The following is a 72,089-nucleotide window of genomic DNA, read 5'->3' on the forward strand; positions in this document are numbered from 1 at the left end:
TCTCAAGGAGAATTAATTGTTGTCTGCTTTTCCATTTTTTTTATTTAGTTTTATAAACACTGTACATAGTAGTGCATGGTTTATTTTGAGCTTGTATTTCGACCATTGTCTTGGACCATGTTTTGTGCCAATTTTCATGAGCCATGTATTGGGTCAATTAGAGTAGGGTGTAAATAGAAAAAGAAAGAGTTTAGCTAGAGTTACAATTGGGCCCCCTTGGACCCAATGCAACTCTAGACCATCTAGGGTGCACAAATAAATTACTAGGGTGCAAATAGAAAGCATGGAGTGGCAATGAAGGCATGAAGGTCCACATGTCATCTCCTTAATGGAGAGGATTTCCACCAATGGAAAAAGGACATTTGTCTTCATGGGAATGGTGATGATTCTCTCCAATTAGAGGAGGACACTTGTCAACCTTTATTTTGAGAGGATTTGCTCCAATTAGAGAGAGTCACTTGTCCTTCTACGAGTGAAGAGTTTTTAGGGTTAAAGCTTATACCTTGGCTGCCCATATAGCATTATAAATACAAGTGCTAGCCCCCTAGTAAATTAGATTTGAATTGATAATAAAATGATGCCCAAGTTGCTAGCTCATTTGTCTTCAAATTCTCACTTTGAAGTTTGCGCTTCTATTAGTGATTTTCTTTAATCTTTTTAGAAGTTGGCCACACCTCTACTAAGCCTCTACTTCCCCTCTTCATTTCATCTTCTCCACACTTCCATTCAGCCATTGATTTCATTTTAAAGTCCATTATTCCGCAACATACAAAACAATAACAAAGAAAAAGCCAAAACAAGCTAGTTTTGCATCATTTGGTATTAAGAGCTTAGGTCTTCACGAGATAAGTCGTTCTAACTTTTGTTCTTCCATTTCCGTGTTGTTCCTCACTTTTTACAATGTCTTGAATATGTTTTAAATGTGCTTTCACCGTTTAAATGTGTTTGTGTTTAGTTTAATCGTTTCAAAATGCTAAATACTCTTTGAACCATCCAAATTTGTGTTGTAGGATCTCTATTTGTGTTTACTTGAGTGCTTTTGAATTTTTTTGAGTCTTCTTTCATTTTCTTTTGGTAAAAATAGTTTATGTTGGTTTCATTTTTATTTTATGATCCATTTCTAGTTGTCTAAATTCATGTTGTTTCCATATATGTCATCAAATCAAGTAGATCTTTGTTTGAATTTTTGTTTCTTGTTTTTACAATGAATATCCATGTGGTTTGAGTCATTTTGTGCCTTTTGTGTGCTCTTCTTTTTATATTTTTGAGTGTCTTATCTTGTTATTAGATCATTAACAAGTTCATTAGAGTTAGGTTTCTATTATGTCTTGAGTTTCAATTCTTTTTTCAAATCCCTTAGGTTTCTTCTTTTCGAGTTTTTGTGAAATTTTGTCTCTATTGTGGGTTTGTATTTTGGTAAAAAAATCTAAAAAAAATTCACAAAACCCTAGTGAGTTGTTGTTGATATCCAGTTAAAACAGAACATCCAAAAACAAAATAGAAAAAAAGTTATAGACAATAAAAATCAAGACGTTTTCAACAAAAAAAAAACAGTTTCGGTTTGGTGTTGCTCTTAGTAAAAAAATTTACTGCACCTTATTCCTTTGGCTTTTTGACCTGAAATTTGACAACTTCTTCCTGCACCTCCATGATTTCTTCGGGAACCTCTATAAACTTTTAAATGCCAAAACTGTACTTTAGTAAAAAAGATAAAATGAAAGTATTGTTTTACATTTTTGTCCACGAGTGAAAAAAAAGGTGTTTGTTGTAGTGGTGGAGTGCAATGTCATGGTTGTGGTTCTTGAGCTCGTGGTTGAGGTGGTGCATTGTGGTGGTAGCTGCGTTGCGGTGGTGGTGGTAACTGTTGAACCAAGTGGTGTTCATGTTTTGAAGAATCCAAATCCTTTGAAGGATGTTGAAGCCTCTGCTATGCTTGATGTTGTTGTGCTGGTTTAAGCTTTGTTCTGGGGTAGTTTATATGTTGTAATCCATCCTGTGATTAAATCTAAAGCATTAGCATTCTCAATCTTTGTGAAAGTAAAATGTTTTCAAACTAAGTTAAAACAACCGATTGTTTATACTTAGGTGTTTTGAGAAAAAGATTGAAAACTGTTTTGAATGGTTGAACTGTTAAAGTACCAAAACAACCGATTGATTCGAGGAAACAACCGATTGTTTGTTTTGGGACCATAATAGAAAACTGTTTTCTTGTTGACTGAGCTTTAAATGTTTTAACTGCTTACGCTCCAGTCATTAAATGCTTTGACCAATCTTTTAATGCAATTTAAGAGTTTGTTAAGATTTGATAACAAACTACATCTTTGAATAAATTCAGAAAAACAGATTTGACAATTAAGAATATTTGACAAATTTTTCCAAAAGAGTTTTTTCAAAGTGGTGAGATTGCTAAGAGTTTGTGATTGATCAAAGTGTTGGAATAGGATTCTGCTTGTATTGATTTCAGATTATCTTCTATAACAAGTGTAATCCTTGTACTCTGTTGAACAATTCGTTTCTGTGTTTGCTGAGATTGCCTGTGTGTTCTTGAGGTGTTCAAGATCAGCAATCTTAGTGTTGGCCAAGGAGAGTGTGTTTCTTGAGGTGTTCAAGGTCATTCTCTTGGTTGTTGTGTAAGTGATCAAGTGGTGATTACATAGTGGATTTCCTCAGGGTTTCTGAGAAGACTTGATGTAGCTCTGGTTTGGAGTGAACCAGTATAAACAACTGTGTACAATCTCTCTATCTCCAACTCTTTAAATTCAGTTTATTTGTTGTTTGCTGGTGTAAACAACCGATTATTTCTACGAAACAACCAATTGTTTTTCTGGTACTACAGCTTTTGCTTGCTGTTTTGGCTAACTGAATTGCTGAATCAATTGGTTCCTAAGATAAATTCATTCTAGTTTTGAAAAGTTTGCGAAAATCCTCTTTAAACAATTCACCCCCTCTAGTTTAAAGCCATCTTTTCTAACAATTGGCATCAAGAGCTTGGTTCTTGAAAGTTATTCAAGTTGATCCTAAAAATCTTTTTAAATGGCTGATAGACTACCTTTTGGGGAAGGTGCTTCAATTAACAGACCACCTTTGTCCTGTGGTTTGAACTACCAGTTTTGGAAAGTAAGAATGAAAATATTTATGGAATCTTTTGACAAAGGAATTTGGGATGCAATTGAAAATGGTCCTTTTATCCCAAAGTTTGAAAAGGATGGATCTGTCATTGAGAAGCCATGGTCTCAATGGACTGATGCAGAAAGCAAAAAGGCCAAATTCGATTGCATTGCCAAAAATATTATAACCTCTGCTTTAAATTCTGATGAGTTTTTCAGGGTCTCGCAATGAAAATCATCAAAAGAAATGTGGGACACTTTGGAAGTAACTCATGAAGGAACAAATGAGGTGAAAAGAGCTAGAAAGCATGCTCTCATCCAAGAGTATGAGATGTTTAGAATGCTTAAAGGAGAAACAATTGCTGAGGTGCAAAAAAGGTTTACGCACATCATCAATCACCTTATGAGCCTAGACAAGACCTTTGATAAAGAAGAGCTGAACATCAAGATCTTAAAATGTCTTGATAAAGCATGGCAACCAAAGGTAACTGTTATTTTCGAATCTAAAGATCTAACATCATTAAGTGTTGCTTCTTTGTTTGGAAAGCTTAGGGAACATGAGCTAGAGATGAATAGACTCAATGTTCAAGAGAGTGAAGATAAGCACACAAGGAGCATAGCCTTGAAAGCATCCAAACACAAGGGAAAGCAAGATTCTAGTGATGAGGAAAACCTTAGCTTGCTGTCAAGAAAATTCAGCAAATTCCTAAAGAGAAACCGCAACAAAGACAACAACAAGGATAGGTATGGAAACAAGAAGCCCAATGAATTCAATTCAAATAACTATACTTGTTTTGGTTGTGGTGAGCAAGGTCATATAAAGGCAGATTGTCCTAACAAGAGCAAAGAGAAAAAGACTAGTTACAAGGAGAAGAAAGGCAAGACAAAAAGAGCCTACATAGCTTGGGATGAAAATGAGGTGCCATCATCAAGTTCTTCATCAAGTGAAGATGAAAAAGCAAACATATGTTTGGTAGCTGAAAATGATGATGAATCTTGCAGCTCAAGTGAGGTAAGTTCATGTGCTTCCTTAAATGAACAAAATTATAGTGAATTACTTGAAGCTTTTCAAGAAACACATGATGAAGCTAATAGATTGGTTCTTTCAAACAACCGATTGAAAGATCTTAACAGTTGGCTTGAAAAGAAAGTTAAATCACTTGAAGAGGATCTGGAAAAAGCAAAAAGTGATTTTGAAAAATTGGAAAATCATTTCAAAAATGCCTCTTGCAAGTGTGATACTCTCATTTGCACAAATTGTGAAAATCTTGAGAAAAAGGTTCACTATCTTGTTGAAACTGTGGACAAGCTTTCAAAGGGGAAATCAAACTTTGAGAATGTCTTGGCATCTCAAAGCTGTGTTTTTGGAAAGGCTGGTTTAGGCTTTAATCCACAGAACAAGCAAGATAGGTTTTCAAAAAGTTTTTCAAGAAAATCAGAAAAACAACCGATTGTTAAGACGAAACAATCGGTTGTTACATGCTTTTACTGCATGAAGAAAGGCCACTCTGTTAGGTTCTGTAAAATTAGAAAATATTCTGTTCCAAGAGGTTTTATGAAATGGATTCCTAAGGGATGTGATGTTTCTAACTGCAAAGAAAAGTCAAACGGACCCAAATTTGTAAGGGGACCAAATCTTGCTACTTGAAATTGTTTATGCAGGAAAAATAAAGAGAAAAAGAAGAACTGAGTCATCTGATCAAGCTGTTGAAGAAAAAGGCAGTCATTGAAGCTGAATCAATATTATGCAAAAGACCTCAACAGTGAAAAGAAGCTTCTTGATCAAAAAGCGCATGGCTCATTGAAGAATCAACATAAGGATAAGACTTTCCTTTATTAGTTCTCAATTTCTGTTTCAAAGTTCTTTCTTATGGTTAAATTTTTTTTTAATCAATGTCATCTGCTTTAAACTGCTTATGCTCATGGTTAAAATTCAAAATCAAGTTTTTAACTGCTGCAGAAAAACAACCGATTGTTTCTTCGAAACAACCGATTGTTTTGAGTCTGACAGCACTATGAAGAAATTGTTTTAATTGCTATTTTGAATTTCTATCCGTTGCAGATCAATTTAAAAGAGAGAATCTTGATCAAAGGATCTATGTTGAAAGCTGATTATGTTCAGAAAGAAGTTACAGCAGTTATAAAGGAATATATTCCAAAATCTTGGAAATTTAAGAGCCTTAATGACTAGTCAAAGATCACATGTGAAGACCATGTGATTTTAAGCTTTTTCTGACATTTTCTGTGCAGAGCAGAATTTCTTCCACAAGAACAACCAATTGCAACATCTCTTGCAATATCTCTTGCAACATCTCTTGCAAAAATATGTGAAGTGTGTTCTCCTCTGTTTTCATCTCTGCTGTCATGGAATCAACTCCTCCCACCTCAAAGAGAGTCAAAACCAGGGCTGTAAGGTCTGGAGGAAGGCTAGAAGGCTGGTTTTCTGGAGACAATGATCTCATTGAGAAGTATAGGTATGAAACAAGTATCAAGAAGATAAACAACCCCAAGGTTGTATACTTTGATTGGCTGAAAAGTCAAAAGCTTGATAATGTGAGAAGGCTGCTCAAGGATCAATCTCTCAGAAAGTTCCTGGAGATGAAGGGAAACATTTATCCAGATTTGGTGAGGGTGTTCTACACAAACTTGAAGTTTGAGGGAAACAATCTAGTTTCTCATGTGAAAGGTGTAGAAATGGAGATAACTCATGAAGTATGGACTGCTGTTGCTGGACTTAAGTTCTCTGGTCTAAGAATCAACAAGGGAAACCTTGGTGTGGTGGAGGATTTTAACAAAATCCAATTCTACAAAAGTTGCTTGAAGAATAATCATGCTCAAGTTAGTACATGCTCGGTTGGAGGTTTGAAACTTGATGAGAGATTGCTTGCTCTCATTATAACTTGGATTCTAACTCTAAGGGGGAGTAATCATTCTGTGCTAACTGAAGAAGATCTGGTTTATATCTTCTGCATCACCAAGAAAATCAAGATCAATTGGATTCATATAATCAAAGAACACATGCAAAAAGCCATGAGGTTAGGTGATTATAATTATCCATATGTTGTTTTGATATCTAAATTTCTACTCTATTTTGAAGTTAATCTTGAAGATGAAACTTATGAGTTGGTCAAGTCAACTCAAGAGTTGAACAATGGATCACTCAGCAAGATGGGTTTTACAAAAGTAGGTGGAAAATGGATAAGCAAGGATGGTGATCATGGTGCCTCATCTAGTGGTGTTGCTAATCTTGAACAAGATGAACATGCTGATATGGATGTTCAACATGAAAATCCACCTGAAGATTTTCAAGATGCTGGACCAAGTGCTGATGATGGACATCAAGGAGAAAGGATGCAAACCATGTCGTCTTTTGAAAGACTCATGGTGAATAGGCTTGATAGCTTTGCTGAAAATCAAAAGAGCCTCCATGATCTCTGTGTTAGTAATTTCCAAAGGATTGACACAAGGTTTGACAACATGGATGCAAGGTTTATGACTCTGGATGAACAGATTGAAGCTGTTCAGATTCAAATCTTTGATCTTCAGTTTGCTAATGAAGAAGAATGAAGGAAAAACAACCGATTGTTTTGATAACCAATCGATTGTTTTTGGCTGATATTTCTGGTTTTTTAAAATTTTCTTCCTTCTGCTGTTGCTGCTTTAATTCTGATGTAATAAAAACAATATCTTGTTTTATCTCTTATCTTTGTCTATTTGTGAAGACAAATAGGGGGAGATATATGCTGTGTTTTAAGTTTCTGTTTTCAGTTGATAAAACAGTTTGGGTTATGTAATATGTTTCTGATATTAGGTGTTTTGAACTTTAACTATTTATCAGTATGCTAACAAAATATCAGAAGTTCAATGTTTTGCTCAAAGTTATATTGCAGGAACTGCTTCATATTTAATCAGGTACAACACAAGCATCAAGGATTTGTTTTCATCAAATAGGGGGAGATTCTTGAACCAAGTGGTGTTCATCTTTTGAAGAATCCAAATCCTTTGAAGGATGTTGAAGCCTCTGCTATGCTTGATGTTGCTGTGCTGGTTTAAGCTTTGTTCTGGGGTAGTTTATATGTTGTAATCCATCCTGTGATTAAATCTAAAGCATTAGCATTCTCAATCTTTGTGAAAGTAAAATGTTTTCAAACTAAGTTAAAACAACCGATTGTTTTGTCGAAACAACCGATTGTTTATACTTAGGTGTTTTGAGAAAAAGATTGAAAATTGTTTTGAATGGTTGAACTGTTAAAGTACCAAAACAACCAATTGATTCGAGGAAACAACCGATTGTTTGTTTTGGGACCATAACGGAAAAACTGTTTTCTTGTTGACTGAGCTTTAAATGTTTTAACTGCTTACGCTCCAGTCATTAAATGCTTTGACCAATCTTTTAATGCAATTTAAGAGTTTGTTAAGATTTGATAACAAACTACATCTTTGAATAAATTCAGAAAAACAGATTTGACAACTAAGAATCTTTGACAAATTTTTCCAAAAGAGTTTTTTCAAAGTGGTGAGATTGCTAAGAGTTTGTGATTGATCAAAGTGTTGGAATAGGATTCTGCTTGTATTGATTTCAGATTATCTTCTGTAACAAGTGTAATCCTTGTACTCTGTTGAACAATTCGTTTCTATGTTTGCTGAGATTGCCTGTGTGTTCTTGAGGTGTTCAAGATCAGCAATCTTAGTGTTGGCCAAGGAGAGTGTGTTTCTTGAGGTGTTCAAGGTCATTCTCTTGGTTGTTGTGTAAGTGATCAAGTGGTGATTGCTTAGTGGATTTCCTCAGGGTTTCTGAGAAGACTGGATGTAGCTCTGGTTTGGAGTGAACCAGTAAAAAAACTGTGTACAATCTCTCTATCTCTAACTCTTTAAATTCAGTTTATTTGTTGTTTGCTGGTATAAACAACCGATTGTTTCTACGAAACAACCGATTGTTTTTCTGGTACTACAACTTTTGCTTGCTGTTTTGGCTAACTGAATTGCTGAATCAATTGGTTCCTAAGATAAATTCATTCTAGTTTTGAAAAGTTTGCGAAAACCCTCTTTAAACAATTCACCCCCCTCTAGTTTAAAGCCATCTTTTCTAACAACTATCGTTGGTGCCGACAGTGGTTGGCTCGTCATTCTCCTCTTTCTCTGGTAAGTTATCGTGCCCTTAAATACTCATTTCTGGATCATGTAATCCGCTCCATCAACGGATCACGCAATCTGGTGCCAAGACAACCATGTTCTGGATTAGATAATCCATGTGTATGAACGTGCAAAACTCACACAAAAACCAAAACCAAAGCTAGGGATTATTCAATTCGAAACACAAAAAATGCAACTTTCGGATTACGCAATGCGGAACTTAATTGGATAAACCTACCAGATTATATAATCCGGAATGTTGAAAACCTAACACCTATCGGATTACATAATCCAGAACCTAATTAAAAACTCACCGATTACATAATCCAGAACCTAACTAAAAATCATCTGGATTATGTAATCCGGAACCTAACTTAAAACTCACCTAATTACGTTATCCGGTACCTATTTGTGTGAATGGTTACCAGACTACACTGTGCCTTCTACCACATTTCACTTCAAAATTAAAACCAATGAAATTACTAACCTGTAAATGTTGTAAATGAAGATGGCAGTGGAAAATGAGAACTTTAGTAGGAATGTAAGCTTTAAGAGATGGACAACTTGGAGAGAGTGAGAAAGCTTGAAGAAGGTGAAGGAGGTGGGAGATGGATGGGGTGTGCGACACTGGACTGAAGGAGAAAGGGAGAAAAGGTGAAAGTAGGTTAAATTAAATTAGGTTAAAGTTATATTTTATTTTTTAATATTTTTTACTGAAGGGTATAGTAGTAAATGTGCTTTTAGTATGTACGTTTTCAGCCCTGAAAAAAACAGTTTCAGTGTGGTGTTGCTCTTAGTAAAAAAGTTTACAACACCTTATTCCTTAGGCTTTTTGAAATAAATTTTTTACCACACCTTACTTGGGATTCAAATTCGTTATAATTTTTTCCCCAGTAAATTTTTGAATCATCTCTACTGATGACTTTTTACGGCAAGTGCACCGCTTTGTCAGAAGTAATAATTGTCCCTAAGGACGGATATCGATCCCACAAGGAACAATGAATTATCAAGTACAATAATCGCTAAATATAGAACAAAACAATTAAAAATGTGATGAAAGTGGTTATGTTGGCACTAATCAATAAGAAAACAAACAAAGAATTAGTTGCTTCAATTGGAAAAATAGGGATTAGGTTTCATCTATCTCACTCTCATGTATTTTGATTAGCATGTCAATATTAAGTTCTTTGATTGAAATTGATGCCTGTATAAAAATCATTTATATCGATTCCTCGCATATAAAATTCTTAAGAATGTTCCCTAATCCCTCGCATAATTATAAGAACAACTTAGAACGAAGCTCGGACGTTAATGGCAATTAACATTTTAAGTCTATCCCTAGCACTCAAATATGTTAAGTATTTTTGTTTAGGTCCGAACCCTAAAAATACCTCCCGGTCAGATTTAAGATTCTCAATTTGTCACGAAAAGTTAAAAGTAAAACAACAATACCAATAATCAATCAAGAACTGAATATTAATATATAAGATATCACTTCAATACATAAGAGTTTGAGCAGATTACTCCCAATCCCAAAGGGTAGAATTAGCCACGCATACTTCTAGCACCTTCCATTCTCCCAATTGGGTTACAATTCACTCTATGGTGTTTTCCTCTCAATCTGGCTCTCTAGGGTTGAACCTCTAGCCCCCTATTTATCCTAATTTTCTAGGGTTAGGTGGCTTGCTATGTCGCGCTAATGGGCTAAATGATAAAACATGAAAAAGGCCCAATCTTTCTTTGCATCCTTTTCCATTCTGCGACCTTCTATCTTTATCTTTTTAGCTCAAATCATTTATCTTTAATCCAAATCTCCAATCTTCCTTAGAAATCTGCAATTAACACCAAATTTGGGAATAAAATACTCTTATTCAAATAAAGATCATAAAAAATATAAAAAGGTATAAATTCATAAATTAAGGATTATTTTATATATAAATTAGCAATAAATCCTCATATGTGCCTATATTTTAATATGAAATATTACTGAAATTAGACACTTATCATCTACCAGTGCTGAAAAATAGTTTCAATCTCTGAATACTAGTACTGTAGTGTTTGATTTATTTCTCTCAGAATACACATCCGTCTGACCTAAAATTTGTTTCTTTTGATCAAATATTGTGTTGAGATTCTCACATAAAAATTGCATACACAAAATGTTTCTGGATGAATTTTCACAAATTTTAGAAGTTTCAGTGTCTGTTTCAATCTAGATTTTTTTTTGGAAATCTATTCTAGTGATATTCTTAGTTTTCCTATTTGAGTGATTACTATTTTTGTTAGCTTTAATTGTTGATTTGTGTCTTAAAATACTCCTTGCAGTTGTCATAATAATTCCATTTGAGTTTAGCAATTTTAATTGAGCTTTTCTTGATTTTTTTACTTGTTGGCCTCATAAGGTAAAATTCATATTGAGTGGAAGTTTGGTTTTGAAGTTGTGAAGCTAATTTGTACTTGATGATTCATAGCTAAAGGCTAAAAAAAATGATTTTTTGGAGAGGGTAGCAATTGAAGACAAGAATCAAGTTCATATAAAGAGAAGGAAGATTTGATAACTCGAAGAAAAGAAAATCAGTAAAAAAAAATAAAAATTATAGTAATAGTAACATTGTATCACAAAACCTTTGTGTTAAAGTTTATTTTCCTTGCTTATTTTTTTTCTTACATTAGTTGGTGGGGAAAATGATTTCAAAGCAATCCCATTAAAAGCATTGTAATAGCTAAATTTGTTCATTAGTCGTGAAAGTGTGTCAAGGGGCTCCAAGTGTCACTTGCACTTTCACATAGGATACCTCTAGTTTACTTTTCCGTCTTCCCTTCTTTATTTTATTTGCCTTTAATTCCTTCTTGTTTAATTTCTAAGTCTCTGTGATACCTAGGTGATTGCAGTTTGTAGTTGATCTTCCTTTGATCACTAGGACATCTTGCATACATCACATTTAAGGAAAATTTGTTTTGAAGTTCCTTTTGAGTAAAAGCTTTGTTAAGACTATCCGAGGTAAGCTCTGGCTAAGGGAAGACTTGGTACTTAAGTAGTCCTAGTGACTCACCTCTCTTTCCTGGAGTGAACTTGGAGACAATTTGACTTGTTGACCTTGATTGAAACTTCACCAACTCTAAAACCTATTTGTGAAAATATTTTTACCACTCATTTGAAATAATTTTTTTGTGAAAATAATTTCTTTTTAATTTCAAAATGAGTGATCATTTACATGCATCAAGTGTACAAGGAAGTAATAGGGAACAAGAAGGTGCCTATGGGTGGAGAGTGGAGAATAGAACTTTGAGAAAAGATAAAGATAGAAAATGGGATGAGATAAAAGAAATGTTTGGCAAAATTGTTCTCAACCAAAATAAGGACAAAAGGTTTTAAGAAGAAAGACCTATTCATAGAACAAAGATTTATAACTCCTATTATCAAAGAATAGAATGAGTGTGTTTTTAGCCTAGAAGTTTATATTATTCTACAGAGCCTGAAGTATACATTCCCTACTTTGATGGAAACAAAAATGTTGAAGAATATATAGAATGAGAGACAAAGCTGGATCAAACTTTTAAGAAATACAAAGTGGATAAACATACTGGATTTTTCATGGCTACCTTGTGTTTTCAAGAATATGCTAGGTCTTGGTGGCAACAAAGGCAACTTGATGTTAGAATTGGTACAAAATCAAAAGTAGAGTATTGGAGTGATTTAAAGGCGTGAGTGAGAAGAAAATTTGTCCTGCACATGGTAGAAAAAGGAAGCTTAGAGAAGAAATGAAAGAGCTTGTTAAAATAGGAGGAAAATTTGTAGATGGAGAAAAAGAATATGTTAGAAGAGAAAAAGAGTTTAAAGAAAAATTGCAAGCTCTTGTTAAAAAGAAAAAAGAGAAAGAAAAAAGAGAAAGAGAGGAGAAAGAAAGGAAAGATAGAGAGGAGAAAGAAAAAAAGAAAGAGTGATGATAGAAAAGGAAAGTACAAAAAAGTCATTTTCTGAAGATGAACCAGATATTGATAACATTTTTCCTTCTATTACAAAACCTTGTGAGGATGTGCTTAAAGAAAAATATGTATATGGAGCTGAACCAGGTATAGAAATAAACGCTTCCTGCACAGAAAAAACATATGCAGGTTTAATTGAAAAGGAAGAAGAAGAGGAAACCAACAAAGAAAAAGAGTCTTTTTATGACACCCCTACAAGCTTAGCTGAGAAAAAAAAAATCCTTAAAGGAGGATTGCAATACTTTGAACTCTTCTTTTCAATTATATAATGCTCATTCTTCTTCACAAAAATCTCAAAGAGAACACTTTGAGATGTTGTTGGCTAGCTTAGGCAATAAACAACACAAAGTGAACAAAAATATTTTTGAAAAAGGCCTTATGTTTCACTTTCAATTTTTTTTTATAAAATGCGTTATTTCTGTTCTATTTTCTTTTCTTTTAATAAAGAAAATTATCTCATATTTGTTTGATATCTATTATAGAATGACATTTGATTCAGGAGGAAAATAACAAATAAACAGAGGTTGTTGTTATTGAGCATCATTCATATCTGAGGACAGATCCTTTTCAAGAGGGAGAGAATGATGAAAACCATCCAGCCTTAAAACATTTGGCTAAGAAGATTGGAAGCAGAAAAAGGAGCTCAAAAGACTCTCATCTCAGGGAGAATTAATTGTTGTCTGCTCCTCCATTTTTTTTTATTTAGTTTTATAAATATTGTACAAAGTAGTGTAGGGTTTATTTTGGGCTTGTATTTCAGCCATTGTCTTGGGCCATTTTTGGGCCAATTTTCATGGACCATGTATTGGGCCAATTAGAGTAAGGTGTAAATAGAAAAAGAAAGAGTCTAGCTAGAGTTACAATTGGGCCCCCTTGGACCCAATGCAACTCTAGACCATCTAGGGTGCACAAATAAATTACTAGAATGCAAATAGAAAGCATGAAGTGGCAAGGAAGGCATGAATGTTCACATGTCATCTCCTTAGTGAAAAGGATTCCCACCAATGCCAAAAGAACATTTGTCTTCATGGGAATGGTGAGGATTCTCTCCAATTAGAGGAGGACACTTGTAAACCTCTAATTTGAGAGGATTTGCTCCAATTAGAGAGAGTCACTTGTCCTTCTATGAGTGGAGAGTTTTTATGGTTAAAGCTTGCACATTGGCTGCCCATAGCACTATAAATACAAGTGCTAGCCCCCTAGTAAATTAGATTTGAATTGATAATGAAATGTTGCCCAAGTTGCTAGCTCATTTGTCTTCAAATTCTCACTCTCAAGTTTGCACCTCTATTAGTGTTTTGCTTGAATCTTCTTAGAAGTTGGCCACACCTCTTTTAAGCCTATACTTCCCCTCTTCATTTCATCTTCTCCACACTTCCATTCAGCCATTGATTTCATTTTCAAGTCCATTCTTTCGCAACATACAAAACTACAACAAAGAAGAAGCCAAAACCAACTAGTTTTTGCATCAGTTTGTCTTTGTCTATGATTTGCATGTGACTCTTTTAGCTTCAGGGTTAATCTTTGTTAGCTCCGGTCTTAATGTTATAGTTATATTTTTTTATCAGAACTTTATGGTGAAGATTAAGTTACCTTTAAGCTTTTGGTAGATTTGAAACTCTCAGTGAGGATCTGCTCAAGTTCGGCTAAGGGTGTTAGTTTAAATTTTCAATAGAATCCTAGGCTAGAAGATATGGGGGTAACGTGGTCACCAGTTCCAAATTTTGTTTGCAGGATTGATTGTTTATGAGTAATGCATAATATTGTTTGATTAAAATGTGAATATGTTGATTTTGATGTAGATGATTTATGGTAAATGCTTTTGTTTGAATTTGAAAATTCGGTTGATTTGTATAGTTGATATAGTGTAAGTTACTTTTGAAGTGAATGAGTTATATAAATTGTTTTTGTTTGGCTATGAATGATGAAATTAAGCATAAAGATGCAGATTTATCTATATATCTCGCTTAGGAGAGCTAATTCTCGCTCAAGCGAGACCTGAGCTAAAATTTTGGATGCTTTTGGGTTCGATCTCGCTCAAGCATGAGAATTTTCGCTTGGGCGAGACCCATTCTCGCTCAAGCTAGACTATCTGTTAAAAAAAACTTAAAATTTTTATGTTTGCTTTTGAAAGCCTAGTTTATTATTGCATATTGTTTTTAAGTGAAAATTCTAAATTTTATTTAAAAATATGATTAAAGGAACTTAGTTATGTGTTTCAGTGAATTTTGAGATATATTTGGATTGTTTAGAAAAGTTTAAAATATGATGTGATTGAATGGTGCATTGATGTGTTACATGAGATATGGAATGTTGTGAAAGTGTGATCAAGACATAGTATTTTAGGAAAGGAAATACCGTGTTGAGATTGTTGTTAGGGTGTATTGATTTGTCAGACCTGTAATGAGACATCCTAACTCTACTGATATAATGGAATCACATAGATGAAGTTATTGAGTTGGTGAAAGTCGATGGAGGTTCATATGACTTTGTCTACAGTTTGAAATATATATGGTCTTTTAGGTCATATGAATTTACCCTATCATATGAGATGATGAAATGATGAGATATTGATATGTTTATGCGCATGACTATGTGGATTCACAACGAGTAGTATGACAAGTGCATGTCTCAGGATTCTAATTTCAATACACGAGTCTTCCGAAAGTATAGTCAAGTGTCTATGTGTTGTGAGTCAGCAGAAGTCTAACATGAGAAATATGAATTGTGAATTTTGATATACACTTGACGGTTATGTGGAAATGCATGATAATTGATGAATTTATGTAGATATTTAAAGTTATATTTATATTAGAAGTTTTTAAAAATAACTAGTTTACCCTTTGCTTTGTTTTGTGATTGTTTTCTTTAATCTGTGATGATCGTGTATTTATACGGGAATAAATGATGTTACGGATGATAAAACTCCTTAGTGAAGTTGGAAGATGAAAATGTTTATTTTGTTTTGGATATTTTGTTTTAAATTTATGTAAATATTTAAAATCCCTATGAAGAGGGATATACTTTGAAACATTATATGAAAGAGTTATACATATCACAGATTATGATTATTAGATATGAGAAAATATAGCGACGCTACACAAATTCTTTCACCGCACTATTAGGAAAATAATAAAAATGTTCTTATAAAATGATAAAAGTAACCTTCAATGAAAGGGATACAGATAAAAAATGCTTTAGGAATTTTTTCTATAATACATTTTTGGATTTGAATTTTTAAAACACATTTCTGATTTCTATAAATATTTTTCAAAAATGTATTTTTAGATTTTGTGATTTGAATTTTTTTTCTGAAATGAAATTTTGATTTTCGAATTATATTTTTTGAATTTTGAATTTTTAAATCTGGAATAAAGGATAATTAAAAAAAATAAAAAGTGATATAGAATGAAAGTTCAAATTGTAATAAATTGGCATGTTACTGTAAGAATTTGCCATTTTAAATTTTGGTATGACTTTAATCTCTTTCAATAATTAATATATATTAATTAAATTTGTATGAAGTAAGTGTAATAAGAAGAAAAAAAAAGAAAGAAAGATCTGAGGAGGTTTTTCCTGTGAGCTATAAAAGTGGGTACTAGTTTTGGGAGAACGCCGTTGTTTAGAGATATGAGTGGATCAGTCAAATAGCTTGGTTCCCTGCGCCCACCAGTACCAGACCACTGCAACTGCACACTGTTTCTTTCTTTATAACTATATATATAATATAAACTAATACTACCACTGAATTATATTTAATATTTTTTTATAAATACTTTAAGTTATATTTATGAAGAAATGATTTAAAAATAAAAGTATTTTAAAAATTGTGACATTAAATAGGATTGAGGTGATTGGAATTTATTTATATTCAAATTAGTTAAACATAACTTTTATTTGACTAAAGAGGAAAATATATTTAACATCTTTTTCAATATTTTTTTATACTATACCATTAATATGAAGTATTAGTATGTTTTATCAGTAATCACTTTTATTAATCTCTCTATTTAACGGCAGGTTGATCATAAAAAATTTCCTCCACTGCAAAGTGTATAAACATGAACGTAATAATTTATAATTTATAATTTATAATTTATAATTTATAATTTATAATTTATAATTTATAATTTATAATTTATAATTTATAATTTATAATTTATAATTTATAATTTATAATTTATAATTTATAATTTATAATTTATAATTTATAATTTATAATTTATAATTTATAATTTATAATTTATAATTTATAATTTATAATTTATAATTTATAATTTATAATTTATAATTTATAATTTATAATTTATAATTTATAATTTATAATTTATAATTTATAATTTATAATTTATAATTTACAATTTACAATTTATAATTTATAATTTATAATGATTTTTAATATTTTATTAATATATGTATGCATTATTATGTCATAATAAAGTAAAAATAATAAATGAATAAAGTAATATAATTTAATTTTTTATTGCAAAATATAGTTTTTATTAAAATTTTATAATAACTTTTTTCATTTTTTTAAAATTTATATTTATAATATTTTTTATACCAAAATATCTCACAAATTTAAAAATTCTAATATGAATGAAGCAATCATAGATTATTTTATAAATAAGTATCTATTAATAATAAGACAGACTTTTAATTTGAAATAAATAAAAAATATTTCAATTATTTTTTTATTTAATTACATTCTATTTTTAATGTAAAGATACTTTAATTATTTTCTAAATATATTAATTTTTATTTTTTCATTATATTTATCTAACTTTACTCTGGAGTCTTTTTTTCATGTTATAAGTAAAACCACATTTTCTCTTTACGAAATGATATTTTAACAATTTTGAGAGTTGTATAGAATTTTTTATTTTTTTTATGTGATATGTTTAGATATAAATATATATAATAAAAAATAAATTTATAATTAAATAATATAAAAAATATTAAAATAATAATATTAAAAGTTGAAATGTGTTTTTTATAAAAACTGTAATCTTTCTTTTTCTCCATCTTTTATAAGTTACTTACTTAGAAAGACAAAGTACAATACCACTCTGGTTTGAACCCTTTGTTTTTATGCTATATGATACAACTCCATTTGTAATATTTTTTAAAATTTTAATTTTCTAATATAGAATTTTCCTAGACCATATGTATTTTTAATAGAAAACAGTTATATTAGACTACAATGACAGAACTTTTTCTCTCCATATTTAATGTAATAGGGGTTTTAAACTTAAAACTATAATTATTATAATTAAATAAAATCATTATCCACCTTAAATTGCATGAATTGAAACAAGTTAATTATAGTAAACAATTAAACTCAAATCCACCAGAAGTTGTGTAAAACAACTGTGTTAAGACAATGGTAAATTCAGAATTCTTAGTTTATGACTTAGAATACCATTTAACATTTGTCTGTTTGATAATTGACAGTAGTTGTTCTGTTGTTTTACTTGTGGCGTCCTGTCCCCACCTGAAGACTTTGGTAACTTCAATTTAACGACGTGTTGCATGATTGCTGCAGCTGAAGCTTTAATCATTCGCTTTGAGATTTGAAGAAAACACGTACATGCTACATACTCTTTCTATATTTCTTCTCCATTCTCTCTCTATTCCACATTTGCTTTTTCTGCTTTCATCGATTTGATTCAGTGACCAGTGGTTAGGTGGTGTTTGCTGATAGAAAATGCAATCAAGTCCTTTGCTTCTCGAGGAACCAATTCGGATGGCATCCATCCTTGAGCCATCTAAGCCAGTTAGCATTTTCTTTTCTCCCTCTCTGATTTTAATTTATATTTTCAAGCGACATGTGTTCTGTTCTTTATGCTAATCACTGTGTTCTTGTTGTAACTTGTAAGCACTGTGATAGAAAACTATCAACTTTTGATGACCCATTTGTGGTGTTTTTATTTGGAGTGAATATGCATGTGGCTCTGGTATGATGCTTTTGATATGTGTGGAATTGGAGATGTTGTTTTTGACTGCTAAATGCTGAGGATTTGGTGGATCAAGTTGAATGACTGTGATTGATGAAATGGGGGACATTTATACTCTGACTGTTGCTGTTTGATAAGGGTTGTGATGGTTTTGCTGAAGTTACCCTCTTTTAAGCACTTTGATTCTGAGAAACTAACCAACTTTTAGATTATTGCTAAGGAACTTAGTAGATCGAGATGCAAAATGACTGTCATTGATGAATTGAAAGTCACATTTACTCTGACATTGAGTTTGAGCTTGCTAGTCAAACTGATTTAGAGTCCAAGCAAGGTGTGGTTGAACTATTACTTGTACTTGTTTCTGTGACAAGGATATGGTGCCCCTTTCTTCAACCTTTGAGAAAGGAACTTGAAAACTCTTTCCAAATGGATAACTTATTTATTTATCGAAAGTAGCACGGGTTTAAATTAATTCCATTCTTTGCTGATAAAAAAAAAAAAAAAAATTTTATCGAAAGTAGCATGGGTTTAGTTTTGGAGGGGTTGGTGTGAGTGTCCTATTAGACTATATCACGGTTTCACAAATTCATTTTAGGAAAACAGTAGAAAAATATGTTTGTTTTTAAGGTATGGATTTTAAGTAGAAAGTTATGAGATCTCAGAAGTTTTAGTTCTTACTCAATGAAGAATTTCAGTGTTGTCCATTTTGATTTTGACTGAAGTGTTTCTAATGCATCATGCAGACTTTCTTTCCAGCGATGACAAAAATTGTTGGCACACTTGGTCCAAAGTCACGATCAGTTGATATAATATCCCGTTGCCTTGATTCAGGAATGTCTGGTATTCTCCCATTACACCCTTTGATTACTTGTGGTCCTTGTTTGAAAATTGATTGCATTACCTTTTGTCCATATGAATCTCATCTTTTGTCTTCTTTCAGCAGTGGATAATAAGATGTGACATATTTGACTTTTTGTTTCTTGCTATATTGTCAGAAAACAGAACAGCTCAGTTTATTAGAATTAACTGTGTTGGAACTGGTAGTTTCCCAAAAGTCCAAGAAATACCAAAAAACTATTGCCTTTTTAGCTTGTGGCAGTTTTCATTTTCACCTTGGGGAAAATACACACATTACGAACAAAATTGAAGAATTATATTTTGTTGGTGTCTACAATCTTCTTGAGTTATCTGTTTTGTTATCTCATTCTTCTTTTCTTCCCATGTGGTAGTGGCAAGGTTTGACTTCTCATGGGGTGATCCAGAATACCATCAGGAGACACTGGAAAATTTGAGAGCTGCTATCAAAAGTACCAAGAAACTCTGTGCGGTATACTTGTTATATGTTTAAAATGTTTATTTATTGTGCATACCTATGACTTTATAACAAATCCATATAATGCCATCTATCACCCTATATGCAAATATCTTCCGAAGGAAAATTGATGTAAAAAATGTACGTGAGCATTTTGGTTCAATTACAGGTTATGCTAGATACTATGGGTCCAGAATTACAGATTGTGAATACTACTGATCAGCCAATCACCCTTGAAGAAGACACATTAGTTGTCTTAACTCCAGATCAAAGCAAAGAAGCTAGTTCAAATCTATTGCCACTAAATTTTAGTGGGATATCGAAGGTCAGTGTACCTTTTCCATGTACTTTTGTAGTTTTGGGGTTTGCACTTGGCACTTTGCAATATTATTCTGTTGAATAGTCATGTTGGTTCTGCCAATTTTTGGTTATAATCTTATGATATTACTACATGCATGTAATCATCTTGCACTTTTGAGACTGTTCCTGTCAGTTGTTGTTGCATCTTTGTATATCATAAAGGATGTACTCAAAAGATTCTGTGATTCTTAATTGTAGTTTGTGGAATGACTGGTTTGGTATCATCCTTTTCTGGGATATTTTTTCATTCATGTTTTTGGTTTCAGTTTACATTTAGTATCGCTCCAGAAGATGGTGATTTTTTATGCCATATTTGATAATTCAGAATTTTCATCATGGCACTTTGAAATTGTTCAAACTCTCAAGTTCCTGCGTTTCTTGACTCGTGATGCCTTTCTTCTACATTACTTTGATACACCACTTTGTATTGATTTGCAAGATTATGCCCCATTGCACTCTGTAAGGACTCACAATGATCCTTAACTAATATGTTTATAATTTGGCAGGCTGTGAAGAAGGGTGATACTATTTTTATCGGAAAATATCTGTTCACTGGAAGTGAAACAGCTTCTGTATGGCTGGAGGTAATGCAATCTTGGATTGATTATAACATTCTTAATTTGGCATATATTTTGAAATGATTTATCATTTCTAACAGGCATATATTTTGAAATGATTTATCATTTCTAGCAGGCATATATTTCGTTTTTCTATCTTTATCTGTTCTATTAGTCTATAATAGTGCACTTAAATATAAGGTTTGTTCATCACCCATTAACAGACTTGCCAAATGTATGCTGTTTTTATGCAGTTAGCTTTGTAGGTAGCATTATATTAGAGAGACTGCAGAAAGTAGAATATTTCTATACAAAGTCAGAATTGTTGTGTTTTATTACTGTCTCTCAAGTAGTCCTGGTTTCAAAATGCAGGTCAGTGAGGTGGATGGTGATGATGTCGCCTGTCTTGTAAGAAACACTGCTACACTCTCGGGACCATTGTTTACTGTGCATATCTCTCAGATTCATATTGATCTTCCTAGTCTTACTGATAAGGATAAGGAGGTACATAGTTAGAATCTTGAGTAGCAAATATACTTTAGATTTTTGAGAATGAATGCTTCAATTTTTATCTTTTGTATGGAAGGCTGAATTGTATTTTGTTGTTGAAATATTAGCTTTAGTTGATCAATGGCGGAAACTACTTAATGCTGTTGTACAATGGCTTATGTTTCTTTCAGCCTGTCAATCTGGAAAATAGAAAATTTATTTGACAATCCAAAAGATAAAATGTATGTGTAACTGCATAATAGATGTGGTAAATTCTTGTATCTGTACTAACAACAAAGAGTATAACTGGTTTTGATTTCCCCTTTTACAGTCATGAAGCAAATACCTTTTTTCCTATTATCTTGTAACTTTGTTAATCTAAATATTCCCTTTCCATACGCACTAACTCAGGTGATAAGTACATGGGGTGTTCGGAACAATATAGACATCCTTTCATTATATACCCGGCAGGCTGAAGATATTCGCCATGTAAGGAATATTCTTGATCAATTTTATCACGTCTTTCCATTTTCTCCAACATTTTTCTTGACTTCATTTTCAACTTCTGAATTTGCTTTGTTTTTGTAGCATTTGTGATTCAGTGATTCATTTTCCTTAGTATTTTGAGAGAGAGAAAATAATGCAACATTTTTCATTTTGCAGGCGCGTGAATTTCTCTCTAAATTGGGTGACCTTAAGCAGACACATATTTATGCTAAGATTGAAAATATAGAAGTAAGAAACTTGACGATCTTTTGAATAGTTAACTCTCTCTTCAATGACAGAAAAATGGTATGTTGTAGAGTGCTTAATTGTGATTCTAAATTGCATATTTCTTTCGTAAAATTTCAGGGGCTGAAACATTTTGATGAGATATTGAGAGAAGCAGATGGCATCATCCTCGCTCGTGGAAATTTAGGGATAGAACTCCCACCTGAGAAGGTCCATGTTTTCTTTTGGACAGAAAAATCTAATGTTATATGAGATGTTTCCATTTTGTGTAGTAATATTTTTCAGCATGAAGAAAGATTTGTGTCTACTTGTGATTTTTACAGCATTCCTTGCTCTCTCCACAATTAAACTTTACTAATCTTGCATATATATTTTTGGACATGGCAGGTTTTCTTGTTCCAAAAAGCTGCTATTTACAAGTGTAACATGGTTGGAAAGCCAGTTGTTGTTACACGTGTTGTGGACTCTATGACTGATAATCTAAGACCTACTCGTGCTGAAGCAACCGATGTTGCCAATGCAGTGTTGGATGGTAAATTTCTTGTTTGAGTTTTTATAAAGATTGCAATAGAGAATTGTATAAACTCCAGCATTTAGTACATTTGCATGTTTCTGTCTTCATTAATATTTCTTTAGGTTATTGTGTTCATCACATTAGCCATAAACATGCCTCTTTCATGTGTAATTTTTTCCTCTTTCCTTTGACCAGGAAGCGATGCAATTCTCCTTGGGGCTGAGACCCTGCGGGGACAATACCCTGTAGAGACCATTTCAACAGTTGGAAAAATATGTGCTGAGGTAAGTTTGCGTTTTATGTTTAAACAAATTCCTGTAACATAAGGAAATTATATCTGTCACTGTAGTTAGATATTTATGGTGACGTTCTCTTCCAAAATTTTGTAATTATAAAAATCTTTCCAGTGTCCACCATCTCATGCTCTTGTGCTTTTGAATTGATTTCTTGTTATTCTTTCAAAGTTTCCCTGTGTATATTTTGATAATTGTTTTTTCAACATAAATAGCTTTTACATTTTGAAATTATATTATGATTTTCTCATTATGATAAATTTAATTCCATTTCTTATATAATGGTTACTGTTTTCCCTGAAGAGTCATGATTACTTCCCCATTAATAGCTGTTGTGTGCAGGCAGAGAAAGTTCATAATCAAGATTTGTATTTTAAGAAGGCTGTCAAATATGTTGGAGAGCAAATGAGCCACTTGGAATCAATTGCTTCCTCAGCGGTATGCTTCTTGGTTGCACCATCAAACTTTTTGGAATGGTTTTATGATTCTTTTTCCGCCAACATTCTTCTCTGAGCTTGTTCAAAGGATTATGTACTTGTAGTAGTAGTAATAGTAGTAGTAGAGTAGTACATATTGGGAAGTAAATTCTTTTTGCTGAAACATGCAGGTTCGTGCAGCTATCAAGGTTAGGGCATCTGTCATTATTTGCTTCACTTCATCTGGAAGAGCTGCAAGGTTTCATTTGATCTCCTTTTATAATTTCCCTTTATTAAAAGATCTCATTTCTGAGATTGTTGACTAGTATTCACATTTATTAAATTCTTTCTCAGTAATTTAGTTCTAAGGTGAATTTTCCTTTTTATATGTTCCATGCTGGATTAAGCATTTAGCACTCACTGACTACTCAGTCATGTTCTATTCTGTAGTTGCAATTTGATGTCTTAATTAATTATTTGTTTATTGTGTATCTATGTAGATTGATTGCTAAGTACAGACCAACCATGCCTGTGATATCTGTTGTCATTCCCCAGTTGAAGACAAATCAACTCCGATGGACATTCACTGGTGCTTTTGAGGTATATAATTAACATAACAGCCTTTACATGGCCTTTGAAACTGATTTTAGCTACTGAAACTAGCTAGATGTATCAAATTCACATAATGCTAAAAAAAAATCCTGATGCTGGTCAACGCTTTGAGTCAGCTTTATTATCTAAAACTCTGTAATGGATTATGGAGCTACATACTAAACCGATATTGAGTTAGCTGGTCTTGAACTTGACCAACTCAAACTACTCAGAAAATATCTGCTATTGTATTAGCTTCTTCTACCATTGTATTGGTTTTATTATACTTTTATGCTAACTTTCTGGGATAAATTTCCTGGTCTCCACATGATAATGATTTTATATATGTCGATATATTTTAAACAAACAAGGTCAAGTCGAATTTTTCTTGTGGGGAAATTTGCTTCTTAGCTTTTTGTACATCTGTGCCAATACCTGGTTTGACAGTAAAAATGGTTACAAAAATATGCTGTTGTTCTATGCCTATATGTATGTTTCTTTCCAGCTTGAATTTCCCTTTTATGATTTGTATCACAAAAGGAAAGGAAATAAAGATAGAAATGAAAGAAAAATGAAGCAAAAAATTGGTTTCTTATTTCAACTAAATTGAAATTCTCTTTGGTTGACTTGCATTATGAAACATGGCATTGAGACTAATTACTTTTTGCTAACTGTTTCCTTTTGTGACCTATGGCAGGCTAGGCAATCACTTATTGTGAGAGGTCTTTTCCCTATGCTAGCAGATCCACGACACCCGGTAAGTATTGTTCAAAGTCCATGAAGATAATGATGTAACAAAAGAACAATTCAAAACCACACAAATTTTTTTCTTGTTGTGTATGTTTCAAAAATCCTAGAAGATATAACGCAGCACCTTGTAGACAAATCATATGAACGTAATCCTACTAGCATCGCTCAAGAAATTCAAATTCAAAATGGGAAATACAACAATGCTAAGCCAACCAGAAATGATGAACTCTACATTAAAGATGCTCTAAGACGCCTTTCCAAGAAAACCATTATAAAATCAAATCAATTTCTTTCTAATTTCATGTTCCATTTTAATTGAAGATCATTGGAACACCAATCCTTAAACTACTTTTAAAAGTGATTAACGTTAGTGATTTTGTTGTTTGAGTGCAGGCTGAATCTAAAAGTGGAGCAAATGAATCAATTTTGAAGGTTGCTTTAGACCATGGCAAGGCTTTTGGCATCATAAAACCACATGACCGAGTTGTTGTTTGCCAGAAAGTGGGTGACTCCTCAGTTGTGAAGATTATTGAGCTCGAAGACTGATTACAACTCATGCATAATTGGATTTCAAAGATGCACAATAAAACTTCTTCGAACCTCTTTCATTTTAGCATTTATGTTTCCTTAAAGTAAAAGTAATAGACACATGAGATTATATTATAGAGGTTGCTCCACTCATTTTGTTGTTGAACTGAGTCGTGTAATCCAGTTCATTGCTGAGTGATATAGAGTGGGAAGGATACATTATTGATCGATTGTTTTAATAGGCAAGCAGAGTTTTGAGTTATTAGTGGTATCAACATCGAAAATCTTAAATAATTATTTCCTAAATTTGTGTTTTATTTGTTTGTTCGAATGGACTTGTATGTTGATTATCCAGATTGACAATTGCTTCCTACACCCAATCTTTTTATACCTGCATCCAACACAGTTTTAAATTTCTAAAATGAAAATGAAAATCCAGAATTGAAAATAATATATTCTGAAAAAATAGATTTGAAAGAGATTATAAATTCTGAAAACAAAAGTTAAAATCCCATTTTGGATTATCCGTAATACAAAAAATTTATTATGGAAAAAAAAAATCCAGAAACATATTTAGGGAGAGGGGTTCGGAATGTATTTTTATATGTACCCATTTTATTGAAGGAACTTTTCGTCTTTTCCACTAAAATTGGGTGCATTGATTTGGTTGATATGGTGAAGAAAGCAATTGCCATCCGAATTTGGATATGGTGCAGGAAGAAATGTGTTCTGGGAAATTCAATGATCCAACCTTCTAAACAGCACCATAACCTCTATCGCACCTCGCCGAAGCTCAACTTCGCACCGGAAGTCACCAAGAGCCAACACACTACCATGACACTTCTTTTAAATAAAACGTGCAAGGCAAATTCATAAATTTAGACCAGGATGGGGTGCAAGTTCAAATTGGTGGGTGCAGGAAGCAAAAGCCTTTGGGCGATATCTACTTTTGAAATCATGTAAAGTATGTTGGTTGATATCTAAGTTAGGGAGTTTTCTTTTTGCATTTCCATAATTTTCTTCTCCACTTAATAAATATGAAAATCTCTATTGCATAATTGGAAAAACATTTTTTGTAAGATAAAAATATTTACAGATTGTACAATCTAAAAACTTTCTTAAAATGCATAAGTTTTTTTATCCAAAAGTCATTTTTGTACATAAAAAAGCTTGTAGATTATACAATTCACAGATCATTTTGTACTTCTATATTGTATAATCTAGAAACCTTTTTAATTTTTAGATAGTGAAATTCAAAAACTCATTTTTCACATAAATTATTTTTTTAGATTGTACACTCCATAACACTTTTTTTAGTCTATCGATAACACAATACATAAACAAGGGAAGCAGAGATATCAAGGGGCGGTGGCAGCTATAAGAAGGGGTTCAGTTTGATCTTTTAACCACTGCATAAGCGTGGACATGAGTGCAGAAAGAAATAGCCATTGGCTAGTTAGGTTGTTTAGTAGTGGGCAAGCCTTTCAAATTTGGATTTCTTTTAGGCTGATTTTCCTTGTAGCATACCATTTTTTACATGCACCCAACAACACTATGTGAAAATCTTTTGTATCTTTAATAAGAACCTTTGTCTTCTGAATATTATATCCATAAGCTTAATCAAACCATTCTGGATATGAAAATCCAGAACTTAAAACTAACTTTCAGATATGAAAATTTAGAATTCAAAACTTTCAGATATAGATATTCATAACCCATAACTCACTTACACTTTTGGATTGAATTGTGGATATGTCCATTCGAAATGTTAAATGAAAAATAAAAATCACTTTCCAAATTTCTATATCCAAAAACTGTGATAATGACTTATGAATTCCTGTATCGGTAACTATACATGCAAGATTCCAGATATTGAAATCTGATGACATCTCAGCTAAAAAGAACAAAATAAAGAATGAACATGGTAATTGTTTTTTTTACCACCAAACAATCTACACCGCAACTAAGTGAAAGGTTCCCTCCATCAACCCACTACACCACCACCAAATCCATTCAAAACGCACACCAAACATTCCTCTGCAGTTTTTTTTTTCAAATGTAAAAATTTATGTTGGTACATATAGAAAATGATATGGTGCAGGGATAAACTGACTTTCTTTTATTCGTAATTCGAAAACGAAACTGCATATCCTCTAAAGAACTTCATTTTGAAAAGAAAAAAAAAGACTATTCACAGGAAACAGAAAATCCCTTTTATTTTTTTGCAAAATTTGGGATTTAAATAAATACAATTTACATAGCCCATTTATGTACATGCCTTAATATTTAAAATAAATGGCATATAAAACTCATCAAAATCGTCTCCAGTTTTAAAAATAAGGAATTTAAATCTAAAGTGGGAAAAATAAAATTCTAAAAGTAAGTGTTAAGTGTTATGATTGTAATTAATAATTTAAATTTAAAATTATCTATTTTTTATCAGCAATAAAATAAATTAAATTAAGTGAAATACTTCAAGGTATCCCAACCCGTATACATCAACCATAGATACAACTCCATAGGGTATGGAGAAAACAACCAAAAAATGGCTTAACCTACATACCTACATAAACGCACCCAAAACAAAAAATTATCTACAATTAAAACGGTTGATTTAATAATCATCGTGCATAGTCTAATTTTAGAATAACTAGATTGAAAAATTAGAGTCCATCTATTCTATTATTACGCCAACGGATGAGCTAACTTTTCAGATCAAATCTAAGGCCACAATATCTACAGAGTTTGAGCAGAAGCAGCAGCTATTAATAAAGTTAAATGAATCAAATGTCAAAGATTTCAGCTTTGCTAGTGGCTATTCAACGATTAAACGTAAGGTGTTACCTTAAATTGCATAACCACGTTCATCAACATATCAAATACAAATATTAAGTTAGATGGGGAGATTTACCCGAATTTCCAATTATTGATCCAACCACTAGGCCAAATCCTGGTACAAAAATTAAATATGAAAATGCTGAGGAGTTAGCTAGCAGAGTACCATTGTGCCAAATCATGCCATCACTTAAGTCGGATGACAGATATGCAGCACATGAAAAGAATATTTATTCATCCAAATGGCTGCCTATACAGAGCTCTTCATACAAAATTCCACATAAAAGAGCAGCAAAGTGCCTAATGAGCAAAATTTCCAACGTGCTTGAATCTCGTTGGAAACCTAATGTTAGATGGTACCTTGGTGGGTCTTTCTCATGGTATTTAGTAATTATACCCACGATATTATTATACAAAAACTAATGAGGCACAACAATCCAAAACTGTTTCAGATGAAGAGATAAATGAGAAAAGGACCAAAAATGGGGATGGTATGCTAGTTTGATCCAGGTTATGCTGAATCCACATGACTGGTCGTATGTTCAATAAGTAACAAGAAAATTTGGTTTGCGTCATTATAAAAGAAGTCGTCTTATATCACTGAAGTTTGATTGCAACGCAGAGAGAAATGCACCTGTAAACCAGTTAAAACATCAACATTAGGCACCATTTAAAACAGTATGTACCTTGGCGAATTGCTGCAAAAATGGGTCTTAGGTGCATAGGTTTCACACCCAAGATCTTTGTGTCAATTATTTATAATGGCAAAATGACACAAGTGATCCATTTAAGTTTCTGTATATTAATTAACCAAATATAAAGTAGATTTAACCAATAACTTAATTAACCATGAACATGGGAATATAAATATATTATTGGTTATAAAGAGGATTTACTATATCACACACCAACAAACATGTATGATGTAATAATATATGCAAAAACTCTGCTCTTTGTATAAGAATACACAAGGCGATTTGATTTTGTGATATTTTTAGCTGCTTTGTGCCTAATTTGCATTGCAACTACGAAAACTAGAAAGCATGAAATGTAACGATAATAAAATCTCTTCCTAGTTTCAATTGGGTAATTAAAGTGTCCCAGTAACACCGTACCTCCAACCTTGCCTTCAAAAACACGATGATCAGCAGACAACGTTAAGCTCAACTTAGTGGCAATCGATGGCTTCTCAACTCCTATAGAAAATAAATATCAATGTTAACAAAACATAAAAGTTTAGCATTTAGGGGCACGGAGAAAACAATCCTTAAATTTATACCATCATCTCCAATTACTGGTTCCACAACTTTGTTGCCTCTACCAACAGCAAGAATGCAGGCCTGCAGCAAATGATAATATATATATAAGCCTTAGAGGTACAGTAACAAGAAGCAAAAAAATCTTTCGGCACTACAGCCCTCCCCTATGTCTTCAGACTAATAAACCAGGCAATCTGAAAACTCTTCCAAAATAGCATGTTCTCATGAAATGCATGTTCTGAAATTTAGGCATGCTCAACCTTAAATTTACTTCGTTGTGATGGTTTGATTCTTCATTGCCAGAGTAAAGTAAAAAGTAGAGTACATAAAATAGATTTTGCTTTGTCTTTTACCAAACGAGCAAAATATGGGAGTCAGAGAATAGGAATAATTCTATGAGGGGTGTGCTGCTAAGGGTATGTTTCGGTCGGAAGTGGAGAATGAAATGAAATGGATAAGGATAAAAATGTCATTCCATTGTTTGTATATTTTATAATGGAATGAAACAAAAACTTCACTCCATTGTTCTAAAAAAGGATAGAATGAAACAAGATTCCTATATTATCCATAAGACATTAAAATTTATAAGATAAAACAGCCATTTTATGATCTAGAAGCTGTCCCATTAAGTGTACCCTAAATTGGAGAAAAAAAATTGAGATTAAACAATCGAATGGAACATAATCCATTCTTACATTTTCTGTTGTTATTTTGAAAAACCAAACATTGGAACAACTTTTCCTTCCACTTCATTCCATCCTGTACCTCCAACTCAGACATAGCCTAAAGGGACAATTAAGAATATGAATATGTATAAACCTGAAATTTCCAATTCTCCTTTACTTTCCACTTTCTTATAAAGAAAATCAAATTAGGAAAAATCATGTTTGGTTCACCATCATAGTTTGCTTCTTGGTTGATATAGTAATAACATACTAGAAAAAGTATACGTTGGTCTTTTCATCCTTACAAAGAAATTATATATCTTTATTAATCTATTTACAGGTAACTGGGGTTGGACCTGCACATGGCAGATTCACAATCCACTTGGCTACATCCACATCCACCCCTATACTAAGTAAAATTTAAATAGATTTGGCAAGCAATTTTGCAATTACACACGACTAGTAAATTAGATTGTAAGTGCTCGTGTGCGTATCACACACACAGACAGAGAGAGAGAGAGAGAAAGAGAGAGTGAACCTGAGGGGGGTTTATAATAGCACAAAATTTATCCACAGGAAACATTCCTAAGTTTGAAATGCTGCATAAGAAATTGTGCAAAGCTCAGAATTATTACATTTGGCACAGTAAATATTGCTTTAGAAATAAGATAAATGGGGCATCTACAAAGGTTGCATAACAATATCAGTAAAATCACCTAAAAGTCCCCCCTTGGAATTCCTGTGGCTTCAACTTGCCATCACGTGCCTTTGCAGCTAGTTCCTTGACCTAAAATGCCAATAAACTATCAAAATTGATTGAGATGCAAACAAAAACCTTAATTTCCTGTCTTTCATAAATTTAAGTTTACTTGGGAAAAATGTGAATGCCTAAATTTAACGCAAACATATAAGTACATATAAAGTTGCAGGAATTTGGAATTTATATATGAGAAGGGGGAGGAAAACTATTGGTGAAGGTCTTGGGGATTGGCTGCACAACACCAGCAACAGTCATCTTTTATCTTTTTTGTTGTTGTTGTTATTGGGCTATGATGCACTGATAGTTCAACTTGTGTCACCTATGTGATACTTTAGGATACTTGAAGTATCTAATATATAAAGCACTAATACTTTTATGATGACAATAATTTATAATTTTTTTATTTATTTTGACAATGTCTAATAAATGTGATTTTAATTTGGATTTGCACAATTGCAATTATATATGTATAATGTTTTTGAGAATATTTTCAAAATAAGCGTGTCACCATATCCGATACAGGTATCGTATCCGTGCATCATAGTTGTTGAGTATTTAGTGATTAGAGGAATCTTCCTCGGCCATTAGTGTTGTTGCTCCTTAATTTGTAAGTAAAACATTCCATACATTCCAGTTTCTATCATAAAGTCATAAACCAAAAACCTAATTACCTCTGAGGAGATAGCAGAGATAGTCTTCTGATCAGCGTTTTTTATTATTGGAGTCATCAAGCCCTGCAGTCAAACAAAAGGTTCGAGTACTTTGTACAATTATACTACTGACAATTAAAAACTATCAATTACCTTATCCGTGGCAACTGCTATGGATATATCAATAGAATCATTTAAAATGATCTCACCCTTCTCAACATTCCAGTATGCTGCCATAATAAATATTGGATTTCAGCACTAGAAACTCCCATAAGAATAATTCAATTTTAATAGAGTAAGCAAATGGGAAAAAACCGTAATGAGCAAGATATCACAAACCAAGAATGTAACATAAAATTAGTTTTGTATCCAAGCACTTCATAGTAGTTACTAATTTAGGTGCCACTCCAAATTGACATGGCATGTTTGGTATAAAATCCAAAGAAATTGACAAAAATTAAGAGGAATGGCAGGCATGTTGACACTGCGTAATGCACCAGGAATGTAAAGGATCCAATTGTAGAACGATACTCCCTCCATCCTTATATATATGATATTGATAACTGAATCAAACACTTACTAAAAGAATTTGTTAATTTAGTTAGTAGCATTAAATTTTTCTGAGATTATATTTTTTCATAATTATCATTAAATAATTAATGTATGATCAGAGAATAATAGTAAAGAAGTTTAATTTTTAAAACTAAACTTTTCAAATATCCAATCTTCATAAGAGAGAAAAAGATAATTAGCATTTAATGTTTATGAACTAAAGTAATTAAGGGTATTTTAGTCAAAATATAATTAATGCAAGGAACAATGGGAAAAGAGTCTTCTAAAGAAATTTCAAAACAATGTCATATAATTACGGATGGAGGGAGTATATCATAAGCACGGAATGTAATGTAACTTATCATTCCAAATTAGTCTTGTATCCATGCACTTCATATCACACCAATTAGCTACTCCATGTACTACTACAAGACACCTCTCTCCAACGACCCTTTGGGCCATAGTAGTTAGTATCTTACGATTCACGATACGTATCGTACGAAACGATACGGTTTCACCCTCCCACGATACTAATCGTGTGAAGAATCTTTTTCGTCCCTGAATCTTAGCTGTATCATGCGATTCGCACAAAGAATCGCTAAATCCCGAAACGAAACGATTCCGTATTGTGTGAATCAGTGTAGATTTTAAAAAATGAGTAAGTAAAAAAAGATAGACATAATTTATTTAATAACATGTATGCACCATAGAGGTTGTTTTGGTGAAATTGTGTGGTATATATATATATATATATATATAATTTATTGTATCTTGTATGTATACATATCTTATATATTTAAGTATATATTAAATTTTTTAATGTTTATGAATCTTACGATTCACGATACGAAACGATTTACGATTCATAATATCAGCTCTCCGATACGTTACTTGTATCTCGATTCTACTACCATGCTTTGGGCACATACCAGCACATGATGACATGTCCAGCTGTCAGTCCCTTTTCTATTCCAAGGCAGGTCCAGGCAAGGTCAACGCTCCCCCGCCCCCTTTCTTCAAGTCAAGGATTGATATTTAAAAATCCAGAATAGCTTTATGTATGCGCACTATAATATAATTATAAAAATGTTGATTTTGTAAAAGAAACGGGTATACAGGGTAAGTTGTAATTGTATCTAGAAAATTATCAGAGTTTAGGATCTTTCACTCTCTGTTTTTATTTTACTTCATCTTGCATGAAAATGTCAATTGCATACTAAGTTAATAAACTTCAAAACACTTCAAGAGATTTGATAAAAGGGGAAATATAATTGTAAAATAAACAAGCAAATAAATCAAAGTAAAGTTTCATATGTGTAAGTAAGAAAAACCTAAGCTTTAAACTTGACTGATTTAAATAAATTAGTTGAGTTTGTGCATCATATATTTTTTATAAGCCAAGCGTGTGCTTCAAGTACTCCTTTGTGCTTCAAGTACTCAGTTTGACTCAACTCGGACTATTTACACCCGTATATGACATGACACTCGTTTTGTTTCTCAGACACTCTACGTTAGTTTACATTAATTGACTAACTTCAAACAGCCTTTGTAAGCATGGTTTGGGAGGTTCAACATAATTACCTCAGCAGTTGGGCATGGTTAATGGTTATGCTAATCACTTGTTTTTCCAATGCCATTATTCACATAATGAGAGCTTCTACCCAATTGTAAGTGTCAATGATATATTATTATAGAAGAACTAGAAAACCAAAGAGTCGTTCTGTAACAAGAACTAGAACCCAAAGTTCATTCTCATAAGCAAACTTTAAGCAAATTATTGGTAACAAGATTCTATTGTTTTCTATACTTCAAAAACAAAATAATATCATTAGTTAAAAATTGATGAACAATAAACAGGGAAGGAAATTCAAAGCTATTAAATGAATATTTTATGATTGGAATTCCCACCACCCCTAGACAATTATAGGCAATGAAAATGGATTGACTAATACAATAAAAATATTTACCGTTTGCTTCAGGTACATTTTTGAGAGCCGTGGCTACAACTTTGATAATAATGTCATTCACAGAAACTTTAACATCATACTGCTCTGCAATCAAGGAACAAACAAAGAATATATCACATTGGAAAATAAAACATGACCAAGTGTATATCATTTGACACATCAATAACAACCACAACAAAAGCTTTATCTCACTATCTGAGGATAACATCTCCACTAAAATTTATGAGTGGTACATACCTTTAAGATCCTTCCGAAGGGAAAGAAGAGGATCCAGTATGACATCTGACACATGGCAATCAAAATATGTATTAATTAGTCAGTCCCGCATAAATTAATTTGCAATAATATGTAAGGCATTGGGAATCAAAACCTGATGATAAATATAAGTGTGGCGTATTTTGTTTTGATTCCAATAACCTCTTGGCAATCACCTATGAAACAGTAAAATATATTTAAAAGACAATCATCATATATTGAAGGGACAAGTATTCATGTAGTTGAAAGATGTAAATAGAAAAGATAGGAAATCCAGAAACAATGAGTTCTGCATCTCTACATGTATACCAACAGCTAATGACACAAAAACAGTTGAGTCTTCTGATCCATATTAGGCCTAATGACTAGCATTTCCCTTCAGATATTTGAGTAATCAACTCTCAGCCAGAGACACCAAACAATGGCTGCTCAGAGACCCTTTTTGGCAGCATAGTTCTCATAACCATGTAATATGCATTGAAAGAGTTAAAGAACCTTATTAGTAAACATGAAATATTCGATGGACCTACCTTGCGAATTTGACTATTAGGAAAATCTTCATAAGCATCAGACTGCTCTAGGTCAGACTTAGAAGCTGCAACCTGTTGATGACTTTGAGATGACGTCACCTTTTCTTTAGATGAAGCAGCTTTAGGAGACAATTTTCCTGACTTAATTTCAGAAAGAACATCCCCTTTCAGTAGGGTGCCGTAATGACCAGTTGCATTCAATGTTGATGCATCCAATCCATATTCTGCAATAAGCAACTTTGCAGCTGGGCTGATTCGTGTTATTTTGTTTTTTTGAGCTTTGACCTCACTTTTAGTATCATGTTGGGGGGCCTTCTGTTGTTTTGTTGAACTGCTGCTAACAGAATTCTTTATAGCTTCAATGTCACTTGCATCTTCAACCTTGTAGAAGAGAAAGTAGGTTAAGTATTTTTCATTTGCTCCATTTCTCTTCATTAAAAAAAAAGCAAGCGACAACAATTTGGTAAACAAACCAAAAAGTGTATACGATACTGTCAGATTTTCTTAGTTTCCATTTCAAAAAATGAAAAAATTGTTGGACCTCAATCCTCACCCAGGCTCATTTCATATTCCACTGGAAGAAAATTACAAAATTGCAGAAAATACTTTCACACTTACTGTTATCGCAATAGGGTGCCCAACTGCCACTTCTTTCGAACCTTCCAGAGCAAGTATCTTAGCCAGGTACCTAGTACCAACCGCCCCCATGCAGATATAAATTAGTTAGTTGGTTAGAAAGTGAAACTTTACCAGGAAGAAGTAGTAGAAAAAGAGCTCGTCTGTAAAATAAATCAACTAGAATGCATGCATTGTGCTAAAAACACTTTAGTAAGACATCAGACATTTTACTATGGATATATATGGCCTAACCCAAGTCTGTCAAAAAAAAAAAAATGGTCAGGATGCAACATCATTGCCAAATAACTCTATCTTACAATAGTTCAGTGTGTTGCAGTAAAGACTGTAAACAACCATACCAAGCAAGCAGACAGAATATTTACAATGAACAGCTTGCAGTATAGGGAAAGACTATTACCCCTCTTCAAGAGTTTCAAACTCAAGTGTAGCTTTGTCTGTCTCTATGTCACATAATATATCACCCACTTCAATCTGTTAGATAAATTAAATGTTATTGAATACCAGACAACAAAAAAGGGCATTAATGACTCACATTTTTCATTTTTTAAAATATTAAAAAAAAAATTCATGCAAAATAGAACCTCTACTAGAACATTAGGTTAAAACATAACTAACCTTGTCTCCTTCTTGTTTCCTCCATTTAACAATGTTACCTTGGTTCTGTGCAGTAAAAAATAAAAGAAAATGAAGAATAGGGCCTCCATGTAAGTAAAGAAAATTTATGTCCTCAAGCAATAATTACAATAGCATCAAAATTTTCTACCATTGTTGGAGACAAAGCTGGCATTTCAACAAGGAGATGAGGAGGAAGTTCTGATGCATTAATCATAGTAGAAGTTGATTCTGGTTTCCCCTCATCTGTAACATCCTGCTGGGCTGGTTTAGTCTCTTCAATCCCACCCCCCACAGAAGCAGGAACATTTTGGATGTCCTTTTCATCCTCAACCTTGTCAATGTCCATAGATAGAGATTACATTAATCAAATATTTAAAATTCAGAAATTGATTGAATCCCACAAACTAATAGTTTAAAAGCAATTGAATTAATGATGATTATATGACAGACAACTTATTACATTTATGATTTACCAAAATCCGAAATAAACATATATTTTTAAAATGGATGGTAGAAATATTTCAGTGTTATTTAAGTCATTAATATTGTGTGTGTGTGTGTATGTAATATTGTTTTTATTAAATTGGTGCCAAAAGCTAAAATCAAATAATGGTTTAGATAATGTGAGGCAAAGGTTAAATTGATAAGTTCTATTAGAACCTTAGAAACCAGAAAGCACAAATTGAGACATGCAAGGAAAACAACTGTGAAAGACAATTTTTTGAGAAGAGACGAAGAATAATTCTTGAAGGAAAAACAATTATACAAATTAGTTTGTCTGTAAAAGCTACTTTCTTTAGCAAAATGAAAGTTCTGTATAACCGTAATAGTGCAAGAATTGAAAAGTAATGATGACTTACTGTTATAGCAATTGGTTGTCCAACAGGCACATCTTTTGAACCTTCAGGTACCAATATCTTAGCCAGAAATCTGCAGGAATCAGTCAATTACCACAACAGACATATTATATTGGTGTACTGAAATTTGCATCCCTCATGATCTACACTCATCAGTCAAGTAATTGAACCTGATATATTAAATGAAAAAATGCACAATGAAATAAGAATGAGCAAAAAAATTCCTACACTTCTTCGCCTAAAATGGACATTTTTGCATACTATACACAAAAAGACAGAAGACGACTAAGTGGAAAAACAATTAGTGACTACAATATCTCATGGGTGGTTTCTCCATATTTTTTGTTAAGGATTAAATAAGTATTGTGCTTGACAGTTACCTCTTCTATTCTTTCTCCAATAAAATGCAAAGTTTTCTGAAACTAGTTTCAGAGCACCAATTAATCTTTTTTAAGCTTTGATCTTTGCCATTTTCATGTAGGACACATGTGTAGCTATCAGCAGTAAGTAGGGAAGAGTTCAAGCTGTGTTCCATTAGGCTTCAAGTGAAAGAGTATACTAAAATTATTAAAGACATTATCAGGTCCCATATAAATTCAAGCAGAACAGCTCACATAACTTGCTGAAGACCTTAACACGGAGATCATTGGAGGCTGGTTTCTCCAAAATTATTGACCAACAATGCTTTTGATTTGTTAATTACCACTCAGAAAGAAGTGGAACAAACATACTACTTTTCTAGATGTAAAACCCCAAGTGCATACAGCTTAAATCACAGATCATCCAAAACATGGGAAGAAAAAATTGAAAGGAAGAAAAAGAAAATTACCCCTCTTCAAGACTTTCAAATTCTAGTGTAGCTTTGTCAGTTTCAATTTCACATAGTATATCCCCCACTTCTATCTGTTAGATTAATCAATAGCAATGTGAAAATGATTAATTAATTCAAAGAAGTCAATCTCCAAAATGAAAGCATCACATAAACAGAATTGTGATCTATAACCATCAAAATATAAGAACTACTATATGCAAACTGACCTTTTCTCCTTCTTTCTTCCTCCACTTTGCAATATTACCTTGCGTCTAAAACCAAAAGGTGAGGACACCAAAAGTTGTCCATGGAAGCCCTAAACAGAATACAAATAAAACAGAAAGAGAAGAAATGTTCCCAAGCTTACCATTGTAGGAGATAAAGCAGGCATCCCAAGGACTTCATGTGAAATATCTATGAAGGGAGAAGTTATTAGGACATAACCAGAGCATCATGACATAAATATAAAGACTACCCTCTTTAATGACTAAAATAACATAAATAAAAAATTAAAATTGAAAAACTATTGAGATGAAGTGAATACACGGAAGATGAGGAACCCCTTTAACCAAAAAAGAGAAAAACAAAACAGAAATGGGATAAGAGAGTCTTGCGTGAATATACACAAGAGAGAGAGAAAGAGAGAGATAAGGTCAAAATTTAACCAACAACAGTGGGTTTTTTCTTTCTGTTCACAAGCATGACCCAAAAGTTCATGGGTCTAAGGCTCAGAAAGATTCGCTCATCCCACAAAATTTTAATTATCCCGACAGTCTTGCGTGAATTATGCTGTCGTTCAGTTTTACATGCATTCATATATATATGAGTGACAACAATTAGATTCATGAACAACCTTTCAACTCTCCATTCTCTCTTTTCCCTTCCTTTCTATCAGCTTCTCTTGCCTTCTTTTGATAACTAATACAGCAAGGCTGCTTAATCACATTTCATTTAAAGTGAGGTCTCAGTTCCTATTAGCACCCATGACCAAAACACCTAAGAGAAAAATTCTTGATGGAACATACATCAACAGTTCAACTCCCAAAGACAACATGATGTATCCTCCTCTCCCAGCCCTAATTTCTCTCACATAAACATGAACAGCATTGGAAGATGGTCTAGCCCTTACTTGCAGAGTAGCATTAGCATTTCCTATAAAAAATACAAGAATAGTGTGAAAATCTTTTAACTGTCCCCTACCACACAATCCAGTTTTGCACTTGAGAACTAAGTCTGTGCTTGAATTAGCTGTGAAAAATAGTGCAAAGTAGATTATTTTGATGATCAATAATATGTAATAAGTTTTATGTTTGGTAGTGATTGGTAAAAAGTGTTTTTAAGATAATCTATTTCACTTGGATAATCTAAAATAATCCCCTTTTATTGTAAGATTAGAAAATAGAGTATAAAGTTATTTGTAGTAGTTAGTTTTGTATTTAAATTAATCAATTGTAGGGGAAAAAATGGAATAAAGTTAGCAAGAAAATAAAGTCCTAGTTTTTAATCATAATCTCTACAATTTTGCTCATCAGCACAAAGCTATTTTCTTTGTTAAGATTATACTTGGATTAAACTCATTTGACTACTAACACAAACAACTTTTTTCTACAAATCAGATTATGTTCTTAAAAAATAATCACGTCCAAACATGCTCTAAACATATAGAGTTGGATACTTTCTTTGTAAGGGAGGAGGTCCTAAAAAAGAGACTTGTGGTGCATAATATCACATGTCAAGACCACAATGTAGATATTCCCACTAAAGCTGCATCTTCTCAAAGATTCACTACTGTGACAACCTCAAGGTGTTTAATTCCAAAGTCTGACGTGGGAATGTTACAATATGTAAAAATATAGTTAAGTTTGTAAAGTATGTGTTAGCTTATTTTTATTACAGAATTCAGCTTCTGTTGTAATGTTCACTTAAGTTTAGGATGCTTCCAGCTGACCCTTCAGAGACTCACTTTCGTAATCTCTCTTTTCTGGATAGCAAGTTCGCATCACAGAATTATCCAAGTCATTTTCTTGGATCACTATTTTGCAATTGCATCATCCTTCTTCTCAACCCCCCCATAATAACCATATCTTCCTGTACCTGAACATATTACCATAGTCTCTTAACCTTCTATGTTTAAAGGTTCTCTAATATTTATTTTTAAAAGACATTTAAGTACAAATGAGAAGGCCAAAAGTTGCAAACCATTATGCTACCTCTTCTAATATTACTTTTACTTTTACAAAACATTACTGCTGACAAACATGTAAAGTCATTAAAAAAAAATAGACATCTAACACAAATATGCCATACTCTTTCAACCTAAAAGACTAACACAGCATAGCAGTAATTCACATGAAATCTCCAAAATAGGAGCTTCCATAATTAGCTGTAGAAAAAATAATCATATAAGAGAAGCACACAAGTTGTTGAATGAAGCAAAAAGTAAAACACTAAACAATTACGAGCTTTGTGAGTTGGAAAATGAAACATTAGGTACCTGAAGATGAAAAGCATTTGACATCAGTCCACTGCCAAAAAGGTTGAAAGTTGTCAGCGAATATCATAGTAATGATTGGAATTTTCATCCATTTAAATGCTAACCTTTGACTTCAAAGATCTATCATAAATTCGAGTAATCCCTGAGCAAGATGTGGGTCTGATAAACATCACCATCAGTAAACCACCAAGATATATTAAAATACAGAAGACAGTGAAGAAAGATAGAATGATGTGCCATATATATGCCATGTATAACAAAGAGAATGTCAATCTCAGCACCAATGTCTGGCCAACCTATGAATTTCAAATTGGCCACACCGTACTATACGTATTATGTTAAGGTAGGGATACCCTTAGGTTATACACACACATATATCATTTTGGTCATATGTGGGAAATCCCATATATAATCCTAAGATCGAGTACATCTCAAACATAAAATTTACATGACTAGATATTTGAAAGTAGTCTGATAATCTCAATATCGATCGTTATGATAGGGTGTGATACTATTTTAGAATTTGTTGTGCGTAACTCTCAAAATCTAGGTCAAGAGAAGGTTTTCCCACTTACATACAACATATTTGCCATATCACTACTTTACTGGGGATCTCCAACACAATAATAAAATTTCATGTTAGGCGTCACTAATATCACTATTTTGTTTAAACCAAGACTCCTCATCTTAGAAGTTCGAACTATGCCGTAAGCAAGAATGCAACGCAGATTAAAATAAATCTAACTTCACAAATATTGTGGGCAATGGATGCACACCTTATATTCGCATGAGCTCCCGCGGAAAAAATCGTTGAATTACAAGTTCTATGAGAAAAAATACAAGCCGAAATTGAGAGTTAAAAGCAGCATTATAAGATGATGAAAAAAAAACACGAAATCGGAGTTACAGAAAAGAGCGTACCGAGAGAGGGATCTGGTAGAAGAAGAGAGGATGCGAAGGGAGCGAGATAAGAGAGGGTGGCGAAGGCGCGAGAGTGCCATATGCGTCGATCAATTCGATTCGATTCAGAAGAGAAGAGAGAAGACACCACCAAATTGAAATTCTTCTCCGGTTAGTTACTTTGTCTGAGTAGAATACAATTCTGATCACGCGAGCCAGGGGTAGGTGTGTATTTGTTGATTAAGTGTACACACACGTGCGCACTGCACCCGTGCCAGCCACCGTTAGCGGCGTTCTCCACACCGGTCATTTTATTTTGTAACTTTTCAATAATTTTACTAAATTATCACATAAACAACATTTTTATTTTTTTTTAACTTTCAAGGCCAAGTTCGTCAATAAATTCGCATATATAAAGGTTTCTTTTGAATCAAATTTAATTTGACTATTTGCTCATATATAATCTAAGTAATTATTTAAGTTGCTTATATAATAGTCTTTTTATTCTAATATTTCTTCTGAGTGATTTTGTTCTTGCCAATAAATTTAGGTTGGGTAGAAGTGGTTTTCAGATCAACCTTTTAAGATTGTAGCTTTGAGATACTTGATGATCACAATGAGAGGAACTTCACCGGTTGACAAGACTCCGACGAACAAGTCAGTGAAAGTATTAAAAATATGAGTGTATTGTGTATTGCATAGAATAATGCTTACCTTTGTTTGGGTCTCAAGACCCTTTTATAACCCTCGTTGATCATTCTTCAAGAATTGGTAACAACATCATAAATTATCCATATATTCCCCTTTATTTTAGGGGTGATCATGTATAGAGTATTGTTCAGGTTTTTGTTCTGCTGAACTTGTGCCGAAAGAGAGAATATATTTAACTAGTTAGGTTGTATTAAATATTTCAATTGTTTTATGTTTTTCATTACTTTAACGTGTAAAGTATTTGCTATCTGTCAAAACCGACCTCTTTAAGGTCATTGGGTTTGCCCTCATTTGGGTCGAAGAGATCTAAACTACGTGATGTCTATTGGGCTTGAGCTGTATTTATTGGACCTGGGCTTATTGAGCCGAAGAGACATAATTTATAGGATTGGGTCCTTACCCGATCACAACCAAACAGTACACAACCCCCTAGCCTCAAGCTGAGCAAGGTAAGGCAAAGAGGTTTATATGTGTCTGACATGAAGAGACGTTGGTGCAAAGGGTGGTTGATGCACAAACTTCAAAGCATCACCTAATGGGACGTGTTTATCTGAGTGTTTGTGATGTGTATATGTGTCTCATCATCAACGGTTAGGAAAGACTGTCGTTTTAACTTCCCCTTTTGAAAAAAATAAAAGAGCCAACTTCCTCCTCAATCTTCACCTTTCCCGCTTTAGAGACTTCAGAGAGAAAAAAGACGTTTCCACAACCTTCGACATGTTTCTTCACACCACTGCGAACCACCATGAATTAGGTATGCCTTGACCTCTTATTTTACTCATTCGCACCCTATTAACGATGGCTTTATTGTTACATTTTATTATTTCTAGATTGTCCTGCTTGTTTATGTAGTATTTTGCTAAATCATTTTCGTATTTTATTTTCGAAATGTTCTAGTTTCTTTAGGGATGGATTACACTTTTGCTTACCCTTAGGCCAAAAAAGATTTGATTAAGGAAACCTCTATATACACAACTCGTTCAAAAATTAGAGAGTTGAGGGAGTCGGGAGGTTTAAGTAAAACTAACGAGAACCTAGTTAAGGTTGTTGTGTGTGGGGAGGATGAGCCTGTATGTTGTGACGAGTCATCCGATCCCAATGGACCGTTCTGTTTCTTTTATATTACTTTCTTTACCAAACTTAAGTTATGTCTCCCTTTCAGTTTTTTAGAAGGAGCTCCTGACCAAGTTCAACGTTGCGCCTACCCAGATGCATCCGAACAGTTGGGCGTTTATCCAAGCTTTTGTTATCTTGTGTTCTCAGTTCAGCACTTCGTCGACCTTAAATGTATTTTTTTTTATTTTTTCGAGTTTAAGAGTTCTAGTAGACAACTTTGTGTGTCTCTAAATATTGTGTTCGGGAAGGGTTTGCTTTCCCTATTCCAATCCTCTTACAAAAACTTCAAAGGCCAATTTGAAAAGGTTTGTGCTTTGGTCGACGATCCGACCTTGTTGCATGCCTTTCCCTTTATTGGTCACCCATCCTCATTTTCAGAGTGCTCGTCGCATCGAAGACTTGGACCCAAAGGAGCGAGGAATGTGTGAATTTTTGGAAAACCTCAAGGTTTTTTTTTATACGTCGATGATCTTGACAATAGATTACCGAGCGGGCTTTCTTAAGGCTTATATTGGCATATCACACCTTTTTCAACCCAATTTACTCAGTTTGGAATTTGTTGGTTTTGTTGTTGAACTCTTTGTTTTGTTTCTTTGCAGAGAAAATGTTATCCTCTGTCAGCAAGGCCGAGCTTGCCAAGCGGATAAAATAGATGGTGGCAGCCAAGAGTACTTTGGTGACGGGCGAAACTACCTCGGGTGGGGTGCATATTCAGTTCGACTAGGACGAATGCACCGCCTCAGGGCTAGTTCGCAAAAGGAAAATATTGGAGGCCTCAATTCCTTTTGAGCACTCCAACTCGGATGGTTGGACTCCCGACTTGGAGGTCCTAACCATCCAAGACTATGATGTTGTCGGCAACTCAAGGGGAAAGGTGAGCTTGTGGGACTCGAGCTTCGATATTTCAACTCATAACAAGTCATGTTATCTATTGGAGAATGATATGGCTCGACTGAAGGAGTTTGACGAGGATTGCCTCTGCATGAACGCGGAAAGCCTGCTTGGCCAAGTCACGACATTAGTGTGATTGGCCAATGTAAAAGCAAAAGAATGTAAGAGGGCGGAAGACAAGAGAGCTCATCAAATTGTCAATCTCCAAAAAGAAATGAGCCGCCTTCAGACCGAGAACATCAAGGTCGATCATCTCGTTCAAAGTCAACTCGATGGGCTCAAGAGAAAGTTGACTTGTACAACCAAGTCAAGCAACTAGAGAAGAGTGTGGGCGATCTGAGGAAAGAGTCAGCTCGGAAGCAGAATGGCTTGTCAAGATGATAGATGCATTGAAATCCTTGTAAGGCAGTGATTGATGGAAAAAATAGTTGATGACTCTTTGCTTAATTTCACAGTTCTTTGAACAATTAATTTCTTAAGCTCTTGTTGTGTATTAAATCTAGTTCCTCTATATCTATTTTATGCGTTAAAATATATTGTATGGAACTTATTTAACCTTCCTAAGTTTTTTATCTCAAGATTTTTAGTGTTTAGTCGTTTTGTATGTTATACATATTTCCATAACTCTTTGTATTCGTACAAAAATAAACTAAGGAAAAGGAAGAATTTTCAAAAAATGGTTTTGATGAGGTGGATTCGCACCTCAACATTTTGAGAAAAATGGACGTCCTTATAACCTTTGCATATCTCTATGCGAGGAATTGACGAAGCATTGCAAAACATATTCACCTTCAGCTACTTAAAGTATTTTTTATATTCATAGACAACTCATTCTAAGGTGATCGAGATAGCTTAGATTGGCATTTGGTTTGACCAAGTTGAGTCGTCTTTTAGAAACCTCGTTTGTTGAGCAGGTCCAAACCCATAGTACGGTTGTGGATTGGCTAAGTTGGTTCATAGAACATGAACATTTGAGTGATCTGAATTTACGGTTAGCTAAGTTGATTGTTAAAAACGAAGTAATGAGTTGTCCAACCTTAGGGTTCAACCAAGTTGATTTGTAGAAAACCGTAATAATCAAGTTTGTCTAACCTTAGGGTTCGACCAGGTCGGTTTGTAGAATAACGTAATAATTGAGTTGGTCCAATCTTAGGGTTCGGGAAAATCGATTTGTAGAAAAACATAATAACCAAGTTGGTCAGACCTTAAGGTTCAACCAAGTCAATTTGTAGAAAACATAGTAATTGAGTTGGTCCGACTTTAGGGTTCAGCCAAGTCGATTTGTAGAAAAAGTATTTATGGAAATACCAACTTTATCAACGGACGACCTCGTTAAAAACTCTTCTAAGGGAAAAAAAAGTGTCTTCATAATGAAATCGTAAATTGTTTGTCTTGAAACACAAAAAAAAAAGAATTTGCTTAACTAAAGTAAAACTTGAGGCTAGCAGCATTCCATGTTCTTAGGATGGCTCCGCTGTCAAGAGTTTCCAGCCGATAAGTCCCATTTCCGAGTACTTCGACTACTAGGTACGAGCTAGACCACTTTGGAGACAGCTTGTTGTCAATTTGATAAGGGTGAGCCTTTCGTAACACCAGGTCGCCCACCCTGAATTATCGAGGGCTTACCATGGTTTTGTATTTCAGCTCCACTCTTCTCTTCAATGGCTCCGAGTTTATTCGTGCGATGTCGTGAACTTCCTCAAGTAAGTCTTGTTAGAATGTATGGTTTTAAACTAGAGGGGGGGTGAATGGTTTAAAGAGGGTCTTCGCAAACTTTTAAGTCAAGAAATGAAATTACTTCGAGAAACAGTTGATAAGGAAATCAGTTTGACAAAACACAAAGCAAAAAACACAACACCAGAAAAACAATCGATTGTTTATACGAGTTCACAAATATTAAAACTGAATTTAAAGAGTTAAGGATAGAGAGAATGCACACAGAGGTTTATACTGGTTCACTCTAAACCTAGAGCTACATTCAGTCTTCCCAGAAACCACTGGGGAATCCACTAAGCATTCAACCCTAGATTACTTAGAACACAACCAAAGTAGTGACCTTGATCCCCTCAAGACACACACTCCCTTTGGTCCAGCACAACTACACTGAGAATGCTAATCTTGATCCCTCAAGAACACACATCACTTCTCAACAAAACACACAAAGTTTCTTTCAACAAATACAAAGGATTACTCTTGTTACAGAACAAATCTGAAATCAAATACAAGATGAAAATCCTATCTCACACTCTTTGATCAATGCAATCTCTAAGCAATTCTCAACTCTTCAAAAATCTCAATCTCTTGAAAAACTCAAATTTGGTTTTTTGTATATATTCAAAGTTGTTGTTTATTATCAAATCTTAACAAACTATTCATTGCATTTAAAGATTGGTCAAAGCATTAAAAACTGAGCGTAAATAGTTAGAAAAACATTTAATGCTCAATCAAAGCACAAAACAGTTTTCTTTTATGGTACCAAAACAAACAATCAATTGTTTCCACGATTCAATCGGTTGTTTTGGTTTTGACAGCAAGTCAACCATTGAAAACAGTTTTCAACCTTTCTAAAAACTCCTAATTATAAAGTTGTTTCGACAAAACAACAAGTTGTTTTTCACTTAGTTTGAAAAACACTTTTCTTTTAAAAGGATTGAGAATGCTTATGCTTTGGATTCAATCAAGAGTGGATTATACATAAAATATACCCCAAATCCTAACTAAAAGACAACTCAGAAACAGCAAGCACATCCAGCCTTTCATCAACCTTCAAAGGGTTTGGATTCTTCAAAGCTTGAACACACTTGGTTTAACAATCTCCCCCTATTTGATGAAGACAAATCCTTGATTGCTTGTGTTGGATTGATTGAATCTGAAGCAGTTCCTGCAAGATACAGTTTTAAGCATAGCATAGAACTTCTGATATATGGTTAGCACAAAAACAGAAACAGTATATCAGAGCAAAATATCAGAGCAAAAACCTATAAGGCTTTAACCGACCATACAAACTGTTTTGCAGAAATTAATAACAAAAAAACAAACACACAACATAAATCTCCCCCTATTTGTCTTCACAAATAGACAAAAAGAATAGATATAAATATAATTGTTCTTGATAAAACAAAATTAAAGAGCAGAAGCAAAAAAACAGAAAAACTGATACAACACTAAAAACAATCGGTTGTTCCGAGATATCAACCGGTTGTTTTTCTTCTTCAGTCATCTTTGGCATATTGTAGATCAAAAATCTGGTTCTGAACAACTTTAATCTGTTCATCCAAAGTCATGAAGCATGAATCCATGTTGTTGAACCTGTTATCAATGCTCTGGATGTTGCTTACGCACAGATCATGGAGATTTCTTTGATTCTCCGCAAATCCATCAAGCCTATTGACCATGTATCTCTCAAAAGAAGACATGGTTGGCATCCCTTCTTCCTGATTTACAGCACTAAGTCCAGCATCTTGATTTGTTTCAGGAAGATCTTCATGTTGAAAATCCATATCAGCAGCATGTTCTTCTTCATCAAGATCAGCAGCAACACTTGATGAGGCACCTGTTAGAATATATGGCCTTAAACGAGAGGGGGGTGAATTGTTTAAGGAGGATTTTCGCAAACTTTGAAGGTATAATGAAATTCAATGTTGAATTACAGAGAAAGAAATCAAATAAACAAAGAACCAAAACTATTTCAAGATGATATCAGAAAAACAATCGGTTGTTTTCTTCGAAACAATCAGTTGTTTTTATCAGCAGTTTATAAAAACAACTTAAAAACAGAATTTAAAGAGTTAAGGGTAAGAGATAAGCAGCAAGCAATTTATACTGGTTCACTCTTACACCAAGAGCTACATCCAGTCCCCAGAAACCACTGGGTATTCCACTATGCAATCAAAACCAGATTACAAACACCACACACCAAAGTAGTGACCTTGAACCCCTCAAGAAACACACTACCTTTGGCAAACCACACCAAGAGTGTTGATCTTGAACCCCTCAAGAACACACAACACTCCTTGGCAACACAACTACAGAAATACAGTAATCAAGGAAGAAAGGAATAGAATACACCTGAGTATTACAAAGATTAAAGTTCAGAATTACAACCCAATCCTATTCCACACACTTAAGAATGATCCAAAGCTCTTTCAAATCTTGGAAAACTGTTTTGATAAACTCTTTATGTTACTTCAAGATTAGGAGCGTAAAACTACCTTTATATAGACCCACCAAGTGGTCAAAAGCATTTAATAAAGGAGCCAAGTTAGTTAGGATCATTTAAAACATATTAAAACCGCTTAACAGAATTCTGTTAAGGTTTTCAGGAAAACAATCGGTTGTTTTGTCGAAACAATCGATTGTTTTGGTTTGACAGCAAAGTCAACCAAGTTTTTCAAAAACAGCTAAGGCAAAACAACCTGTTGTTAGGTAAAACAACTTGTTGAATTTTTGACAGCTTTTTAGAAAACACATCTTTTCAAAAGGTTAAAGATTCAAATGAACTTGGATCATCTTAAGGAGTGAATTAACAAGTTTCAAACAATTAGACAACACACACACACCCAGCAGCAAGGTCTTCAAGCTTTCCTCTTGGATTTGGAGACATCAAAGCATCTTGTTCAACAATCTCCCCCTATTTGATGAAGACAAACCCCTGGTTTGTTTGTGTTGTTGTTTTTGAACTTGAAAGGTCCTGCAAAACAGAATTTGTGCATATACAAAGCAAGCATACCAACAGGATACCAAGGCACACAAAACCAGTTTTCTGCATAATCCTTTAAGCAGAAAAACCAGTCAAATAACCATAAAATCCAGTGCCAAAATGAGACTTGTGTGAGGCAAAACTATGGTGAATAAGAGCATGGAAACAATAGAATTTAAACCATGATAAAACCAGATAACACCATAGTGTATCAACAGCAACACAACACATAAAACCACACCATTCTCCCCCAATTTGTCTTCTCAAATAGAATGAAAGAAGGGATACAAACAGCAGAATTTCCAGCATTGAAAACCAGCATATAGCAGCAACATGATAAACCAGAAAACTTGTGTGTTGTAGCAGCACCATTGCAGCAATAAATCTTTGATACCATATCAGAATTGCAGCAAAATCTATGGTGTATCAGAGCTATGACAGCAGCAGAATCAAAGTACCATAGACCCCAGAAATGTCAGCAAGGAGACCACAATTTCTCCCCTTATCTTTTCTTCATCCAGCAATTCAAATTGGTCAAATGATTGCTCAAGACTTGGATTTGGTAGACACATTCTCTCTTCTGTTAAGAGCAAACCTTCCAGATAATCCAAAGATACATTCACAAATATTCATCAACCCCAAGACCACCAATGTGGTTGCCATTCATAAAAAGCTTTGAATTTCAAGGAAAACAAAGAATATATCTCTTTATGATCTAATTCAGAGGCACAAAGAATGCATATTTGACACATAATGGGCTATGAAAGAAAAGAACCAGTTGTAATCATGCATAAGAAATCATGACAGCTTTATTCAAATGTTCCAGAGGTAAAACAATCGGTTGTTTCGTGAAAACAATCGGTTGTTTTTCTGAGACAGCAAGAAAATGTTATTTTTCAAAGCAAATCATCTTTCAAAGTGATGGGAAATGCATAATGAAATACATTCATACCTTTGCATTACCTCAAGCATGTTTAGAATCTCATTTGGTCTTATGAAGCCAAAAGCATAGGATGAACATGTACAACATACTTTACATAGGTCAGGAATTTTGACTTGTCAAGAATTTGAGTAAAGTGTATGCTCTTGAACCAGAAGCATCACTTTGATCATTCTTCATCATAACACTTGTACTTGAAGGGTCCTGTAACACAAAATTGATACATATACAAAGCAAGTATAGCAACAAGATAACAAGACACACACAAACCAGTTTTCTGCATATACAACATTAGCAGAAAAACCATAAAAAATTGAAGTAATCAAGTGCTTTCAAGTGTAGAGAAGCAACAACAGAAGCAACAACATAATGCATAAGTTTAAAGCTAACTATACAACCAAATCAAGCATAAACTTCTCCCCCTATTTGATCTACAAATAGACAATGAGGAGGGTTGTACAAAGCAGAAATCATAATGATAATAGAGTAGTCTAGCAATACAAACAATTTTGACATTTCAAGAATATAACATATCATAGAGCTTTCAAGAAAACAAGTGGATATAATCTTTTATTATCATACTTTGAGGCACACTCAATGCGTATTTGTCCAAAAGCAAGATTTGAAAAAGAGAAATAGGTTTAATCATGCATAAGCAAACTTGACAGCATTATACAAAGGTGTCAGAGGAAAAACAATCGGTTGTTTCGAAAAAACAATCGGTTGTTTTACTGTGACAGCAAAAAGAACATTTTTCATAACCAAAAATTACCTTTTAAATTGATGAAAATGCAATATGCAATTTGTTCATACCTTTGCACAGAGAACCCCAATAGATTCACTAAAAAAGAAGACTTTGAGATGTTCATATGGTCACAAGACACACTTACATAAATTGAGAAATGAAAACACACATACTCTCTTTATTCTTGAAGTTTCTCTCTTAAGCACCCACTTATGCATGTGCCAAGATGTCTCTTGACATTCAAAGAACCTTGCAAGACATATACAATTGAAAGAACAGGCACAGAGACAGATTTTGCTTTTGATGGTTTCCCCTTTAGCAGTCATTCTTCAAGTCCAAAAGTGATTCTTGGCTGCCAAGGATACCTACAAGAAAAGATTAAGAAGCAAGATTTGGTCCCCTTATGAATTTGGGTCCTATGATGTTAGTAGGAGTCTTAAGAACCTTAGAAACCTTAGGAACCCATTTCAAAATACCTTTAGGAACAAAAAACCTTCTTACTCTGCAGAATCTAATAGTGTGGCCCCTTTTCATGCAGTAATGACAAATTTCAACCGATTGTTTCGATAAAACAACAGGTTGTTTTTCAAAGAAACTTGAAAAGGGTTTTGAAACAGATTTGTTCTTGCTGTTTGGATTAAACCCCAACCCAGCCTTGCCAAAAACACATTTTTGAGAAGGAAGAACAGTTTCAAGATTGGATTGGCCTTTGGAAAACTTGTCCATGGTTTTCAAAAGATATTGAACCTTCTTTTGAAGAGATTCACAATTTTCACAAAAACTTGAATCAACACACTTACAAGAAGAGTTTTGGTAAATCATTTCCAAATTTTCAAAATCAGTTTTTGAATTGTTCAACTCTTCTTCCAAGATCTTGACTCTATTTTCCAATGAGTTGTTCAAATCTTTCAACCGTTTATTCAAAAGGGCCAACCTATTAGCTTCTTCATGAGTCTCATTGAAGGCCTCAAGAAGTTGGCTATAGTTTTGAACATTAATGGAAGAACTTGAACTTACACTGCTTGTGTCACTTTCTTGTCTTGTCATTTGACATAAGATTGCTTCTTCTTCATCACTTGAAGAGGAGCTTGATGAGTCATCATTATAAGCTCTTCTTGATTTTCCTTTCTGTTCATGCTTTTTGAAGTTTTTCCTCTTTTTGTTGGGACATTCAGTTTTAATATGACCCTGTTCACCACATCCAAAGCATGTATATTTGTTAGTGTTAAACTCAGTAGGTTTCTTGTTATCATACCTGTTGAATGAGTCACTTTTGTTGTTTCTCTTCTTTAGGGACTTGCTGAATTTCTTAAACAACAACTTAAATGTTTCCTCTTCACTCTCATCACTTGAGTATTGACAGTTTTTGTTCCCTGCAGCTTGACTTGATCCAGATTCTTCTTTTTTCATAAGACAAACCTCTTTTCTGGATTCTGAAGAGAAAGATTCAACAAAAGATTCTTCTTTGTCCATCAAGGCACTCCTTGGATTCTTGTGATACTCTTCAAGGGTATTCCACATTTCTTTGGCAGAACTACATTCTGAAACCTTGAGAAATTCATTAGAATCAAGTGCAGATACAATGATGTTCATAGCTACACAATCAAGATGTTCTCTTTCAGAAGAAACATTTTCAGATATAGGCAAGAGATAGCTATTTGTAATAACATTCAAGATTTTTCTATCTATAGATTCAACAAAGAATTTCATTCTTATGCACCACAATTCATATTTCATACCACAGAACAAAGGTGGTTTGCTTAAACATGCACCTTCCCCAAAAGAAAACTTTTCAGCCATTTAAAAAAGATTTAGGATCAAAACTTGAATAACTTTCAAGAACCAAGCTCTTGATGCCAATTGTTAGAATATATGGCCTTAAACGAGAGGGGGGGTGAATTGTTTAAGGAGGATTTTCGCAAACTTTGAATATATAATGAAATTCAATGCTGAATTACAGAGAAAGAAATCAAATAAACAAAGAACCAAAACTGTTTCAAGATGATATCAGAAAAACAATCGGTTGTTTCTTCGAAACAATCGGTTGTTTTTATCAGCAGTTTATAAAAACAACTTACAAACAGAATTTAAAGAGTTAAGGGTAAGAGATAAGCACGCAAGCAATTTATACTGGTTCACTCTTACACCAAGAGCTACATCCAGTCCCCAGAAACCACTGGGTATTCCACTATGCAATCAAAACCAGATTACAAACACCACACACCAAAGTAGTGACCTTGAACCCCTCAAGAAACACACTACCTTTGGCAAACCACACCAAGAGTGTTGATCTTGAAACCCTCAAGAACACACAACACTCCTTGGCAACACAACTACATAAATACAGTAATCAAGGAAGAAAGGAATAGAATACACCTGAGTATTACAAAGATTAAAGTTCAGAATTACAACCCAATCCTATTCCACACACTTAAGAATGATCCAAAGCTCTTTCAAATCTTGGAAAAACTGTTTTGATAAACTCTTTTTGTTACTTCAAGATTAGGAGCGTAAAACTACCTTTATATAGACCCACCAAGTGGTCAAAAGCATTTAATAAAGGAGCCAAGTTAGTTAGGATCATTTAAAACATATTAAAACCGCTTAACAGAATTCTGTTAAGGTTTTCAGGAAAACAATCGGTTGTTTTGTCGAAACAATCGATTGTTTTGGTTTGACAGCAAAGTCAACCAAGTTTTTCAAAAACAGCTAAGGCAAAACAACCTGTTGTTAGGTAAAACAACTTGTTGAATTTTTGACAGCTTTTTAGAAAACACATCTTTTCAAAAGGTTAAAGATTCAAATGAACTTGGATCATCTTAAGGAGTGAATTAACAAGTTTCAAACAACTAGACAACACACACACCCAGCAGCAAGGTCTTCAAGCTTTCCTCTTGGATTTGGAGACATCAAAGCATCTTGTTCAACAGCACCATGGTCACCATCTTTGCTTATCCATTTGCCACCTATTTTGGTGAATCCCATTTTGCTGAGACAGCCATTGTTCATCTCTTGAGTTGACTTAACCAACTCAGATGTCTCATCTTCCAGGTTCACTTCAAAATACAACAAAAATTTAGAAATCAAAACAGTATATGGATAGTAATAGTCACTTAACCTCATGGCTTTTTGCATGTGTTCCTTGATGATATGGATCCAATTGATTCTGATCTTCTTCATTATGCAGTAGATATAGACAAGGTTTTCCTCTGTATGAACAAAATGATTGCTCCCCCTTAGAGTTAGAATCCAAGTTACAATAAGGGCCAACAACCTTTCATCAAGCCTCAAGCCTCCAACTGAACAAGTCCTAACTTGAGCATTTTGATTTTTCAAACAACTCTTGTAGTATTGGACTTTGTTGAAATCCTCCACTGCACCAAGGTTCCCTTTGTTGATTCTGAGGCCAGAGTACTTCAGACCCGCCACTTCAGTCCACACATCATAGGTGATCTCCATATCTACACCCTTCACATGAGAGACAAGGTTGTTTCCCTCAAATTTGAGATTTGTGTAGAACACTCTAATCAAATCTGGGTAGATGTTCCCATTCATCTCCAAGAACTTTCTGAGAGATTGATCTTTGAGCAACCTCCTTACGTTATCCAGCTTTTGGCTTTTCAGCCAATCAAAGCAAACAACTTTGGGGTTGTTTATCACCTTTGTGCTAGTCTCAAATCTATACCTGTCAATGAGATCATTATCTCCAGAAAACCATCCTTATAGTCTTCCTACAAAACTTACTGCTCTAGTTTTAACTCTCTTTGAGGTGGGAGGAGTTGATTCCATGATGGCAGAAAAGGAGCAAAGAAAAACTCACACAAGAATTGCAAGAGATGTTGCAAGAGATGGCCCAATTGGTTGTTCTTGTGAAAGAGATCAGCTGCAACAGATTTTAAAGAAAAAACAGAATCACTTAGCATTCAATGACGTGAGTGGGTACCAGATTTTCAGAGAGAAAAGACTTGACCAAGCCCTGCACAGAAAATGTTAGAAAAAGCATAAAATCACATGGTCATCACATGTGATCTTTGACTAGTCATAAAAGCTCTTAAATTTTCAAGATTGTGGAATATATTCCTTTATGACTGTTGTAACTTCTTTCTGAGCGTGATCAGCTTTCAACACAGGTTCAATGACCAAGGATTTTTTCTTCAATTTGATCTGCAACAGACAGAAATTCAAAAAAGAAATTAAATTGATTTCTTTATAATGTTGTCAGACATAAAACAATCGTTGTTTTTCTGTAGCAGTAAAACTGATTTTGAATTTTTAATCATGAGCAGAAAGAGTTCAAAGCAGATGAGTTTGAACATTTTAAAAGAGATATTTAAACATGATTATGAACTTAAACAGGAATAAAGGTTAGAGATAAGGAAGGTCTTATCCTTTGTGATGATCCTTCATTGAGCCATATGCTTTTGATCAAGAAGCCTGTTTTTGACCATTGAAAGCCTTTGGACAGATACAGAACATTGATTCAGCTTCAATGTTAGCATTTTTCTTCCAAGAACTTGATCAGATGACTCAGTCCCTCACATTTCTCTAGATTTCCTGCACAAACATGAGTTCAAGCAACAAGATTTGGCCCCTTCACAAATGTGGGTCCAATTGATTTCTTTTTCTCATTTGAAACCTCACATCCTTTAGGAATCCATTTCATGAAGCCTCTTGGCAGAAAACTTTCTTATTTTGTAGAATCTAACTGAATGACACTTTTTCATGCAGTAAAAGCATGTAACAACCGGTTGTTTCGACTTAACAATCGATTGTTTTTCTGGCTTTCTTGAAAAACTTTTTGAAAACTTATCTTGTTTGTTTTGTGGATTAAAGTCTAAACCAGCCCTTCCAAAAACAAAGTTTTGAGATGCCAAGACATTCTCAAAGTTAGATTTTGTAACATCCCTAGATTTTCTCACATCTAAAAACTAAAATCTGTATAAAATATTAAAAAGAAAATATAAACATAATACAAATATGTCCACCACTCTTTCTTAAAATGTTGCAAAACATATTTCTCTTCACAAAACTTTAATATCTACATAAAATTAAAACAAATATTCAAATTTCAACTAAAATAATTTCATCATCCAGCTTCTCACTGAGGAGGAGCTCAATCACCTGTAACATCATCTGCTCCCGTGTAAATACACGATCATCACAGATAAGAAACAACACAAACAAATAACAGGGTAAGCTAGCCATATCAAACAAAATTCTATAAAATTTCACTTTGAAATTAATAAAACATAAATCATCAAGCTTCATACAAATTCTCAAATAATCAAGTGTCTATTAAAATTTAATATTCCTCTTTCACATGTCAGACTTCCACTGACTCATCTCACATAGACACTTGACTCTACTTCCGGAAGACTTGTGCGTTGACTTAGACTCAGAGATCGGCACCTGTCATACTAAATCACTGTGAAATCCACACAGCTATGCGCATAAATAATCTCATTATCATCTCTCTCCTAGTATGACAGGGTTAACTCATATAACAGGTCAAGTTAGTTATCTTTCAAACAACTTACCATTCCATATGAACCTCCTTCGACTCTCACCACCTGAATAACTTCATCTATATGATTCCATTATCTCAGTAGAGTCAGGATATCTCCTTCTAGACGAATCCCTAGTCAATGCACATCCTAAACAATCCTAACACGGTATTTTCTTTTCTGAAAATACTATGTCTTGATCTTATTTTCACATCATTGCACACTTCTTTTAACACATCAATACACCATACAATCATAACATATAATTTAACTTTCTAATAATCTAAATATATCATAAAAAGTTATCAACAATAGTAATCTAAAATAAACTATGCTAAAATAATAAAAATAGCAATATTCATATATGTATACAAAATTTTGGTTTGAACAAAAATATTTTAGGTTGATCGAAATCACACCAGAGAGCACCCAGAAATTTTGGTTTGAACGAAAATATTTTAGGTTGATCGAAATCACACCAGAGAGCATCCAGAAATTTTGGTTTGAACGAAAATATTTTAGGTTGATCGAAATCACACTAGAGAGCACCCAGGAATTTTGGTTTGAACGAAAATATTTTAGGTTGATCGAAATCACACCAGAGAGCACCCAGGAATTTTGGTTTGAACAAAAATATTTTAGGTTGATCGAAAACACACCAGAGAGCACTCAAATTAACAAAGACCCTGCTATAGCTAAAATTACTCTAATCAACATCAAACAACCCAGACTCAACAACATTATAATTGTATAACAACAGCCATATATCAAATTTCACCTTCAAATCTTCTAGCCTAGTGTTCTATTGGAGATTAAGGCTAGCTTCCCTTACCTGAAAATTAGCAGATATTCGCTAAGAGCTCCAAAACCACCTAGAACCCAAAGGTAACTTAACCTATAACACAGAGTCCTAATAAAAAATCTAACTATATCACTAAGACCCTGAGCTAACAGAGATTAACCCTGAAGCTAAAAGGGTCACATGCAAGCAAGGAAGAAAACAACCTAACAAGTTCCAAATTTGACTCAAAGAGAAGAGCAAAAATGAACTTACTCTATCAGAGATTCTGATCGGGCAGTCTTGTAGTACTCACTGCCAGGAGTCTGATGGTGGACTCTGATCGTCGAACAGATGAACGAGGAAGTCAGAATTGTAGAGAGAAGGGAGAGGAAAGAAAAAGAACTTTCTAGAGAGATGGTGGTTCTTTTTAAAATGAAACCTGAATAACTGAATTTCTATTTATATGCCCTTTTCATTTAAAATTATTCAGGAGTCATTTAAAATATACCACTTCTACTCTAAAGTAATTTTTTTCTAGATCCTTACAGATTTTCCTTTCGAAAGCTTATCCACAGTACTTACAAGATAATGCACTTTCTTTTCAAGGTTTTCACAATTTTCACAAATGAGAGTGTCACATTTGCAAGAAGAGTTTTTGAATTGTGTTTCAAGATTTTTAAAATCCTTTTTAGATTTTTCCAGCTCTTCTTCAAGTGCCTTCACTCTCTTTTCCAGCCAGTTGTTAAGTTCTTTCAATCAGTTGTTTGAAAGAACCAATCGATTAGCTTCATCGTGAGTTTCTTGAAAAACTTCAAGCAATTCACTATAATTTTGTTCATTTAAGGAAGCACAAGAACTTACTTCACTTGAGCTGTAAGATTCATCATCTCCTTCAGCAATCAAACAGATGTTTGCTCTTTCATCTTCACTTGATGAGGATACCTCATTTTCATCCCAAGCTATGTAGGCTATTTTTGTCTTGCCCTTCTTTTCCTTGTAGCTAGGCTTTTTCTCCTTGCTTTTGTTTGGGAAATCTGCCTTTATGTGCCCTTGCTCACCACAACCAAAACAAGTATAGTTATTGGAATTAAAATCATTGGATTTTTTGTTTCCATACCTTTCTTTGTTGTTGTCTTTGTTGCGGTTCCTTTTCAAGAATTTGCTAAACTTTCTTGATAGCAAGCTAAGGTTCTCTTCATCACTATCATCACTGGATTCTTGCTTGCCTTTGTGTTTGACAGCTTTTAAGGCAATACTCCTTACATGCTTGTCTTTGCTTTCTTGAACATTGAGTTGATTCATCTCTAACTCATGTTCCCTAAGCTTGCCAAACAAAGAAGCCATACTTAATTATGTTAGATCTTTAGATTCAGATATTGCAGTTACCTTAGGTTGCCATGCTCTATCAAGACATTTCAAAATCTTGATGTTTAGCTCTTCCTTTTCAAAGGTATTATCAAGACTCATGAGATGTTTGATGATGTGCGTAAATCTTTTCTGCACTTCAACAATTGTTTCACCCTTGAGCATTATGAACATCTCATACTCTTGTATTAGAGTATGCTTCCTTGCTCTCTTCACCTCATTTGTACCTTCATGAGTTACCTCCAAGGTGTCCCACATTTCCTTTGTTGATTTGCATTGAGAGACCCTGAAAAACTCATTTGAATTCAAAGCAGAAGTTATTATGTTTTTAGCAATGCAATCAAATTTGGCCTTCTTGCTTTCATAATTAGTCCATTGAGACCAAGACTTTTCAATGGAAGATCCATCTTTTTCAAATTTTAGGACAAAATGACCATTTTCGATTGCATCCCAAATACCTTTGTCAAGTGATTCCACAAAGATTTTCATTCTCACTTTCCAAAATTGGAAGTTCAAACCACAAAACAAAGGTGGTCTATTGATTGAAGCACCTTCCCCAAAAGGTAATCTATCAGCCATTAAAACAGTTTTAGGATCACACTTGAATAAATTTCAAGAACCAAGCTCTGATAACAATTGTTAGAATGTATGGCTTTAAACTAGAGGGGGGTGAATGGTTTAAAGAGGGTTTTCGCAAATTTTTAAGTCAAGAATGAAATTACTTCGAGAAACAGTTGATAAGGAAATCAGTTTGCCAAAACACAAAGCAAAAAACACAGCACCAGAAAAATAGTCGGTTGTTTCGCAGAAACAATCAGTTGTTTATACCAGTTCACAAATATTAAAACTGAATTTAAAGAGTTAAGGATAGAGAGAATGCACACAGAGGTTTATACTGGTTCACTCTAAACCTAGAGCTACATTCAGTCTTCCCAGAAACCACTGGGGAATCCACTAAGCAATCAACCCTAGATTACTTAGAACAGAACCAAAGTAGTGACCTTGATCCCCTCAAGACACACACTCCCTTTGGTCCAGCACAACTACACTAAGAATGCTGATCTTGATCCCCTCAAGAACACACATCACTTCTCAACAAAACACACAAAGTTTCTTTCAACAAATACAAAGGATTACTCTTGTTACAGAACAAATCTGAAATCAAATACAAGATGAAAATCCTATCTCACACTCTTTGATCAATGCAATCTCTAAGCAATTCTCAACTCTTCAAAAATCTCAATCTCTTGAAAAACTCAAATTTGTTTTTCTGTATATATTCAAAGTTGTTGTTTGTTATGAAATCTTAACAAACTAATCATTGCATTTAAAGATTGGTCAAAGCATTAAAAATTGAGCGTAAACCGTTAGAAAAACATTTAATGCTCAGTCAAAGCACAAAACAGTTTTCTTTTATGGTACCAAAACAAACAATCGGTTGTTTCCACGATTCAATCGGTTGTTTTGGTTTTGACAGCAAGTCAACCATTGAAAACAGTTTTCAACCTTTCTAAAAACTCCTAAGTATAAAACAATCGGTTGTTTCGACAAAATAACAGGTTGTTTTTCACTTAGTTTGAAAAAACTTTTCTTTTAAAAGGATTGAGAATGCTTATGCTTTGGATTCAATCAAGAGTGGATTATACATAAAATATACCCCAGATCCTAACTAAAAGACAGCTCAGCAACAACAAGCACATCCAGCCTTTCATCAACCTTCAAAGGGTTTGGATTCTTCAAAGCTTGAACACACTTGGTTCAACAAGTCTAAATTCATTTTGCTACCTTTAACAGAATCTTAGGCACTAAAATTCCGAAATCTTTGAGAGCATTCCAGTACTTCTACTGGTATCAATGGTTTTTCGTGCGTAAAGGACTGGGGAGTGGTATGATAGGACCATAGTATTATGGGGATCTCAGACCATCCACCCTTGGCCTTTTCGAGTCTCCTCCTTAAACCTCTTAGGTATACCGTTTGATATGTTCGACCCACAATTCGAGCACTCAGGTCCTCACCCAAATAATCTGGACAGTATGTATTAGGTATAATCCTTTCAGGCCCAATAATTTAAAGTCAGCCCAAAGTATAAATAGGTCAAATGGCTTCAGTAAAGGGCCAGTCTAATTTAAAGTCAGAAAAAAGTATAAATAGGCCAAATGACTTCGGTAAAGGGTCTGACTTTGGTAAATAACACGCTCTAGAAACAATAAACAAAAAGAACATTAACGTTATAATTGATTCAGTTAGTTATTTCAACAAAAAGATAAGACTTAGCCAGAGACGTTACTCTGCAAAATCTAGAACCCCAAATACAGGGGAGGATATTAACTAATTGCTTGTACAGTTACTAAAATCCTGAAACAGGGTCGACAAGTGTTGTAAAAGGGCTACAAGACCCTGAGCACAGGGTAAGCATTATTCCCTACAATATATACTACACTCATATATTAAATGTTCTTACTGACTTGATCGTCAGAGTCTTATCAATAGGTGGAGCTCCCCTCATTGTGGATTTCAAGTATCTCGAAGCATCAACAATAAAAGCGTGAAGTGGTCCAAGATCCACCACCGAGAATTTATCGAGGTCAATCGAAGAGAACATTTGGTGCCCATCGTGGGGTCCGGTAAAACTGTTCCCACTAGATACTGACACAAAATTTTCAACACAAAAACACAACATGAGGAACACAAGATGAGGAGTTCAGGCGCCTGAAGGAGATTAGGCTCTCATGTTGCAACAGATCATGGAAACGATGAAAGTCCTCTAACAAGCTAATGAGGACTACTGTCAAGAACAGGATCACCTTCGGGAGGAGGCGCTAACTGAGCAAGAGCGTCTCCGGGAATAGGCTCGGGCCGACCATGACCGTCTTCAAGAAGAAGCACAGACCGAGCAAGCACAACTGAGGGAAAAGGCCCGAACTGAACAAGAGCGACGACGAGAGGAAGCCCGAGCTCATCAAGAACACTAATGACTTTTTACGGCAAGTGCACCGCGTTTTCAGAAGTAATAATGTGCCCCTAAGGACGAATATCGAATCCACAAGGAACAGTTGAATAATCAAGTAAAATGTTGGCTAAATATAAAATAGAACAATAAAAGTGTGTTGAAAGTGGTTGTGTTGGTAATGATTAATTAGAAAACAGGCGAAGAATTGGTTGCTTCAAGTTGAAAAAATAGGGACTGGGTTTCATCTTTCTCACTCTTATGTATTTTGATTAGCATGGTAACATTATGTTGTTTTATTGATATTGATGTTTGTATAAAATTCATTTATATCGATTCCTCGCATATAAAATTATTAAGATGCTTCATAAATATTGATTCCTCGCATATTTATAAAAACAACTTAGGATTAAGCTCAGACATTGATAACAATTAACATTTCAAGTCTATTCTTAGCACTCAAATATGATAAGTATTATTGTTTAGGTTAGAACCATAAAATTACTTTCCAGTCAGATTTAAGATTCTAGATCAAGAATTAAAAACAAAAATAGAATACCGATAATCAATGAAGAACAAAATATTATATTTAAATACCACCTCAATACATAAGAGTTTGAACTGACTACTCTCAATCCCAAAGAGTAGAATTAGCCACTCATGATGATTATTACAAGCAAAGATGACATGAAAAGAAGAAGATCCAGGATGTTTCTCCTTGACGATTGCCTCCTCTAATGTTTCCTACACCTCATATTCTCCCAATTGGATTCCAAGTCACTCAATGGTGTTTTTCTTTCAATTTGGCACACCAGGGTTGAGCCTCAAGCCCCTTATTTAACCTAATTTTCTAGGGTTAAGTTACTTCTTGCGTGGCGCTGATGGGCTCGTTGAATAAAACATAAAAAGGCCCTCGCTTGAGCGACCAAAGCGTCAATTTTGTCCAATGTTGTTGGAGCATTCTCGCTCAAGCGAGAATGGGCTCGTTTGAGCGAGATGCTTTGATGTTGATTTGGGCTTTTTGTGCACTTGTGCGTTCCGGGGCCTTCCAACTTTCTCCTTTTAGCTTATATTATTCTTCTTTAGCCCAGTCATCTCCATTCTGATGGAAGAGGCCCAAGCACAAGCCCACATGCAAGCCCACCAAAGGGTAGATTTGGGCCAACCATAGAGTTATGGCCAAGAGGATCCAAGAAGACGTTCTTTTACATGTTCAAATGCCATAAACTCTAGTGTAGAGTAGACTTTAATTTCTTGTCAAAATTAGCATAGGAACTTTATTTGTAATTTTCTTAGAATTAATTTTGGCACCTAAAACACCAACCTAGGTAAACTTAGAGTTTCTAAAAAAACCTCTAAATTTACCAAGGCCGGTCTAGAAAGCCCATGGAGGGGGTGAGCATAAAAACTAGACACACCCCTCCCCATGTGCTCATTTGTGCACCCATGTGCCATGTGCACCCATGTGCTTCACATTTACATTTCATTTGGCTACCATTAGGGTTGCATTATGGTCCTCCTTAGCCTATAAAAGGAGGAGCCTACACCTTGTATTTTCAAGTTTAATTGAGTATTGTTATGCTGCCAATTTTGTGCACTAGCTTTACTTCTCCTAGAAATCTAGGCTATAAACTTCATTCCTTCACCTTTCTCCCTTGAGCTGGCCGAACCTCTCAAACCCATACTCATCATGCACCTTCAAAGCCAACACAACTCCTAGGAGGGCTTTGTTTCACTCACCCATTGCTTCCGCATCACATTTTACTACTTTGATTCAAGAAGAACACATGAAAATGCCATCATTTGGTATCATGAGCTTTTGGTTCTTCAAGATGAGTAGCTTGGTCTTTTAAATTTTCAGTTCTTCTTTATTTCATATTGTCATTTAAATTCCATACTTGTCTTGCTGTTTTTTACTTTTTAAATTGTTCTTGGTGTGCTTATGGAAGATCCAGCCGAAGCACAATTGTTCAATTGATCTTGAACAAATTCTGTGCAGCTTGTGATAGGATTCCTTACACCATTGAGTGGCTGTTTTCTTTTAGGAATTTGAGTCCTTATTGCTTTCTTAATTTTGCTTCATTTTATGCTTTGAGTCTTTATTTTCTGAATCTATAAATGTTGTGTCAAGTCATGTGAATCCATATTTGTCAACAATTCTTAGTAGTCCTATTATTGGCTTGATTGTTTCTTGCTTTTGGGTCTCTTTAATTTGTTTGAATCTGCTGTTCTTTGATCCTTTGGTGCCTTTTTTATTTTTAGTTTGAGTTCATATTGTGTTTAGATCATACACAATTCTATTTCACAAATTTCCATTGCGTCTAAACTTTGGTATCTTGCTGTTTTTGTTTCCAGTTTTCAGATTCCCCTGTTTACACCTTCTCTGTTTTGGCTGTTTTAACCCAGAAAAATATTTCCACCCATAGGAAAATTCTGATTTTCTGGAAAATGCAAGTTTAAAGTGTTATAGAAAAGACAAAAAAAGAATTAGGTCAAAAGAAGCAACAGAAAAAAAATGATAAATCTTTTAAGATCAGAGTGCAAATCTGAAGCGCTCCAGCTGGCATAACCGAACACCAATTTTGCAAAATTTATTAAAAACAAATGGTGCATCCGTTTTGAGTGAATCCAAAGCCAGATTTTAGATAAGATCCTGAATATCTTGCATAACAAATTTCAGAGCCAAATTCCAAAAATACAGATCAGCATAAATCGGGGAACAAACACGTTTTCTGGCCCACAACATTTTCCAGTGGTGCTGTTTTTTTATTTGGTCATCTAATCTAGTGCTTTTCTTTAGGAATTCTTTTGTGTGCCAACCTTTTATTGAGTACCTTTAATTGTTTGCTTTAATTTCTTGAATCTCTTTCTAAGTTGTCATATTATAAATCCTTTTGGTGGTACTGTTTTCTTTCAATTAAATTTGTTTCTTGCTTTTTTTCCTTGACCTCTCTTTTTGGGTGCTGGAATTTAATTTCTCTCTTGGTGCTTATGTGCATGGAATTTGACTTGGTTTAAGGTTTAGCCCTTGTGAATAGGTGCTGGAAATTGGAGAATTAAAGCCAACATTCTAAGGAGGAGACAAAGCCAAAGCCGAAACAAGCTTTCTTGAAACAAACACTACAAACACTTAGGAGATCAACAATCAAGACAACAAAGAAGTGCACTAACCAAAAGGAGGAACAACAAAGGGAGTTCTGTTATTTCCTTTGCAACTTGGTTTATTGTTAATTACCTTGTTAATTACGTTTAGACGGTGAGTGTGTCTTCAAGGGCTCAAAGTGTCCAAGAAGCCTCACCTAGGGCCGAATAGTATAGCATTCTTGATTAGTAATTGTTACTTGTTTGTAATTGCCTTTTCTTTTGCTTAGTTAGTGACGCTTTGCATGGTTATTTTGTTAAGTTTGTGTTAAACCGACTAGCTTTGTTGATTAGTAGCTTGCATTGTTTTCTTTCATTGAAAATTTGATTTCTCAACTTAATTGTGTTCTAAGTGGTTTACTAAGAGAAAGTTTTGTGTGAAGACATTGAGGGATAGTTTTTGGCTAAGGCAAAGGCTTGGTATTTAAGTAGTCCTTTGTGACTCACCTCCCTTACCTGGAAAACTACCTTCTTTGACTTTCCTAAGTTTTCTCAAGGTAAAATACTTGTATACACAAAGCTTTAGCCATGTCTTCTTCTTCTCATTCTACAAAGTCTATTGGAAGTGAATTAAAATCTTTAAAAACTCTTTTGAAAGAAGTTTCACAAACTGTGCAATCAATTGCTTATAGACAATTGGAGACTGAGACTAAACTTAATGTTTTGACTAAAGCAAAGGATGAGAAGTCTCACATTCTAAAAAAATTACCTTCTCATGCATATATCTCTAAAGATCATGATTCTTTTGGGGAGGGAAGCATTAGAGTAAATGATTATTATCAAGCACCCCCTAGAAGACATAGAAGAGATAGAAAAGAACAAGAAAACCCAAGAGGGGTTAGGGTAGACCAACCCCATTTCCATGGAAAAGAAAATATAGAAGCATGCGTAGATTGGGAAATGAGGGTAGAAAAATTGTTTTCTTCCCATAAAGAAAGAAAGGAAAGAAAAACACAAAAGAAGAGAGGGGAAGTCGAAAGGGAAGCTAAAGAAAAAGAAGAAAAAGAAAAGCATGAGAAGACCCTTGAAGAACAAAAGGCGTGGGAGAAGAGTGTTCCTTCCCACAAGGTCATTCAACAAGACCAAAGATTTAAAAATACCTTTGAAAATATGTGTCTTGTTGAACAACCTCAAAGCCTTACCTTTTGTAAAGGAACACTTGCAAGCCTAAGTGAAAAAGAAGAGTCTTTAAAAGAAGCTTGCATAGATAAAAATGAAATAGATTATTTCTCATATGTGCTAGGATATCACCAAGTGAATGTCAAGTTTTTTATAAGCATCTACAAAAACAATTTTTTATGTGAAGTAGTGCCTAAAGAAACTTGTCATGTCTTATTGAGACAACCATTGCAAAGTGTACAAATCCTTATAAACAATGGTTGTCACAACGAGACTATCCTTACACATAAGAGAAAGAGTCTTCATGAAGGAGAACTCATGGGACAAATTAGAGTTGATAAAACTCTAGAGCTTTTAAAAGGAAAACTTTTGTCCCCCATGAGAAAAGAAGTTCAAAGACATTACCTTAGGTACAATTCTTGTTTTCAAACTACGCCCAAGGCAATGTCTCATAAACTCTATACTCCTTCACCTTTTGCAAATGATCCTTTGGAAGATATAAATTTCATATTAAAACTCCCTAGGACAACAAAAGGTTGTGATTCAATCTTCATGGTTATGGATAAACTCTTCTCTAGAGAAGTGATACATCTTCATGGTTTATCTTCAAGCATAGTGTTGAATAGAGTTCCAAATTTCGCAAACCATGATTTGAGGATTTCCTTTGGAAAACTTCCAACTAAATTGCACACTTTAAATTCTTATCATCCTCAAACGCATGGTCAAAATATATTTGAAAATCTAGCTCTTTCTACTATGCCTAGAATAATCATGAAGTGCACACACAACTCTAGAGGTGAGCAAACATACCATAAAGTAGTTCACAAAACTACTTATATTTCTACTTTTAAAGTTATGTGTGGGTTCAATCATCTTTCTCCTTTTAAGTTGTTACCATCTTCTATAGGATTTATGCCTAAAGAGAAAGTAACCACAAATGAACATTTTAAAATACATAAGATGATTAGAGACCACACACAACCATTAAAAGAGAAACTTTGTCCAAGGTTGCCAAAACCAAAAGAAAAACAAAAATGGCAACCTAGTAAAATTAATTTTCAAACTAACACCTATGCCTTATTTGATTATTTCTATAGGTGGACGTTTGATCCAGGAGGACAAGCTTTGGCGAAGCAAAAGGTTGCTATCCGAGATCAAGTCTGTAGATCTGAGGATAGATCTTCTCAAGAAGGAGGAGATGATGGACACCATCCAGCCACATCCATTCCCCTAGCCATGAAGAAGAAGAAGCAATGGATTTGAGGACAAATCCTTTTCAAGAGGGAGGGGATGATGGAAGAGGCCCAAGCACAAGCCCACATGCAAGCCCACCAAAGGGTAGATTTGGGCCAACCATAGAGTTATGGCCAAGAGGATCCAAGAAGACGTTCTTTTACATGTTCAAATGCCATAAACTCTAGTGTAGAGTAGACTTTAATTTCTTGTCAAAATTAGCATAGGAACTTTATTTGTAATTTTCTTAGAATTAATTTTGGCACCTAAAACACCAACCTAGGTAAACTTAGAGTTTCTAAAAAAACCTCTAAATTTACCAAGGCCGGTCTAGAAAGCCCATGGAGGGGGTGAGCATAAAAACTAGACACACCCCTCCCCATGTGCTCATTTGTGCACCCATGTGCCATGTGCACCCATGTGCTTCACATTTACATTTCATTTGGCTACCATTAGGGTTGCATTATGGTCCTCCTTAGCCTATAAAAGGAGGAGCCTACACCTTGTATTTTCAAGTTTAATTGAGTATTGTTATGCTGCCAATTTTGTGCACTAGCTTTACTTCTCCTAGAAATCTAGGCTATAAACTTCATTCCTTCACCTTTCTCCCTTGAGCTGGTCGAACCTCTCAAACCCATACTCATCATGCACCTTCAAAGCCAACACAACTCCTAGGAGGGCTTTGTTTCACTCACCCATTGCTTCCGCATCACATTTTACTACTTTGATTCAAGAAGAACACATGAAAATGCCATCACATTCTTTCTGAGAAATCTGAAATTAACACCAAATTTGGGAACAAAATTTCTTTATTCAAATCAAGATAATAAAATATGTAAAAAGGTATAAATTCATAAATTATGGGTTATTTTAGCAATTAATACTCATAAGTGCCTATATTTTAATATGAAATATTACTGAAATTAGGCACTTATCAAGTACCTCGTGGGGGAAGTAGAAGCTTCCCGAAAAATGATGGAGGAGGTCCCTCAGGTAAATGAGGAGCTACAAAAAACAAATGAAGAGCTGAGAAAAGCCATGCACAGGTAATAACAGCGTAACGTCCGGGACCGCTCACCAGATATTTCCTCAAGGGACTATCCTCAGCCTTTCTCTCGAAAAGTCATGGAGGAATCGATCCCACCTCATTTTCTTACCCCAAAGGTAACTCCCTTCACAAGGGTGGAGGACCCCGAGAGCTACCTGAAAATGTTTAGGGCCTAGATGATCATCTCTAGTGGGATTGATGTCATTCACTGCAAGATGTTCATGGGAACATTCACAGAAACAACTCTTCATTGGTTCAACATCATCCTTGATGGGCATATAACATTGTTCCAACAGTTCTCCAGAATTTTCAAGGAACACTTCTCAACCAACAAGGTCGACCCTCCTCGACTTCCCAACCTCTTCGATGTCAGGCAGAGGGAGGGCGAATCCTTGAAAGATTATTTAAATTGATATTGTGCTTTCTCATTAAAACTCCCAACACCAATCAAGGAGATTGTCGTTGCAGCCTTTGTAAAGGGGATATGGGCAAGCCCTTTCAGCAACTCGCTCATCCGAAGTCGAGCCAAGTCGATGTTTGGGGTCAGAGAAAGGGCAGCCACCCATTAGAAGTAGAGGAGGTCATAATAGTGAAAAATGGCAACTCACAACCCAAGTAAAAAAGATACACAGAGGGCGTACGAGAGCACCGCTAAAGGAACACCAACCCATCCACAAGTCGACGCTCCAACCAGAGGTACCTTCATGGTGATGACTTTTCAACACAAATGCAGGAGGATTCTTCGGAAGAGGGGCCTCGGCATCCAGCCAGAAGCGTTACACCCAAATTGTGATGACCCTGGAGACCAAAAAACCCAAGCCAAACTCGATCCCCCCCTTTGTTTTGCACCGACAGATTCTGAGGACATTTTCCCTCATGAAGACGATCGTATAGTCATATTAGTTATTACCATCGGCTGCAAAGTACATCGAGTCCTCATGGATCAGGGAAATTCGGTCGACATTATGTTTCGGGAGACGTTTTTGGGATTACTGTATTGGCTAGGAGTGTTCGGGACCTCAGTCCAAGCGTTTAGGACAACTTGGTTTTGGGGCAAGTATGGGCCCAAAGGGTGGGTTGTGGGCTCGACCCAGGTGCTGGTAGAAAGCTTGAAAATGGATAATTAAATAGAAGAAATATTCTGATTGTTTATAATACATACGCTAATAAAATATAAATAAAAGTTGTTGGGAATAAAGTTGTTAGCACCCGAAAATAAAGGTGCATGTGAACAAAATGTTTTATTGTTGTTAGCACCTGAGAATAAAGGTGCATGAAGCATAATGTTTTTCTGTTATGGTTATATGCTTTCTATTGAGACTATATTCTCATTAGTGAAAACTATTGAAGGGATAATATCTATAAAAGGGGCTTTAGACCCCAAGTAAAGGTATGTTGTTTCTGAATACTTGAGACTGAACTGATTTGATATTTTGAATGTTCTCACTGACTTGATCGCTAGAGTGTGATCAACAGGTAGAGCCCCCTTTGTCCCAGTGGAGCACCTAGTACCTTGAAGTACTAATTGGAGACAAATCAAAAGAGGAGATTGCCCATTCAATCCGACAAGAACATTTGGCGCCCAACGTGGGGCCCGATAAAAATTTATCCCATCCACGTTTCCAACTGAGCCTTCTAACGTGATGAGAAAGACAAGGCAAGGCCTGTTGGAATCCGAAGGAAGTGATGCCCCTGCCTTACAGCAACTCATAGAGGCCATGAGGTCCCTCCAAGAGGCGAACAAAGAATATCGAAGAGAGCAAGAGCGAATCCAAGAAGAAGCCAAGGTCGAGTAGGAGCAACTATGAGCAAAAGCACGAGCTCCTGCAAGATTGTTTGATGGTAGAAGTCGAGGCCTCTCATATAGCTATGAAGGAACATACACAAACCAATGAGGAGTTGTGCAAAACCAATGAGGAATTGCGGAAGAGCTTGCACCGGCGTGACCGATGTTCCACTAGGGAACAATCTCTGAACTCGTCATCGAGAGATAATCCCAAGCCATTCTCGCAGGAAATTATGGATGAGCCCTTGCCACCTCACTATATCACACCTAAAATTTCCTTTTTCACGGGAGTAGAGGATCCTAAAAATCATCTCATGGCATTCAATGCTCAAATGATCATCTCTGGGGGATCGGATGCCATCTAATGTAAGATGTTCATGGGTACTTTTACAGGTACAACCCTACAATGGTTCAGTGGGATCCCAGATGGTCAAATCATCTTTTTCCCTCAAATCTCCAGGATGTTTAGAGAACAATACGCGATCAACAAGGTTTTGTATGACATTTTCAACGTCAAACAAAGGGAGGGAGAGGCACTGAAAGATTGTTTGAATAGGTTCTGCACGGTCACGGTTAGACTTCAAACACACGATGAAGAGATGATGATCGCTGCCTTTAAACAAGGGATGGCAGCATGACCGTTCAGTGATTTGTTAATTAGGAATCCAGCGAAGACAATTTTCAAGGTACGTGAAGGAGTTGTCGCCCACATCGAGGCGAAAGAGGTTGTACTTATGAAGAACGACAGCTTGCGTTCAAGGTAATCTAGGCCTAAGGAGAGCAACCGAGATCGACCCGTGCTGGTCAACGAAACCTCTGCCGAGAAGAGAACAGACTCGAGGTACGTACCATATGTAGCTAAGAAAGATGAGCCCAAGGTAAATGCCAGGGAAAAGTCAACAACTCAGCCCAAATTTTGTGTATCCTATAAAGAGCTCCTGAGTATGCCAGGGGTAGCAGAAAAGCTAAAGTTTCCTAAGAAAAAGGATCGGAACTTGGGATCGTGAAGAGATGTCTAGTGCGAGTTCCACAGAACATTTGGGCATAACGTTAAACGATGCATAACCTTGGGTCACCAAATGGCTAGCCTGGTCAAGAAAGGGTTCTTGAAGCAGTATCTTGAGGTTAACCTAGAAGAACCAAAGGGAGAGGTTGCTATAAGAGACCAAACACATGAGACACTGGTCAATGGAAATCTGAACACCATCTCGGGAGGATTTTTTGGAGGAGGAAGCTCGGCTTCCAAATGTAGGCGATACATGCGAGCGGTGATGTCCATGGATACGAGAAGACTTGATCATCCTCTAGAGCTCACTCTCTATTTCACGAGTTCCGATCTACAAGATGTGGTTCCTCACAAGGATGATCCGATGGTGATATTTGTCATCACTGTAGGGCGGAAGGTGCACAAAGTTAAGGGTGGCAATGCGAGTTGGCCCGCCTCGCACTTGGCCCGCCCCGCATAGAATCTGCGAGCTGATTTTTCTAGCCCACCATGCATAAGGGTTGGCCCGCATAAGAAATATTTTTTTTAAAAAAATAATTTTTTATATAAAATTTTTTAAATTTTTTATTTAGATGCATTAGGTAAATAGTCTCATAATATTATTTTCACGAGACATGCGTAGTAAGATGTTATTAAAATTATGAGGCTACATGAAGAAAATATGGAGGTGCAGAAAAAAATTCTACATTTTAAAGTTATGCAGGTTATGCGAGCCAACTCGCCCCGCCCCGCACTTGGTCCGTGCGGGCTGCGGGTTATGCGGGGCAAACCTAAGCGGGTCACCGGCTTGAAATCAACAACCCGGCCCGCATTTTTTTCAGCAGGCCACGGGTCGGCCTGCCCCACTTTGCCACCCCTACACAGAGTCTTGGTCGATTAGGGGAGCTCGGCTGATGTGATGTTCTAGGAAACGCTCACCAACTTGTAGTTATCCCCTGACTAGTTGAGGCCATACGATGAGTGTTTGGTCGGCTTCGCGGGAGATCAGGTAGAAGTACGAGGGTATGTTAAGCTGAGGACGACCTTCTCCGAAGAAAGTGTGGCCAGGACGATTGCCATCAGGTACGTCGTTGTTAAATTTTCTTATGCTTACAACTTGCTTTTGGGGAGACCTTCCCTGAACAGATTGGGTGCAGTAGCCTCGATAGCCTATATGAAGATGAAGTTGTCTTCTCCTGAAGGAAGGGTGATTACCATAAAGTCCGATCGGAAGATGACACGAAAATGCTATGAAAGTAGTTTGTCCCAGTCATTGATATGAACAAGGCTTCATTGATATGAACAAGGCTTGTCCCAATGATTCTTTCCCGCTATCGAGCATAGACTCCTTGGTTGACAACGCCTCAGGTTGTCGGTTATTAAGCTTTTTGGATGCGCTCTTGGGTATAACTAGATTCGTATGCACTCGAAGGACGAGAGTAAGACAACCTTTATGGCTGAGGTCGCCAGTTAATGTTACAAATTCATGCCCTTTGGCCTTAAAAATGTTGGCGCAACCTATCAAAGGTTGATGGATCGAATCCTCGCCCCAATGCTCGGGCAAAACGTGCAGGCATATGTAGATAGCTTGGTCATCACGTCAGAAAGGAAGGATCAGTATATTGTCGATTTGGAAGAGCTATTAACCACAATAGCGAAGTACAACTTAAAGCTTAATCCAGATAAGTGTGTGTTCGGGGTAGAAGTAGGGAAGTTCCTTGACTTCCTACTAACTTAAATGGGCATAGAGTCGAACCCTAACAAATGCGCAACAATCATAGGGATGAGGAGCCCGACTAATGTGAGGGAGGTACAACAGCTCACCGGGTGCATGACTCCCTCTCTCGTTTCTTGTCAGCCAGTGGAGACAAAGGATACCACTACTTCCAATGTGTTAAAAAGAATAATTTTTTTGTGTGCACTAGTGAATGCGAGAAAGCTTTCACCTAGTTGAAAGAGTACTTGGTTAGTCCCCTTGTTCTTGGTAAGCCAATCCCACATACCCCTATTCGTCTTTATTTTGCGATTACGGATCGAGCAATCATCTCGGTCATTTTGCAAGATTAGGATAAGGTCGAAAAGCCAGTCTATTTTGTGAGTAAGGTACTACAAGGACCGAAAAATCAGTATCAAGCCATCGAGAAAGCTGCCTTAGTTGTGGTGTTTACAACTCGCGTGACTTCGTCACTACTTTCATAGTTTCACCGTGATCGTGATGATTGATCTGTCCATTCGCAAGGTCTTTCAAAAGCCTAATATAGCAGGTCGGAATTTCCGTTGGGCGGTGGAGTTATCCGAGTTTGACATATAGTATGAACCACGGGGGCCGATAAAGGGTCAGGTATACGCTGACTTCATGGTAGAACTTTTGTTTGAGGACTCTCAACCTGATCCATATGACTTCCGTTGGGTCCTTTCGGTAGGTGGATCCTCCAATCAACAAGGGAGTGGAGTCAGGGTCATATTAGAAGGGCAGAAAGGGCTTTTAATCAAGCAATCCCTTAGGTTTGCGTTTAAAGCAAGCAACAATCAAGCCGAGTACGAGGCCTTGATAGCCGGGAT

General features: G+C 34.8%; 2 protein-coding genes and 1 long non-coding RNA gene across 4 annotated transcripts in view; 2 read left to right on the forward strand and 1 right to left on the reverse strand.

The window, feature by feature from the left end:
* LOC137828328 (uncharacterized) overlaps positions 1 to 548 on the forward strand; it is a 5,294-nt gene extending 4,746 nt beyond the window's left edge. For both annotated transcript variants that reach the window (XR_016523376.1, XR_011083859.2), the window contains exon 5: positions 1 to 548. This exon is cut by the window's left edge and continues 120 nt beyond it. This is a non-coding gene — a long non-coding RNA (uncharacterized LOC137828328).
* Positions 549 to 17,765: 17,217 nt separating this feature from the next.
* On the forward strand, positions 17,766 to 24,988 carry LOC137828014 (pyruvate kinase 1, cytosolic). Its single transcript, XM_068634409.2, has 16 exons — positions 17,766 to 18,003; positions 18,928 to 19,024; positions 19,414 to 19,511; positions 19,666 to 19,821; positions 20,363 to 20,440; positions 20,786 to 20,917; positions 21,314 to 21,391; positions 21,566 to 21,637; positions 21,755 to 21,844; positions 22,022 to 22,166; positions 22,344 to 22,432; positions 22,784 to 22,879; positions 23,049 to 23,116; positions 23,358 to 23,457; positions 24,146 to 24,205; positions 24,592 to 24,988. The coding sequence occupies exons 1-16, from the start codon at positions 17,935 to 17,937 to the stop codon at positions 24,742 to 24,744; spliced, it is 1,581 nt and encodes a 526-aa protein (XP_068490510.1). The 5' UTR covers positions 17,766 to 17,934; the 3' UTR covers positions 24,745 to 24,988.
* A 2,723-nt stretch (positions 24,989 to 27,711) lies between these two features.
* LTA3 (Dihydrolipoamide acetyltransferase, long form protein) lies at positions 27,712 to 40,841 on the reverse strand. The gene is made up of 23 exons (XM_068634038.2): positions 40,537 to 40,841; positions 40,392 to 40,439; positions 39,720 to 39,774; positions 39,616 to 39,646; positions 37,489 to 37,535; positions 37,349 to 37,393; positions 37,140 to 37,213; positions 36,314 to 36,383; positions 35,602 to 35,784; positions 35,454 to 35,498; positions 35,236 to 35,309; positions 34,818 to 34,887; positions 34,200 to 34,580; positions 33,785 to 33,845; positions 33,652 to 33,696; positions 33,415 to 33,498; positions 31,049 to 31,125; positions 30,917 to 30,979; positions 30,202 to 30,272; positions 30,024 to 30,084; positions 28,841 to 28,901; positions 28,677 to 28,757; positions 27,712 to 28,195 (listed from the first exon to the last, which is right to left on the reverse strand). Exons 1-23 carry the CDS (start codon positions 40,614 to 40,616, stop codon positions 28,137 to 28,139), a joined length of 1,866 nt encoding a protein of 621 aa, XP_068490139.1. The 5' UTR covers positions 40,617 to 40,841; the 3' UTR covers positions 27,712 to 28,136.
* Positions 40,842 to 72,089: the final 31,248 nt, after the last annotated feature.

The sequence above is a fragment of the Phaseolus vulgaris genome, chromosome 7, assembly GCF_051622355.1.
Source record: "Phaseolus vulgaris cultivar YP4 chromosome 7, ASM5162235v1, whole genome shotgun sequence".
NCBI lineage: Eukaryota > Viridiplantae > Streptophyta > Magnoliopsida > Fabales > Fabaceae > Phaseolus > Phaseolus vulgaris.

What these genes read in the sequence shown, in the direction of transcription:
- LOC137828014 (XM_068634409.2), top strand. Translation starts at nt 17,935, where the DNA reads ATGCAATCAAGTCCTTTGCTTCTCGAGGAACCAATTCGGATGGCATCC. An exon ending in TTACTGATAAGGATAAGGAG is followed by an intron (nt 20,918 to 21,313) that starts GTACATAGTTAG and finishes GCACTAACTCAG; the next exon opens with GTGATAAGTACATGGGGTGT. An exon ending in TTGGAAAAATATGTGCTGAG is followed by an intron (nt 22,433 to 22,783) that starts GTAAGTTTGCGT and finishes TGTTGTGTGCAG; the next exon opens with GCAGAGAAAGTTCATAATCA.
- LTA3 (XM_068634038.2), bottom strand. Translation starts at nt 40,616, where the DNA reads ATGGCACTCTCGCGCCTTCGCCACCCTCTCTTATCTCGCTCCCTTCGC. An exon ending in CAGCTTTGTCTCCAACAATG is followed by an intron (nt 35,499 to 35,601) that starts GTAGAAAATTTT and finishes TTTACTGCACAG; the next exon opens with AACCAAGGTAACATTGTTAA. An exon ending in ACACTTATATTTATCATCAG is followed by an intron (nt 33,697 to 33,784) that starts GTTTTGATTCCC and finishes GCCATGTGTCAG; the next exon opens with ATGTCATACTGGATCCTCTT.